Genomic DNA, 72,089 nt, shown 5'->3' with positions numbered 1-72,089 from the left:
GCCCCGTGGATGAGGTTCACAGTGCACAGGTTGCAGACTCATCTTTCCCCATGTTTCCCACCCCCAATGCAGCAGACCATCACTGAAGTTATTCAGAACCCACCATCTCGGTGGCTGTGCAGGCTCAAGCCCAGCATTTGGCCTTAAAAATGTGCACAGTCGTTTTGTAGGAAAAATGGGGAGAACTACACACACCCTGGCTCTCTCTTACTCCACGCACATTACCTCTTTGGATATCCAGGCCACTTCCTTCCACTTCTGGTGTGTCCTCTGGTCATTGTTTGATCTGGGTCATCAAATTTACCCAATGCCAATATCAACAGTAACATTTTCAAAGACAACCTCTTAATTGGCACTCGCAGTTCTGCACATGCAAAGGCTGGTTTGAGGCCCCTTTGAATATTGGGCTTCAAGTACTTGTCAAAGCCATTCATGTTATTAGTGAGGAGAGCTCTGCAAGTATGCACAGGCGTTATTGAATGACCACGACTAGCAGCATCATTTCAGGGAACATTCTCCATGCATTTTTATAAATAGATCTATAGGCGCCATTCAATCCTGGGTTTTTGTGGCACCCTTTTTGTGTAGTAAACAGACACCTAGCAGTCAGTAGCAACACCCAGCATCGGATGTAAATAAAAGGAACTTAATTGCTTGTTGTTGTTTTTAAGCAAGCTTTTCTGGTGATGACTCAAATAAGAATGTGCTTCTCTCTTGTTTAGTGTTTGACCACTATTATCATCATGCTTGTTGGAGACACATACACATTAATTAATTATGTATCGTTTATTAACTACCTCTGCTACGGAGTGACAATCATAGGCCTGATTGTGTTGCGCTGGAAGAAACCCAAAATCTTCAGACCTATCAAGGTGAATATATTTAAGCCAAATTTCTTAGTCCTATGGTCTTCCGCTTAACAATCTAAAGAATGTGTCAACCACAGCAAATCCCTCAAATCCCTTATCAAACCTTGAAGTTCTGTTTATTATTATTTCTGTTGTTTATTATGGTAGTGCCTAGAGGCCCTGTGGGGGGAGGTACTATACAAACACATAGCAAGAGACATGTCTCTGCCAAGTACTAGTTATAGTCTAAAGAGACAAGGCAGACAAAGGATGGGAGAGGAAACAGAGACACAGCGAGGTGAAGCCTAAGCTCACACAGCTGCGTTTTGCCAGAGATAGAAGTAGAAGCCAGGTCTTGTGACTCCCAATCCGTTGCTCGATCCACTAGCCCTCACTGCCTCTCCTCTGTATACCTTGCAGAATGCTGTTACATTTCTGTATGCGTCTCTTCTCTTCCCTCCCCTCTTAGGTGAATCTCCTTGTTCCGGTCACTTACCTGCTATTTTGGGCATTTCTACTGATCTTCAGTTTCTATTCTGAGCCAGTCGTCTGTGGAATTGGACTAATTATCATATTAACTGGAGTGCCCGTGTTTTTTCTCGGAGTGTACTGGAGAAATAAACCAAAGTGTGTAAATAGGCTAGCCGGTAAGAACACATTATAGTTCATTAATTCAGCCTCACTGTTTGTTCATGAACATGTAGGAATTTGTTTCAACCTCTCAGGTCTACATTTCTAGGAATCCACAAAGGATCCCAGTGACTTCTGTGGCATTCACCAAAACTACCATTAAATTATGCAGCTCTGTGGAGCTCTTTGGACAGGATTTTGCTGATCAAAGTCTTTAGATTTTACCCCAATTATTTACTTCTTGACCACATGAAAGAGAACTTAATGCCAATACACAATATAAAGCTAGAAGCAGGAAAACGTGATGCATATGGCACAAGAGATCATCAGATTTATAACTGAGCATAGGAAAACTGCCTATTGATAAAGAATCCCCTGCCAATTTTTAGACCCTAAACCTGTACAGAGAAGAAACAAGGTTTCTCTCAAAATACAGACATTTCAGTGCTTAATTTTTCAATAAGACATAAGGATGCTAAGGTCAGGTTGTGAAATGCAAATAGAGAAACAGATAAAAATCAACAGACTAGAGAGAGCCAAAAAAAAAGAGAGAGAGAGAGAGAGTGTGGTGAAGAGGTATAGCTATCATGTGACTGTCAGGAAAATACAGAAGAGCACTACTAGCTTACCCATTCTTCTCTGCAAAGAAGCTGACATCCCATGTGCAAAAGTGCACTCATTAATACACCACTTTCTAGAATTTAGCAAAGGTTTCAGTGGCTTGTACATTGGGGAAATATTCAAAAAGTAACCTTATTGAAATAATTATTTCATAATGGTATCCAGATAGGGATAGCTTGGGTTCAGTGCCAGGTCCCAGAGAAGTAAGCTGAGCCAGTCTGACATATTCCATTCAGCTGGACTATGAGCATTCAGCTGTGGGAAGAGGCAGGAAATGTCAAATTTTATTTTTATGATGCTGCAACTTGTTCATTTAGGGTACTGTAGTTCTCCCTTTGCATGTTTTCTGCCCCTCTTTCACGTTGCACATTCCTCCATTCATCCAGCTTGCTTATTTGGCCTGTTCAGCAAAGCACTTATTCAGGAGTGTACCTTTAAGCATGTGAATACGTCTCATTGAGCTCAAGTGCTAAATAAATAATAAACCAACACTTAAGTGCTTTGGCAAATCAGACGTTAGCTCTATCCCACTCCCACCCTACTTTTGTGCCGCTTTTGAATGTGTTCATTCCCCCAGCACATTACTGATATACATCCCAATGTACGACCAGACTTCCCACATGCATAAGACAGGAAAGCCAGGATCTACCACTCCAATGAAAATAAATCACACAGCAGTCATACCTCTTATCTAGAACGAGGTCTTTGAGGTTTAAAAAACAAAACAAAACAATATGCTTTAAGGCTAGGATGTCCAAAGGAATCTAGAAAGGTTAGGAACCTTCCACCCTATGAAAGTCAGTGGGAATTGTGTGCCTAACTCCCTTAGGGTCCTTTGACTCTCAAGACCCAATGCTTTAGGAAAAAAATTAATTCATCATTTTAACTGGAAAAGAGCAATAATATGGTATGCTGGGGTAAGCCTCACCGTACTTGGACTTGCATAAACAGCAGAGCTTTGAGTGTATATGTGCTCACATCGGAGATTGTTTGAGAGGGCTCAGATAATCATCACATTAACAAAGTGAGTTTGTGTTTTTCACAGAATCCATGACATACTGGGGACAGAAGTTGTGTTTCGTCGTCCACCCTCAGGAGGGAGCTTCAGAAGAGGATGATCTGCCTTTCACTCATTCTCAGCTACCAGGAATTGAAAAGTCCTTGAAGAAATAATGAAGCAATCGATGAGACAGAAGTAGTTTTTTGTTTACATGTTGATTTTTGCAAAAAGTTTTTCCTGAAAACAAAAAAAATGTTTTTAGAAATTGGATACAGAAGCCCATGAAATGAGCAACACCTTTACAACCATCTTTAGCTCTTAGCTTTTCCTAAAAAAATAAAATAAGGAGCTGGTTATTTATTTCTGACAGTGTATTTCAGTCAGCAAGGAAGTTTAGTGCAGGTATAGTAAGCTAAGTTCTTCATCACCAATTCCAGTAGCCTTAGGGTTGTACTGTAAAGCAGATTAATCTGGAAATTTCAAGATTGGGGCCTCCTCCAATAGTGAAAATAAAATGGGGAAAGTCAGTGGAATAGGGGAAGCCTATGGTCCTACTCATGCTCCCACTGGAGTCAGTGACAAAACTCTAATTGATTTCACTGGCATAGGGTCAGACCCCACATGACCCATGTAGTTTTCAAATTACAATCTAAAAAACTCAATTGTGCGAACACTTCTGCAATGAATAACTTTATCCCTGAGAGCAAAGTTACTCCCCAAGCCTATGTATTTGCAAGTTTGGATATTAAAATTGTGACCATTGTTAGAACGAACAGTAAGGGTCTGTCTACACAGCGAAGAAAAACCCACTGCTGCAGTTTGTGGGGCTCGGGTCAGGCTTGTGGGGCTGTTTCATTGCTGTGTAGTCTTCCAGGCTCAGGCTGGAGCCTGGACTCTGACACTGTACATGTGAGAAGGTCCCAGAGCTCAAGCTCCAGCCTGAGCCCAGAAGTCTACACAACAATGAAACAGCACCGCAGCCTGAGCCCTGCGGGACTGAGTCAGCTGGCACGGGCCAGCCACAGGTTTTTCTTTGCTGTGTAGACATACCCTAAGAGCTTATCCAGGGTATTTACATAGAATACATTAGAGCTGAATGTATAACTTCTACACTGTATTTGATCATTTTTGTCATCATTCAATTACGTAAAGAAACCATGGAAATTGTGATATGATCTAAAGTAACTTCAGTGTTCAAGCAGTTTTGCAAACAAGGAGTTGGGGTTTGTATTATGAAATCTGAACAGCTGTTATTACAATAACCAGAAAAAAAGTGAGGTAATATCTTTTATAATCTGACCAACTTCTTTTGGTGAAAGAGACAAGCTTTCAGATTTTAAAAAATGTATTTAAACTGATTTTAAACTTGGTTAGTCACTTCTTATAGCATACACTTTTTCTTCAAACAGGAATTGCAAGCAATATTTGTGTAAAACAAAAACACCGGTCTCAAGTACCACAATCTTTACGTCTGTACATTTGAAGTTCCACTTTAACAAATAAATGTCAGTAGAGCAAGTATTGGCTAATCATTGGTGCTTCTAGGACAGGCCGTCTATTCTAAGGCCTCCTCTACATGGAAAAGTTTCAGTATAACCTAAGGTGTGAATTTAAAAGTGACGGTTATACAAGAACCTCTTCCCCACCCTATGGACACTTATAGTTAGGGCCCTGCCAAATTCATGGTCCATTTTGGTCAATTTCACAGACATATGATTTCAAAAATCATAAATTTAATGATTTCAGCTATTTAGATCTGAAATTTCATGATGTTGTAACTGTAGGCATCCTGACCCAAAAAGGAGTTGTGGGGGGTTCGCAAGGTTATTGTGGCGGGGGGGTACTGCTACCCTTACTTCTGCGCTGCTGCTGGTAGCAGTGCTGCCTTCAGAGCTGGGCCCCTAGCCAGCAGACGCTGCTCTCCAGCTGCCCAGCTCTGAAGACAAAGCCGCAGCCAGCAGCAGCAGCATGGAAGTAAGGATGATATGGCCACTCTTTCTTCTGCACTGCTGCCTGCAAAGCTGGGCCCTTGGTCAGCAGCCACCACTCTCTGGCCACCCAGCTCTGAAGGCAGCGGCACAGAAGTGAGGGTGACACAGTATGGTATTGCCATGCTTACTTCTGTGCAGCTGCTGGCGAAACGCTGCCTTCACTGCTGGGTGCCTGGCCAACAACTGCTGGTCTGTGGCTGCTCAGCTGTTAAGGCAGCACAGAAGCAGGAGTGACAATACCGTGACCCCCCTAAAATAACCTTGCGACCCCCTCTGCAACTCCCTTTTGGATCAGAACCCCCAATTTAAGAAACGCTGGCCTTCCCCATGAAATCTATATAGTATAGGGTAAAAGTACACAAAAGACCAGATTTCACAGTCCATTATGTGTTTTCATGGCCAGTGAAATTGGTAGGCCCCCACTTATAGTATTAAAAGCTGGGGGAGGAGTGGGTTGGGTTTAGCTTGTTTCTTGGAAAAGGATTTAAGCTAAACCAAAATCACTCATATAGTAGCCACACAGGGGAGTTCAGAGTGATATAACTGGCAAAACTCTCTGTCATAGGTCTCACCCCCACTCTGAACTTTAGGGTACAGATGTGGGGACCTGCATGAGAACCCCTAAGCTTAATTATCAGCTTAGATCTGGTTGCTGCCACCACCCAAATTGTTTAAAAACAGCTGTTTATGAGTCATTTGGGAAACTCTGTCTTCCCCCCCAAAATCTCTCCCTTCCAAGTACTGTAACCCTTCCCTGGGTAACCTTCAGAGACTTCTCCACCAATCTCCTGGTAAGCACTGATCCAAACCCCTTGGATCTTAAAACAAGGAAAAAATTAATCAGGTTCTTAAAAAGAAGACTTTTAATTAAGGAAAAAGTGTAAAAGAAATACCTCTGAGAGATTAGCATACAAGCTACTGTCACAGACGACAGATTTAAAACACAGAGGATGTTCCCCTGGGCAGAACCTTAGTTACACAAAAGAAAACCCAATCTGATTATCCCTCTAATGCAAAAAGACAATGTCACAAAAGGAAATAAACATAAGCTAAGTTATTCCTTTTCTAATACTCACTACCCTGGGTGATTTCTTGATCTTTTTCACATTGGCACCAGAACTTAATGAACTAACTGAACAAAGGACTCTTTCCTCCTTCCTGGGTGAAACATTTTGTCCCGGCATTGGTTCCTCTGGTCAGGTGTCAGCTAGGCTAAGTGAACTTCTTAACCCTTTACTGTCTGTTTATGACACTCTCATGTAAGCAAGACCTTAGTAAAAGCATAGACAGCACAGAAAGGCATTGGAAAAGGTACTCGGACCTTACAATGATGCACATGTGCCGTTGCAGCTGCACTGTTGTAAGATAAGCAATGTAGTGCCTCTTTGTCACCAGGAGAGAGTTCTCCAGACAAAAAACTAAAACCATTCCCAACGTGGGATGGTAGCTTCATTGCCGGGAAAGCGTCTCCTGCCAATGAAGCCTTGTCCACGCCGGCGCTTTTTGTCATTAAAACTTGTATCGTTCTGGAGGATTTTTTTCACGCCCCTGACCAAAAAAATTTGAACGACTTAAGTGCAGTGTAGACATAGCCTATCACAACTAAATACATGGTGGAACAGAGTGTTTAGCATAAGTAGTTCACACATATTCTAAAAGACTATTGAAGGTGTTAAGAGTTCAGTGTAGTTCAAAAGCTTCTCTCTTTCACCAACAGAAGTTGGTCCAATAAAAGATATTACCTCACCCACCTTGTCTCTCTAATATCCTGGGACCAACACGGCAAACAACATTACAATAACCAGATATTTATGCTAAACTTAGTAAAGTTCTACTGTCAAATGGGAAGAAAAAGAACTCTACTGTGTTTCTAGTATAATTGCAATGGGGAAAAAAGGAACAAATTCTGGTATATTTCTATTTTTTCTAATGTGCTCACACAAAAATTCACCTTGCCTTTGAAGACAAACTCCACACATTTCACCCATGTTCAATGAAGAAACTGTTCTTAATTTTTTTTACCACCAGATGCTAATTAGAAGGTACCTTAGTAGGTTTGTAGCTGTAACAAATGGATATGTTTACAGTTCTAGTAGTGGCTTATTTTGGTAAATTTATGGTGGTTGCAAGTGTAAAAATGTGACCATTTTCAGACCAAAGAATCTTTTGAAAAAAGCAAAATCACAGAATAGCTCTAAGCAATATTCCAATAGCTACTACTTTGTTGTAACTTTTAGAAATATAGATGATCATTTTACTACTTTTAAAATAGCCATATCAATTTTAATTTGCAAGTATCGTGATTTACTGTATTTTAAAGGCCTTGGTACAACTAAGGATTTAATTGGTCTCTTAGTTTGTCAAGTACCATAGGACTACTCTCTACAAATACACAGAACCTGAGACTCAGACTATGAGGCAAGTTCAAGGAAAGCATCTTTCAACAGAATTTAGCATTTAGAATGTGTTTTTATTTTAAATATATACATCCAGATGGTATGTATCCAGATTTCAGACAGTAGATATTTTAAAAGGAAGCACAATATACCCTCCTCTCTTTGTATGAAGCGGTTAATCAAGAGATTATTAAAATATATGTGTAGTTGGAGAGAAAGTGTGTGTTGTGTATATACATATATAAATGCTAGAGAGACTCCATATTTAAATAATCTTATGAATATGTAGCTTTGCAAATGAAAGTTACATACATGAAGCCACATTTTTGACAGAGGATGGACACCCATCACTGTGCTGAAGAAAAATCTATATTGGCTTACCATGATTTACCTTTATACGTGATTTACCTTTGCCTTTCAAGGCTTTCATGACCAAGATTCTGATGTTCTTTAGATTAAAATTCATGCTCAGTGACAGTTTCAGAAAAGATTCCTTCCCCTTCCAATATCACAAGATAGCAAATTATGTAGAGTTTACCATCAACAATAGTTTATTTCCCCCAACAATGAAGATACAAAAGTTGGCTGGAGTTCAGGCTTTGCAGAACTCTTCAGCAACAAGCCTGTGCTGTTATGAGAAAGGCACAAATAATAATATCCTGCAACTGCTGTCATGGTTTCACTTAGATTGTTTGTTTGTTTAAGGAAATGAAAATCAGAATTAAAGGACCAATTGCCTCATAGTTGTTTATTGTTTTTGGCTGTAATCTTTCCTGATTCCGCTACATTTTCATACTTTAAAAATAAGAACCCTCTGGGCTTAAAATCAGGAGGCTGAACTTAGAGATGTTTTGGATTCAGGGTTTTAGTTTCGGCCCATCTTTAATCCATAATCACTTCATTTTAAAGCTGTTTCAGCATGTTCTATTTAGTGATCACAAACAGCTTCATTTATAATCTCAACAAAATTATATTTAAAAATGTTTACATTAGTATCTAATTTATAAAATATCTGACTCAAAATCAACGTGCCCAGCCAGCAAGATAATTTCATGCTCCACCAAAGAAAAAGATCAAATGATTTAAGATGGACTTCATATCTTTTTAAATAAGTGAAGGAAATGACATCAAAACTTCTATTACCCAGACTTCTGTCTTTCTTTCTGTCTGAGGTATTTTTAGAATGTTCATCATTGTCCTAGCATTCCTCAAGATGGTAGAAAATGGCCTATTAGTCCAAATTTAACGTTCTTGATATCATTTTAAAGCAAACTATCAGCCTAGTCAGCCAGTTTTTACCACAATAGTATTTTAAATAAAAGGGGAAAGGTGGGGAAAATGGAGCCCATTTGATACAAAAAGTCATGTCAGGAATCTCTTGATATTTGATAGAACAGAGTGAATAGCGTTCAAAAGAGAGATTGAAATATGAAACCGGTGGTGTTCAGGACCACTCCAATCCCAAGATATTTGCTATCCTAACTGAAACATTGCTAGATTCCTCCTCCTCTACCGTATTATTATTAATATTCTCTTTATTGACAATATGCTAATTTTCCCTTACTTGACATATAAATCCATATAAGCTGGATATTAATTTTTCACTTCTCAAAAAGAAATGCCATGACCACAGAGAGAACTATGTACCATTTATACCTCAATAGGAACATTTTTTTAGGGATGGATAAACTACCTCAAAGTTATAGGGTTGTTTAGAGCTGAGAAATAGACCCACTTCTATTTATTTAATAAAAAAGCCCAGGTGCTATTACAGTCACCTGCACACAAAAACAAAACCCAGCTGCCTTAAACTCCAGTAAATACAACTGAGCATATTACTGGTAGAAAAAATTGGGTCAAGAATTGGGCTTCAAATGAAGTTTTTAAATGGATTTACAGTCTCTTTTGCTTTAATACTGATAATTATAGGGCTATGATGAGTGTTGAAAAATGCTCTGTCGCTGTTCTTAGCACTTCCAACAATCCAGCATCCAGAAAATCCAACTGGAGGAGAAGGGAAATTAAGTACAAAGTTACAAGAGTATTTAAAGTTTTATAAACCAGAAGAGAAACCTTGAAGTTAGCTTTACAGCAGGTTGGAAGCCAGTGAAAAGATGGATGTGACAAAGGAATTTACTTTTTTGTTCTAATTAAAACACAAATTAGGATACTATTTTCACCACTCTGAAAAAAGCATCAACAAGTTACTGCAAAGTTGCAATTACAAGTCCATTCACACTGGAGATATTTCAAGGATTTACAAAATACCTTAATCAAAGGAACGTGAACAGTTCAGCAACAAAGCTAAATTGTACATGTAAATGCAAAACTCAACACAACTTTACACTATGGAGCTGCAGCTGAGGCCTCCATAATGACAACTGGGTTCTGGGACTTGGAAATTCTAGAGCATAAGGATTAGTCCTCACTCATTGCCATTTCCTTTGCTGTAAATGGATTTCATGGTATAAAAATTAATATGACCTCCTGTAACAAGAAACTAAAGCTAAGCAAAACTGATGAGTTTTGGTGAATCAAAATCCTGCAGGTTTGTGAACTGCTGTCAATACACAGCAAAGAAGACATACCTCTAATTTGTTCTCTTGTATTGGGTTTAGGATCCATCTACAAAATCTTTGAAGTTCTGTCTCTCAGTTGTTGGCCTGGCTCTAAGCAGACATTCGTCACTTCGTAGGTCCCTCATCTGGTGCATTGGGCTTGCCATGTGCACATTCTGCATTTTACTAAAACTGAGACTCAAAGCAAGATCTGTGTGGTATCTAGACAGCAGTTTTATCTGGTAAACCCAGAAACAGCCTCTACTGAACCATACTGGGTCAAGTTGCACTAAACAGGTCAAGGCTGGAAGTCAGTGCACCACCCAAGCGTGCACTGATTTAAATCAAAGCAATTTAAATCACCAATTTTAATCATGATTTAAATCAACACACAGGAAACCTAGATTTAAATAATTGATTTTAATCATATTTTGCATTTGTACTTTTTAGTTACTTTCCTAAGGGAAGGTTGATTCTCATTAGTTGGTAACCTTTAAAACACGTTGCTTTGTAATTAGATATATAGCCTTTACACTAAATGTGGTACTTCTTATTGGTCACTAGGAGGATACACTGTATCTATACACATATCTTTAAACAATTATATAGTTTAACTTACATTTATCCAGACTCTTAATTTTTAAACGTTTTATTGATTTTTTTTTTGATTTTTTTTGTGATTTGTGTCAAGCACTATTGGGATGGAAATTCCAATTCAATTAAAATAAACAAAAACAGCATTTTTTTTCATTAAATAAAACTACCTTATAAGTGCTGAATGAGTGAGAAAACACATGTATCAAAATATGTTTTAAATTTAGAACTGATTTATTAAACAAAGAAATTATCTGTAGTTAATGAAACTGATTGTTTCCAGTAGATCTGTCCTATTTGATCTTTATTATTCAGAGCCTGGAAGAAGAAAGCAAACTTTCCTGCTTTTTCTTGCTCCAAATTGGTTTCTAAAGTAATTAGATTACTAAACTGAAACAAAGAAAATATTTTATCTGAACCTGCAGTACAGGCTACTGCCATCAAAAGCTGGTATAGCACTTCAGCAAACTCTTGTTCAGAGGTATAGCCAGTAACTTCCACCAGTGCAGTGGTCTGATTTTCTTTGAAATTTGGCAGCCAATATGTACTGCTTAATACTACTTTTTGTATTGAGCATAAATTATTTTATACATTTTAATAAATTTAGGTCTCAACATAATTATCAATTTCCAAATTTAATTTTAAAGTAGATTTAAATAAAAGAATCCACATTGAAAAAAATTATTTTTTAAAATCTATTTGTATCTACCCTGGCACCATCCCAGTAGGTGTGATCCCAACTGGAGTGTCCATCCCAGCACATATCCAGGGCCTGGGCAGGATTGTGCTCCGGCGGTTAGCCCTGTGCCACTGCAGCCACACTGTTATTTTTCAGTGAGCTAATTCAAATAAAGTTAGTTTGGGTGTGCCTACACAAGCTGCGATCTCGCCTCCTGAATAGACATCGCAATGCAGAATTTGCAGGTGAAAATCAGCGTTTGCCCTCATAAATCCAGGACAGATACATACATTCTAGCATTTTTGTTTGCAATGGATTGTGCCTGTGCCCTCATTTTGCTGTGACACTAAAAATCTGACAAAATTACAACCCCAGTTGAAGACACTTTGTAAACGTGGCTTTTATTTGTTTCCAGTAGAAAGAAGGGTCCCAAAGTCTGGTGATATCACTAAACCATGCCTGTTACACAGGGCCAGCTCCAGCTTTTTTGCCGCCCCAAGTGGCGAAGAGGGGGGGGGGGAAGCTGCAATCAGCAGCACTTCGGCGGCTGCTGTACTGTGCTGCTTCATTCTTTGGCGGCAATTCAGCAGCCAGTCCTTCCCTCCAAGAGGGACTGAGGGACCCACCGCCAAATTGCCGCCGAAGACCCGGACGTGCCGCCCCTTTCCCTTGGCCGCCCCAAGCACCTGCTTCCTTTGCTGGTGCCTGGAGCCAGCCCTGCTGTTACCTCAACTTCTGATCACAATCCTGAGAGTGACCAAACTTCACATGCCCCACTTCATCTTCCACACTGAAAATTTGCCACATTTTACAATGCTAAGACTCAAGGTCAAACCCAGCCCTGTTGTGAGCATAGCTCTGTTGAAGGCAATGGAATTGTGCCCAGTGACTTCAGGGCTGCATTTGGCTCTGGGACAACCTTCTGTTTCTCCAGCTCTTTAGTCTCGTTATCTAATCTCTTTCTGGTAATACACACAAACGTCATTCACTCTGCATGCTCAGCATTGCAAAGTGCTATTATCCATGTTAGGTTGCTAAGCATCACTTGGCAACATGTGCCACATACGGCTATGCCTGTCCAGCACTTCTCCCCTGCATTTTTCCTTCACACCTGATGTGCCAGTAAAAATTCTCATCTACACCAAGGACAGATAGACATTTCAGCTGACAAATAGTTTAGGGATAGATTCAGGGCTATGCAGCTTAAAGGGCAATGAGACTCCCTCTCACCCCCATGCAACTGCCCAGGCTAGGTGTACAGTGTTAGTGGGTGCTTTGTGCTTCTCCCCCCTTTACCAGGTTATGTGCAGGAAAGGGGTTGTGGGGGGATAGGCAATGAATAGGCTGAGCCTTGCCTCCCTCCTCCCCTACCCAGCTATTGTGAGCAAGTATGGGTGGGGGGGTGAAGGGGCATTAAATAGAGGCCAGCAGAAAATTACTACTTCCCCAGAGTAAGGGAACAAGGGGGAAAGAAGGGAGAGAACTGAGACTACCTGAGCAGCACAATTAATTCCCTGGGGTGCTCTGCCATCCCTTTTTAAATGCTGTGTCCTTGGGACACAACTTGCCCCCTAATGATCAACACTGGCCCATAGTACATTCTGTGCAGAGGTTCTAACCAGAGAAAATTATTTAGCACAAACGATTCATACTCTATAACATGCCATCCAGCTGCTCTCGAGAATACTTCTTGCTCTAAGATGCTACTAGCTTGCAGGAAAGGTATCAGCTCTTAGATGTTGCTGAAGACAGAAACTGGTATTTTCTTTATATTTACCACTCCGGCATTTCCAAAACATTCTATTTTAAAAAGGAAGCAGATTTTCCATTGCCCACAGGATAATGTTGGGAGAGTTTGCCAGCTACACAGCACTACCATTCGCTCAAACCTTTTTGGTTGGGATGGGAGGGAGCTTCTTTTGAGTCTGCTTTGAAACTCATAAAGCAGCATGATCCATAAATTATCCTCAGCAAAAATAAGGACTACACTCAAATATTTTTTCAGAGAACGCACTCAAGGTATTTTTCATATATTTTTCTGCTCAGTGTTGTTTATAACTCTTTGTGACCTTGAAAATGAAACGTGTTTGCTTTCCAGCTCCTTTGTGCCATCTGCTAGCTACACATACCTCTGTGTTATTGTAGGGCTATTTGTGACTCTTTTTTTAAAAAAAAAAAAAAAAAAAAAAAAAAGGAAATATTGAAGTATTTAAAAGAAAAAACACAGTACTTAGGTTATCTTTTCTCAACAGATATACAAGAAACCAGCATGTCAAATTTTGGGCTTGCCAGTTTTGACTTTGTCCCTTTAAAGAAATTTAGGGTTTTGACTGGTGTATTCAAAGATGTCCAACTGCTGCTATATTAGAAATACACATTGTACTGATCTGATGGACTCATAATTACCAGTGGCCTAATTAGGCCAAGTTTGTCCTTATTTGTCTTCTCTCCTCATTCTTTAATAATCCCACATACCAGTCTGTATTCCAGCTGCAGGAAAAATTCCTGATAGAAGTGTCTCCCTAAAGTGTCACTTGCCATGACAATTATCAATATGTTGTGTACTTAAGGCAGGACAAACCTCCAAACACTTTGTAGCTACTGAAGTAGATGTGAATATTTCACTGTGCATGCATAGCTCCCATTAAAGTCAGAGACTGGAACCAGCGGTGACTCCAGACACCAGTGCTCCAAGTGGGTGCCTGGGGCAGCAAGCTGCAGGGGGCATCCTGCCGATCTCCGTGAGGGCGACAGTCACGCAGCCTTCGGCAACTTGCCTGCAGGAGGTCTGCTGGTCCCACGGATTCGGCGGTAATTTGGTGGCGGGTACGCTGAAGTCACAGGACTGGCAGACCTCCCACAGGCGCGCTGCTGAATCCGCGGGACCAGGGACCTCCCGCAGGCATGCTGCAGAATCCACAGGACTGGGGACCTCCCACAGGCACTTCACCGAAGGCAGCCTGCCTGCCATGTTTGGGGCAGCAAAAAAGCTAGAGCTGCCCCTAGCTGGAACACATGCATCGGTGACCCAAGGAGGCAGAGATGGAGCAGAGGAAAGGGCAGGCCTACTAGTCCTCCACTCCATGCTCCCAGTACACGCACAGGCACCAAGATACAGCAGTGGAGCAGCAATGAACCACCAGCTCTGGCTGACTCCTCACTAGCAACAGAGTGAGCAGCTCCCACCAGACTCTTCAGAATGGTTTATAAAAGGCCAACGCTCACCAGAGGGGAACAACTACAGCAGTGTGACCAATCTCACAGCTCCACCAGCTCCTGGTGCAAACAGAGCAAATCTTCATGGATTGTTCCTTCTGCACTTTGGCTACTGACGTGGACAAAGGTGAAGGTGTCTCCTTTCGAGGGCCAATGGAAGGAACAGGGAATAAAGGCTAAATTACCACAGTTCTATTTATTCTAATCTCCTAAGAAAGGAAACAGCTCTAATAGGAAAGGAAACTTAGGAGAAAGGCTAATAAGGTATGAAAGGCATAACAATACATAGCGGTTAAAAATTAGCCTGTCCCACTCACTCATGTCATCCTGCTAATTTCTTTGTGGCCATTTAAACCTTGCAGCCAAGAACACCAAAGCCAGGACTGGGAGAGGGAGAAGGACAGTTTAAGAGAATTTGGTAGGTTAACAATAGACTAACAAAACAAATACTATGATTACTTTTGCTACCTGTGGAACTGAGGTCATGAGGACAAAGTCAATATTTTATTTCAGGCATCTATCCATTTCCACAGGTTAAAAATACCAACTGCTGCTTGGGAGATTAAAATCCTGTTTCACATGGAGACCAAACTCTTTGATCAGCAATAGTTCCTTTATTTGCCATTTTACTCATCTATTCTGCTGCAGAGGCTGTCAATGAGTTTTGCTATGAGCATGTGGTGTTTAGGGGGTTTTAATTACTCCATTTCCATTGTATAGGCTATATTCAGTTCAGCCTCACATCAGTATTAGGGTTACAATCTCACTGCCTGTGCCACTATAGTTATAGCAGTGTCAGCACTTTATCATAAACCATGTCATGTACTTTAACGATTTGTACAGTCATAAGATTTACTTGGGGACAAGTCATGCTCACGGCTCACCCCACTCTTTTTGACTGTAGAAAAGTCTTGATGACAACAGAATTCATCCAATTCCCCTCACAACAGTGACAGCATTTGAATCTGGGTAGTTGGTCCCTACCAGCAACAAGAATGCTTAAGAGTCCCACTGTTACCTACCGAAAATCAGGTAGGGAAGAGCCAAGGACTCCACTATGAAAAACTGAACAAAGGCTGGAGAGAGGGACCTTTCACAAAAGCAATTATGAGTATCCCCTGTAGCTGTGAAGAATGAAGAGGCTCAGAGACCCAGGAACCCAAAGAAGCTGTTTTCAGATGGAACAAGACCTAGAACAAGTTATGTCAGAGTTAATGTTGGTTAATATTTGCCTTTTAAAACCATTTGTACACAGTACTACTGATGGATTTTTACCCAGTTGAAAGGAGTGACTGATACCACTGCTGTAAAGAATTAAGGACAAAATTTTCAAATATGCCTCTAAAGAAGTGAACATAAAAATTTTTGAGGGTTTCTACATACATACACACATGCAAATGCATGTAGTACACAAAAACAAACACATAGATGAACAAAGAAGGTAACTGCAAATGTAAGAATATTTGATTTGGAAATGTTGGGTAGCACATGGAATTATGGGTGTGCATTTTTAAGTACCTTTGACAATTTGGCACTATATGTTCAAACTAAGGCATATGCATGATAAAGTATGATAAAGTTTTAGAATGTTTCATGGAATAAATACAAACATAAGCGAAATGTTGCAGCAGGCTGAGATGTCAACAAAAATCACCCAAGAAGGTAGTTACACAACAAACTTACATGTAGAGGACTGTAGTACAAACTAACAGATGTCAGAAAGTTCAGACACTCTCTGACTCTGACTGTTTTAACAGAAACAAGAGAGACGAACAGCATTTGGAGTTCAGTTTTCTCTTTAATGCTTGCACCATTCTTGCTAAAGAACTGTGGTTAAAGAGAGTTAAATACATCAGACATGATTTTTTAAAAAATGTTAAAATATTTCCCCCTTTCACTCAAAAACATCAAAGATCCCAAGAAGTGCACTATGAGATTAACATAAAAATAAGAATTTGATCAATTTTATTGGCTTAGTAACTTCAGCTTATGTAGTCATTGAAGCGAGATGATATTTTCCCTGATCTCCAAAGGAACAAAGAAAAGGTTATTATTCATTTTTCCTTTACATTTTTGTCTCAGTTACAGTTTTCCCAATTATTTTTAAGCCTTTATGACCATGCAATTTATATTACAACAAATAAAATAAAGGTTTTTTCGTGGAAAATTAAATACAATTAAATAAATCTTTAAAAGCTGGGAAAATACTAAGTCTATAGTAAGGCAAACCTCATGTCTTCTATCAAGTCCCTCCAGTCTATGATACTGTAATGCACAACTCGTTTGTACTTACAGAACACAACAGATTTCTCCTGTAAAATGTTTAACAAGAGTTAGGGATTCTTCACTTTAAGCAATATACTAGACAAAACAAAAATCACAGTTTATTGCAGACTACAAAAAAGTTATGTGCTTTTCAAAAAGCAATAGGGCTGTATATTTTAGTTACGCAGGGCTATATGTTTCCACAAAGAGGAAGCTGAACATTTCCTGGATGATGGCATTTGTAAACTTGATTACAGCTTCAATTTTTCAGTTTCGAGTTGTGATGCTTAAATATACAGGAAGAAATAAAAACTGATTTGTTTAAATTACCATTTAGTTATCAAAATCCATCTTCAACAGTACGCAAAGTATGTCTGAAAGCGATACTAAGAAATTATTTGAAGTTACATCTTTTTTAAGCTAAAGGATGCCGTTACTAGTTGTGCATTGCTGTACCAAAAGATCATTATGTTCTGAAGTACATATTTCAACTTAAATTGTCAAAAGAACATTACAATAGCGATAATATAATTTAAGGCTTAGTAGGATCAAAATGATTTTATTATAGAAAGAAATATGTTTCTGTAACAGAATTAAATATACATTTATTTATAAGGTTCTTTTTGTTTGTACAGTATTTACCCTGAAATGTAATCTTCCACCCAATTATAACTAAGTTTACTATTTTATAAATACAATTCTATGTACTTAAAATTACTTTTAGACAAAGAGAGACACTAAAAACTGTAGCCTTGGACACAAACATCCCTGGCAGATTAATGACTACAGTACATGACCTTTTAAGGGTGGAATGTACCTAAAATGCTTACAAATGCTAGGAAATTAAAATATTCTCAAAACTACTTTTTTGTTTGGCTAAATGGCCTCTGACCACAGAAATATGTGGAAGGAAATATCGGACCAAACAGTATTTTTATTTTTTACTTCATGTTACTATGATTCTTTACTGGAATGCACTTTGACCAAAACCTTTGCCTACTCCTAATCTTCTTACAATTTTGAATCTTCTGCTTCTTCCTGGTTCTGGAAAATACAATATAAAAGTAATTTGTGTCAGAGGAAAAATAAAGCACATCAATGCTGTTCTTTCACATTATGATTTGGCAAAGCCAACCAAAGCATAGTGGGCCTAGCCCTGACCTCATTTCTTGGCTGAGACTCCCACTGGCAGTTCTGTAGAAAAATCAAGGGCAGAATACAGCCCATTAAAAGGATAAACACCCTGACACTCAGGTCAATTCACCTTTCACTGCACAGGCTCAACTCCCATCACATTCAAGTGACCTGCAGGAGTTAAAGACCATTTGGATTGTGCAGCCCAGGTTAAACTCCTGTGTAGTTTTCATAGAAGATCAATTAATAACCCTGTCAGCACAATCTGGAGTTAAGGCTCCTATTCACTTCCTAACTGGAAGCTGTCCTACAGTAGTAGACACTGAGATACACACCATCCTGCACCTGCTTCCCTATAAAGGAGTGGCAACTAACTTATTTTCTCCATTCTAAAAAAAACTGCTGACAGTATTTTTTTAAATTATGTGCTTCTTCAGAAGAGGAAAACTAAAGCAGAAATTGTACATTAAAATATGGGGTGAAATCCTGGCCCTATTGGAGTCAATAGCAGAGCTCCCATTCACTTCAACAGAGCCAGGATTTCACCAGATAACGTTTGTTGTTCTGTAGTGAGTCACTCCTATCTAGGCAACATCACCACGTCTCATAGTTAAATAGCTTAGCTGTTTTTAATTAAAATTTAAAAAGCAAAAGGCACAGGGGTCTACCCAAACTACTTCAAAGTCTGCACATTTTCAGTTTTGAAAACGGTGCCGATCTTTTCAGCTAGCATGTATCTAAAAGAACAAAACTATGTGTACACCATTAAAAAATCCACTACCTGCAACTCCCACTGTAGCTAACGAGAGCTGGAAGCACTCATTAACTCTCTAGACCAGTGGTGGGCAACCTGCAGCCTGTCCGGGTAATCCGCTGACAGGCTGCAAGACAGTTTGTTTACACTGACCGGCCGCAGTTCGCCATTCCCGGCTAATGGGAGCTGCGGGAAGCAGCGGCCAGCATATCTTTGCGGCCTGAGCCACTTCCCGCAGCTCCCATTGGCCAGGAACAGTTAACTGCAGCCACTAGGAGCTGCAGGCAGCCGTTCCTGCAGTCAATGTAAATAAACTGTCTCATAGCCTGCCAGCGGATTACCCTGACGGGCTGCAGGTTGCCCACCACTGCTCTAGACCATGCCCTAAAATGGCATTATAGTAAGACCTTAAAAAGAGAGAAGAAAAAAAAAAGATTCAAACTTAACAAAACCATTGTGAATATGATAAAATATCTGATAATACAAATATGTTGCTGCAAATGGGGCTTAATGGACTCCAGTTATCATTAACATGGCTAATTTGTTATTACACAGTTATAGCAGATAAAAAACCTGATTCTTCTCTGTATACAGAATACAGAAACTTTGGTTGCAATAGATGCTTTTGGATATCTATGGCCAACAATACACTTCTGAAGGGAATAGAGAAAAAGTGGTAATTTTCAGAAAAGAGAAAGAGGAGCCACAGGGATTTGACTTTCTGCTAAATGTATTTTGGGGCTCTGTAAACATTATTTAATTAAAACCAATAATCTAAAAAGACAACAATTTAATATTTCTAGCTGAACACTGACAGTTGTAACTCCCTGTGACTGACGCCTACACAGACTGCCAACTGATTTCTCTCTAGCACATTAATGTCAATGGTAAGTGACTTTAAACTAAACAAACTCAAATTCTCTGATTGCAAAGTGAAAGTGAATAAACGAACAGAACAAACAAAGGAGGATGGAAATACTCCCAGATTGTGACAATAGATTCTCACTCACTCTTGGCCCCTAAACACATACATTGGCCTAGTTTTACCCCACTGGAGTTTCAAGCATATCAACAAAGACAAAATTTGTTCCATAGTTTTGTCATAGGTATTCTGCTCCCTCTGGGATAAATGCACATTGGTTCTAACAGACTACACTGAGAGCACGGATGTGTTGGTTATAATCTGTGTGCTCTGCAATGTACATTTTAAAGTTACAAAATCTACAGGGCCAAAACAAAATGTGATTAGCAAACTAGTAATGATTCATCATCACTGGTATTGATTTCTGAGAGGGGAGTAGAGGACTCTAGCATTGGCACTTCCACAGAATGGCAACAAGCCACGTGAATACCCAAAGGTTCTTCCCGATAGGAATGAGAGCAACATCTCTGCTGTCCATCCACCTGAATACAAACATTCATAGGGCTGTCTGAGTAATTAGACCCCCACTTTTTTAAGGGTAATCTACATGGCTCTTCACTCAGCGGATGACTCCTGTTTAAATTACTGTTCTCTGTGACAGTCCTTCTGGATACCGATCCTCCACGGAGTGTTTCTGTAACACTTTCAGACAAAGGGTCTCTGAAAGCTTTTCCTGAATCCACCCTCTTGGTCTGTTTAAGCTCAGTGCTGGAGGTATCCTCAGCACCTGAAGATTTGTCACTGTGTCCAGTCTCAGGCTCTGCCTGTGCAGCTGTGCAAGTATTAGATAAAACACTAGAGGGTGATGGCTCTGTGGTGTCAGTCTCTGGCTGCAAAATGCTACTTCCAGCTTCTTGTAGCCCTCTAACCTGGCCATAGGTCTCTGCCTCTGAATTAGGTCCTTCAGGGGAAGGTGAGGGATTCTGGATATTCCCTTCGGTGTGATCGATAATTCCATCACCCAGAGTTGTTTGGGAAGTGTGCGCAGGTGTTAAGAGAGGGATCTGCCCTCTCACTCGTGGCCTGTGGAACAGTCTGTTCCAGAGTCTGCCCAAGCGCCTCCGAGATGAATTCCGTCTTGATGAGTGGCGTCTCATCTGTCTCCTCATTGCTGTTCGGATGTTCTGCAGCACAGATGCCTACAAAACAGAATCAAGGAACTGTAATTTCTTGATGTTTCCACTGGAGAACACTATCAAATATCTAAGACTGTCCTGCCCACTAAATTCGCCATCTGACTCCTAAGAATGCTACTCAGATGGAAAGGTTACAGTTTAAGTTTAAACTCCTGCTTAAAAATCAAGCCAAAGACTGCTCATTCTGCATCAAACTTCTTTCCTCCAGAACTTTTTCTCACCACTTGCATTTAACGAGCCCCACCCCCAGCAATAATCAACTCAGCATGGTTAGATGCAGGATTTGCCATACTGGACCACACTATTGGTCCACTGAATCTTGTCTCATAGGCACTGCCAGGAGGACTTGATAACAACTGATGCCTCAAACCTCCCCTCTGCTTACATAATTACAAGTGCTGTTTCAGGTCATGAAGTTATCACAATAGGGAGTGAAATGCATTTGACAGAGAGAGAGAGGGGAAGGCAGATATGGGAGACTACAAAAATACAACAGGACTTTTTGTTAAAAAGCTTTGCATTTGTTAATAAAAATAACTCCAGAATTTGTCAGAAGACAAATGCCCACACTCTTTATTGTATTTTCTATACTAAGGAAATTCTTTTGTACTTTCAGCTTGAAATGCTGGTTTCCTTTCTGTTTTAGTTTGATATTTGTCTATTTATTGCTATTTTGATGTAAAACTTTTTTTATCTATTTAGCTTTCAGCATACACGAGTCCCCATCTAACTAGAAAACTTAGCCAGATCACTAAAACGTATAACAGCAATTCCTCAATACAGAAGAAATCATGTTGTTACAAGAGCATTTCCACAAATTAAAGTGACTTCATTGTTACTGTTGCTTCAGATTCATCCAGTCTACCCAGTTTTTGAAAGTTTGAACGTAGAAGGAAACCATTTACTTGCGATGCATTGTAAACAGGGAAATCTTCAACTGGCGGGATAAGTCCTTGTGCAATGAGCTGCCCGTAGGAAGGTGGAGCCTCACATCGTACAAACTCTGCCTCAAGACGAGTCATCTGGGTTTCAAATGCTCTGAAACCAACAGAACCAGAGTAAAATGGGGAAGGAACCCACAAAAATTACACAAACAGACCTTTCTAAAAACAGAGTCTTCTCTCCCAGTTCCCTCAGGGATAGTGGCATCAGCCAGAAGGGCAGTACTACATTAAAACAGATGTTTTCATAACAACAGAAGTAAAGGTAACTCCACTGTAACTCACTGAAACCCTTCTCTTGACTAGGAGGCTGAGATATGCAAAAGAACTAACAATATGGTATACCGCCATATTACTCTGTAAATATAGAGGAAGAGACAGTCCAATAGCCACTTGTCAAAATGTAGGCCATTAGCTTTTACTGCTAAACAAACAGCACAGTGGCCATTTTTTTTTAAATCCCATCAGTTTCATTGGACCCTGGCTTAGTTTTACTGTGTATTTCAAAATTCACTCTAATGGGTATTTTATTCTTTCCCCTAAAGTGACTAAAAGAAAAGCTCACCTAGCAAAGTTAGGACATTATGAATATACAAGATTTTCACCTGTATTCCCTGGTCCTTAGTGAGTAGAGTTTAAATGCACAACCCAGTGCTATCACCAACAGCAAACCACACACAAGACTCCCAATCAGAGCAGCTGTGATGACTTTTCTAGGCACTATAACCAGACAATTATGTTCATCACTTCCATCCTGGCAGTCTTCTTGGCCATCACAGCGCCAAGTCTCAAAGATACACAGATTTGTGCCACAGTGAAAGTTTCCTGGTTGGCATGTAAAGCAGTTCTTTTCATCTGAGCCATCTGGGCAGTTCTTTTGGTTATTACATCGGTCAAGTATTGAATAACACAGTCCACTGTTTCCTTCACATGGGTATTCATTTTTCTGGCAAGCTGGACAGTTCTCTTCATCTTTGCCATTTGGACAGTGCCACCAACCATCACAATGCTGCTTATCTGTGAAACACTCCTCATCACTTCCACAAGGATGTTCCCACGGAAGGCAGTAACCTTTCACCTGATAAGTTGCATTGAATCCATGGCCAGTACTCTTTGATCTGGCATGATATGAAATGGTGAGCTGACCCTTTGAGGACTCCACGCTCACCGAGTGCCTGTTGTTGTGATATGAAAGAGTTTGCATTAATTTATCACCTCTTTCTCCAATTCCATCATACACCTTTACATAGTCATTGTACCCTAACTGTAAATCAAGCTGCAAGAGGACATGCCGATTATCTTGTGTGTCCACATACCAAGTGCAGCGAAGGTCTGCCCGGCTGTGATCTGCACGGAATAAGTCTGGGGAAGCGAAAGACCCATAAAAATTACCCAGTCTTTTGCCACATGAAAGGTCAGGGCAGTTATCTTCATCTGAACCATCACTACAGTCTTTAACTGAATTACATCTCAACTCATTTATCAAGCACTTGGTGGAATGGGCTATGCTACATTGGAATGTTCCTGAGGGACAGATGCTGGACTGAGGCTCTGTTGGAGGGATGGTGCAGTTTCTCTCATCTGAGTTATCTCCACACTCATCCATGGAATTACACTTCCAAGTGTTGGGAATGCACTTGCCGTTTACACAGTGGAATTCATCAGACTGGCAAATAGTCTGGCCTATTTTTCCTGTGGGGGGGGAAAAATAAATATTTAAACTTTTAGAAACATCTGATGCCATGTGTTAGTTCTAATATTTTATCCCAGTGTGCAGCCATTGATTCTGGGTCCAGCTCTTCGCCAGAAGAATTCTCTAATAAAGCCAAATAGTGAAAATATACAAGCTTCTAATGACTCATTGGCATTTATAGAAGACTTTGGTCAACAGAAGCCACTTTTGTCACAGGATTTGGGGTCAGGGTGGTTAAGTATTTCTGCGTAGCCCAACTAAATTAGTTAAAATTGTACAGAGATTTTTTACCTCGGATGTAGGAAAGGCGAAATCCCTGAGCCTGTCCTGAACTCAATGCATCCGAGTGGAAAAATATCCAGACATGATCCCGTGCAGAGATAAAGGAGGGTGGTATGGAGGATCCACACACTCTGTACTCCTCCCTCTTGGAAGAGGGGCCAATCATCAGCCAGTCTACTGCACATTTCTGAGAGTCCTCCAAGTCAAAGTTCTTAAAACTGCCAGGAGCAAAGAAAACACAAATGAAAGACAGAGGATTTAAGGACACAGCCTTTCACATCCCAAGTATTTGATAGGAATAAGTTAGACACTCATAGTGCAATGACTGTGCAGGCAACCATGGCTGTCATCATTTTTCCATTTAGAAAATGCACCCACACCAGAAACTCAAGGTCCATATACAAAAACACCCACAATAATATACAAAGCTTATTGACAAATCAACTTACATGAACACTAGCCCAAAAAAATCCCCGACAGGGTAAAATGATGGATTTTTCATCACTTGAAGTTCTTAAATCAGGACAGGATGCCTTTCTAAAAGAAATACTCTATTCAACCACAAGTTACAGCCTACAGTTATGCAGGTCAGATTAGGTGATCATAATGATCCCTTTTCACCTTAAAAAACTCTGAATAAATAAAACCCTTCTTGGACAAAGAACAATAGGGAACTGTGCAAAGAACCCCAACAGTAACTGGAAGGGAGAAACAACCAACTCTTTGGCCTGTGCACAAGCAAAGGGAATGCAGAACAGTTCCTGAGTCTAATCCATTCTTTCCAGCTTCACATAAGTGCTCCACAAAAATCACAACAGCCCTAGACAATACAACTTTCCTTCGAGAGAAGACAGGCCAGGACCCTAGGGCTATCCCCTTGAGAGAGTGTGTGTGTGTCGCTGTCACAAAAAACACACCCAAGATACCAAAACCATGTTTTGTTTCTGTTGCATGCTGAAATGGGATTACCTAAGGCTAGCATGTTAAAAGTTAGCATAATACCCCAACCACATAACACTATGGACTGAGAACTCTCAGAAATGGAGAAAGCCTTACCAAAAAGATGGGCCACATTCTACACAGAAACTTTCACAGATATCAGAGGAAGCTCCATGAAAAGATAAATGGTAGAATACGACTGTCTGAAATTAATATCAGAAACCTAACTTCACAATATCAGAAAACTATAAGTAAGCCAAGACATTTTCTTTGGGGCAAGGAAAAAAGTGAAGATGCCATGAAGACTGAAGAATTCACCCTAGCCAGGAATCTCAAACTACAATCGTCATTCTTTTTTTATGCATACACAATATCCAGAAAAGGTCTATGACAACGAGATATGATTAGCAAGAGAGAGGACATGGCATCAAGAGAATGGAAGAGGGCAGGGGGTTAAAAGTACAAAACTGAAGTGAAAACGCAGAGAAGTCTAATAAAAAATATGCAGTGCCCCAGAACAATCTAGGTGACAGAGGATAAATCAGCACAGAAATACACCTCTACCCCGATATAACACTGTCCTCAGGAGCCAAAAAATCTTACCGCGTTATAGGTGAAACCGCATTATATCGAACTTGCTTTGATCTGCCAGTGTGCAGCCTCGCCTCCCCCCCACCCCCGAGCACTGCTTTCCCGCGTTATATCCGAATTCGTGTTATATTGGGTCGCGTTATATCGGGGTAGAGGTGTAGCTTAATTCACCTGTTCCAAATCCTTTCCTTCTGTGATGTTCTCTGTCACTCTCTAGTTTCCAAGACACATCCCCAAAATACATCATTCTCCAATACCAGTGATACTATTAAATCCTGGTAACCTATGGATTTAGTAAACCAGGTAGTACTAGAGATTTTCATTGCCAGGATGGGAAGGCAGAATATTCACAAAAGATAAATTAAAATGTTCTCTGTCCAGTATGTCCTTCAAGAGCCTTCTTAGTGATGATGAAAGATGGACATGCAAACAAGAAAAAGAAAGAAAGAAATTGTTTAGAATAATGTGAACTGCATACAAGTAGAAGTATTGGGATGAAACTAACAAAGAGAAAATTATGCAGGAACAACAAGAATATCTGCCGGCCAATTATATTTGTTAGCCTATGAAGCAATCCATCAAGTGAAATAGCAGATGCTCAGTCATAAATGGATAAAAAAAGTCACTAGAAAAATACATTGAAGGGAACAATCCTGCATAACCTGAGAGAGATGGACCAGATCACTTATTAGGTCTTTTCCATCTCTAATTTCTATGATTAATTATAATTCTCCAGTAATGTGCTTAATAAATGTTGATGATCCCCAAAATTTGTCCTTCTTAAGTCCTGCCTTACATTTTAATTCTAGTAATTTAAAATGAAGAAATTTTAACCACACTATGTTTAAGGTATGACAAAGAAAAAAAATCAGAAGATACATCCCCAATGAAATCAAGTGAGGCATGGGGGGATGGACATGACAGCGTGAAATTTGGCCAAATTAATTTGAATCTTCTGGGAGAAATAAAAATGCTTTAATGAGAAATATTAATTTCAGTTAATTTTCCTTCTGAAATGTCTGTTTTTATTGCTGAACTATTAAAATCAATTCTATATAAACTACAAGGTTCTACCTATTAAAAATATCCCGCTAGACACTGGGTACATTCAATTTTTGACGACCAAAATAATTCTAATGTGACTTGATGGAAAGACTGTTGTAACTCTGCTTTCCTAGAATTCTGCAAGAAATAGGTAAAGCACATGTTTCTTTTCACCAATATGATATCACCAAAGACTACTTCTGATAGACAGCGGGGATCCAGGAAGCTTACTGTAAATTACAGAATTGAATGTATACTGTCTGTAAAATTGCTCCAAAAAAGAAGAAACGGCCAATAATGACATTTTCCCAATAACTTTCTAATATCCATATGTCACTGAGAGTAACGGCATTAAGACAGCTTAACATCAATATTCATTGTCACTGCTGTAAGTTAAAAAAGATGTGCCATCTATGAAGCCAAGGTCCTGCTGAGTTCTTTTACTGCTTCGACTTAAAGCAGCAGTGTACAGCCAAAATTTAGTTATACAATATTATGTATAAAGAATCTACATCCCTTTGGAGGTGATTTAGGTGTGAACAACTACACAATAAAAATATTAAAATACCCAAACTCTTAAAACTTAGAAAGAAAAATGAAGACTGAGTCCAGCACAAAAACAAACACTGGATAGTAACACACAAAAGGTTCAACCATTGTGATAAAAGATGTACAGAAGAGAGAAAAGATTAAGTACCTAACTTGGCCCTGAAAATCCATTAAAAATCCAGAATGAAATATTGTGGATAGATGAGCAAAGCACTGGCTCAATATAAAACACAACAGCCAATTAAGCAAGAGAAGTCACTCCTGTTTGCCAAACTCTCTGGGCAAGGGCAGATTATGAACACAGCTGATGGCTTAATTGGGTCATTAAAAAAAATTCTGTTTTAACTGTTTAGAGCAAGGACCTGGGACTCAGGAAGTTCGTCTCTTCCCAGCTCAACAATCGACTTGCTGTGTAACCCCAAGACAGACACAAAGAGTCTGCCTGTCAAGGCTGAGGCTAGCACCTACAATTCCAACTGAAGGCAATGGGAATGGTGGGTGTTCAGAACCTCTGAAAAATCATGCCTTAAACCTCTCCTAGAATTTACCCCCCTCTTACAAAGGGAGGATAACATTTACCTGCCTGACATGGATGACAGGCAGCACTCCCATTGCTTTTCATTGATTACTCATATTAGTAAGGGTTTGCAGGAGAAGGACCTAGTTTTACAAGCTGCTTCCTGTACTGTGATGGCGTGAATAAGAATTTCAAGAGAACCTTTGCTGAATTTTCACAAGGCAGATGACTTGTATTACTAAAGCAAAAACAAATAAAAGATATTAGCCACTCCAAAATGATTAAGGAGGGTGTGACAGGTTCCCCCTCCCTTTTTGGGGTGCCACCTGCAACTGGAGTACCACTGAGCCTGCCTGACCCACAAGCCTGGACTCCCTTTCATCCTGTAATGCTGTGGCAAGCTGCAGACATGCTCCCGGTCTCACACTTTCACCAGCACACAGGTAGGGACACAGCTGGCTGCAGAAACACACAGACACTGAGATCAGCTCTGCATGGGATGGCTCAGCTAAGGAATTGCCCAGTACTCAAGTGCACACCCCCTCTAGAGGATAAACCCAAAATTATACCGTATTGTCCTGCACAGAGAACTATACAGCATAAGCTCATGACATTCATCCCCTTCCTCAGTGTGGAGAGAGATATGCAACAGCTTTTTGCTCCCCAGTTATGAACTCCACACACTGGGTTTTAGAAAAACAAACACAAGTTTATTAAGTACAAAAGATGGATTTTAAGGGATAGCAAACAGATCAAAGAAGATTACCCAGCAAATAAAACAAAAATACAATCTAAGCTTAAGATACTAAAGAAACTGGTTACAAGTAGTAATTTCTCATTCTAAATGTTGTTTTAGGAAGACTGCAGAGATTCTTGAAGGCCAGCTGCTTTTGCCTGGAGCTTAAAAAACAAATATATTTTCTGACTGTTGAACCTGTCTCTGCTGAGTCTGAAAAATAAACTGAGGAAGGGAAAAGAGAAAGCATGAAAAGGTAAGCAGCTGAGGAAAATCAATACAAACATATGAGAGGAAAATATTAAAATAAAGTGTTCAAAGGGAATGCCCTTGGGAGACAATCTCTTTCATCCACATGTAGAACAGGGCGCTGTTTTATTGGAAGCTGCTGAATAACAGGTTTAGAATAAACTGGCCCAGATTGCAATGATTTTGTTTACCATAACTACTGGCAATTGTAATTTCATCCCTTAGAGATTCTTGGTGTATCCCAACTATCCTATGTTGTAATGCTGCTGTCTTGCTGGGAGTGAGAACAGAAGATAGAAGGAAATACAGCTGGTTTAATACAACACACAGGATTCTTTTCCTTTCTAAAATCCAAAATATTATTGAATCAAGAAAAGTAACACCACCAGTTTGCCCTTTCCATACCTTTTTATGAGAATGTTAGGGAAGGAGCATGTCTGGTGGTTAAAGCAACAAAATCTGAACACCTGGATTCTATTCTCCACTTCGCTATGGCCATGCTGTGACTCTGAGCAAGTCCCTTACCCTGCCTATTTCTCAGTCTCCTCATATGTACAATGGGGATAACACTGCAAGCCTTCTAGCACTGTTGTATGCATGAATAGCTGTAAAGTGCTTAGAGATCTCCAAATGAAATGTTGTGCACAGGATGCAAAGTAATATTGGTATGAGTCACTCAGTTAGAAGATAAGCTATTTAAACAAAACATCTTAACCCATCTGTCACCAGTGACCCAAACTGTTCCCTTGGACATACACACAAGGCTCCCATTGTCCTCAGTGAAACTTGTGCATGTGAATCTTAGGGCAGACGTTGGCCCTCTGTGTTTAAATCCCATCTGATTACTCTAGTGACAAAAACCAAACACTGCTAGCTCTTTACATAAAAACAACTCAAAACCATGTAGCTGTGCACATATCTGACTTATGGAAACATACTACCACCATTTCCATAGTCATCCTTCCCCCGTTACTTCAACTTCTTTGTTACTGATTATGGAGGGCCCAAAATCAGCCTGGAAGCTGCTGGGAAGGGCTACCACAATACAAACAACAGTATTTTCATTTAATAATGCCTAGGTGGACTGCAACGGAGTTGTGAATGGTTACATCAGGGCTGAATTTGGCCAAGTATTTTTTTAATGAACACTTCCATATAAACCTACCTTAGACTCTTCTGCCATCTGTATACCTAAAGCAAAGTTCTATATTTCATTAGTGCATTTCCTCCTATTTTCCAACACTCTCTGTAGTCCAGTATATTTTAATGGAGTTTGAAAGTATGTACCTATTTCTGGATCTCAAATGCTGGCAGGTATGCATTTGCTTGTTTCTTATAATTAGTTCCAATTTCAAACAATGGAAGAAGGAACCCTCCAATTATTCCGTCTGCGGCAGATTTCTTTTTAATTGTAGAGCATCTGCAGTTGAAGAGGTTTGCAGTCCTTTTAGGCAGCTGAGCTTACAACTCAGCAGATGGTGTCAAATGCAGGAGTATTAAAAAAAAAAAATTGCTTTTAAAAAAAATAAACAGTTCTCGGTCTGAAGAGGATACTGTGATTAGCTCAGAAAATGAGTATGCTCACAGTATGTGAACATTAGAGTTCAAAGTATCTTTTTCATATTTGTGTGTGTGCGCGCACATGTGTATGCTTCTTTATTAAGAGTGCTTTCCCAGAAAGGTCTGAAATTATGTCATCAATGCTAACTCTAACGGTAATTGCTTATTTTCGGAAGTGCTAAATAACAGGAAGTACTTGCTTTGCTGAATGTTAATTTAATGGAGCAGTGATGACATGTTGAACCATCAGTTACATACTGTATGACTTTGTGACATAATTACAGAAAAGGCCCCTTTTCTTTGTTTTGTTGTGAGAATCTTAAACATCTCTGTAAGCCGAATTTTCAAATGGGCTTTCAGAAAATGAACCTATAAAATTGGTGATCATGCCTGCACTCATATCACTTATTGCATAATAATCACTTTTTCCATTAAAGTGTATTTCTGTACGCAAATGGGAGGTGGGAAAGCATGCAGATAGGTTGCTGGCAAATTCTGTGGGACTATTTTAAAAGACTTGTTTGAAAAACTGGCCTTCTGTATTTATACCCAGTGCTTAAATACAGTGTGTGTCTGTCAGGGAAGAGAAGGGGGGAGGGGAAAGGGAGCGCTTGCAAGGGGTTGCAGACCAGGCAAAAAATAAATATATAAATAAAAATAAAATTGAGCTGAGCAACTCACTTTAAGCACCAACTTACCAAAGCTGCTGCTCCTGGATTATGATAGACCCCTCTGACTTCTTTCAGACCATGTTAAGCATTATTTATGCTTTAGTTACTGCTTGGTAAACGAGTCCATTTCCTACTGCCATATACCAATATAATTTACATTATTGCTAACAATGTGGATGCTAGCCTGGCCATCTGCAAGGGGCTATTAACAAGCCCTCTGAGTAAACAAGAAAATCATGGATACCATGTTCAGTTCTGCCATCCGTGGATTTTTCTCCTTATGTGACTACTGAGAGTGGCCTTAGATCAGACATGAGCCAGAATAACAACCTGAAATCCAAACTCTCCCAACTATGGATGTCAGATGGGAAGTAGTTTTGTAGCCTAGATCTAAACCACCCCTCTACAGTAATCCAGAACTGTGAGCTGTCCAGTTTCCCTAAAACAGATCATATCTCACTAACATCATAAAATTTCTGCCAACTCAAGGAGATCTCTCACAGGAAAAACTCAAGATTTTGCTGTCTTCAGACCTGAGTCCTAACATTCGTTCAACCCTGAACTCAAACCCTAGCCTAATCCAAGTCTCATGTCCCCATTCCTATTAAAACGTAGAGAAAGGGGCAAAATGATTGTTCAGATGATGTGACCAAACTAGTCTCCCTGAGCCTTAGCTCCCCACCTACCAAATGGGAATCACAGTACTTCCCTACCTCACAGCAGTACTGTAAGGATAAGTGCATTAAAAATATTGTGAGGGACTCAGACACTACAGTAATGGGGCTCTCTCCCTACCTAAGATACCTAAATAGACTATGTGATATCTTTTAAAGGAGAGGATCCTCCTGACTTGCAATTTATTTCACCAAGCATCAACCACAAATTTCTTAGCACGAAAGCTCTTTATCATTTTTACAGTTCTTTTAGATACAACTTCATATTAGCATATTGGACAGGCTCTTTTGCTTCATTCAGCAAAGCAATCTGTTATCTCAACAGAACACTACAAATCATACCTAATTGTTATCATATCTCCGTGATCTCCTTGGATGTACCAGCTGCAGTTTATGGCTGGAGGATAGTTTAGTGGCCAGGAAGGACTATAGATGACTCCACGTCTCTCTGTGTGCTGTTCCAGTTTTCCACTGCAAGCAGCTGTCAACCAAGAAAAAAAGCTCTTTTGTTAAAGGTTTAAGCTAATCAAAAATACACATTAGCTACAATAACTTTCCTCAATTTCTAATGGTTACAGATAAGTTAACAGTCAACAACTGTATCCTTTTATTGCTCTCTCTCCCCTACCCCGATCTTTATCACCTGGTTTTCTGCTTTAAATGCAGGTGAGCAGCCACTTCACAAAATAGGATCAACAGCCCTGCACGAATCTGCCAAAAAGATACGATCAATAATCCTGCATGGATCTGCCAAGAGGATATAATGATGCGGAAAACTGACTTACTTACTTACCAGCTTCCCAGAGACTGGGTATGCCACTCAGCAACTGGAGGAGATCCATATTCAACATGAAATATATAGAACCTTTCTTTTCAAAGGTAAGTTCCTGGAAAATTGTTTATTCTCCTAATCAAATCACAAGCGTCAAGAGTTTTAATTTTTAGCCAGAGAGTTCTCAGATACAGGAAAGAAGTGAAAGAGACAAAATTAGATCCTGATTTCAAATACTCCCAAAGTTTGGGGGTGTTCAGAGCCGATGCACTGGTTCAAGCACATCTCTGCTTTAAACCATATGCTTAGACAGACCACTCAAGAGCCAAGCTCTTACGAAAATGTATATGTATAAGCATATGGTTTTATTTCACTCCATTTGCACAACTGAGCTACACTGATTCATTACATATTCTAATTTTCACTCAGTAGCACAATATTTGGGTTCAGAACTCTGACATGGTTTGTTAATTTAACAAGGCATAGATGTTTTTTGTAAATTTCTTGAACATTTTATCCCTATATTTAAAAAGCAACCGAAGAAAAGATACATAAATGAGAAAATGGGTGAGAATATCTAACATGGGGTTAGGTTTGGTTGTTTTGTAAAGTGGGGGAGGGGAAGGCTAATTTGGTGGTTAACCCAATGCAGCAGGAATCAAGAGTCCTGGGCTATATTCCTGAGTCTGCCTCAGACTTCCTGTATGACCTTGGGCAAGTCATTCCAGACTCAATCCTATCAGGTGTGTAGCACCCTTAATTCTCGTGACTTCACGAGGAGGTAAGAGTGATTGACAACTCAAAGAACACCCCTTCATACCTGATTTTCAAATAGTTAGGGCTTGGCTACACTGGCGCTTTATAGCACTGCAACTTTCTAGCTCAGGGGTATGAAAAAAAACACACCCCTGAGCGCAGCAAGTTACAGCACTGCAAAGCACCAGTGTAAATAGTGCTCCAGCGCTAGGAGCACGGCTCCCAGTGCTGCAAGCTAATCCCCATGGGGAGGTGGAGTACCTGCAGTGCTGGGAGAGCTCTCTCTCAGCGTCGCACTTCAAAACGCTGCTGCGGCAGCACTTTGGAGTTTCGAGTGTAGCCAAGCCCTGAGGCAAAGAAAAGGTTTGCTAAGTTGAAAGCACAAATGCATTTGCAACATGGCCAACCATATATTTAAATGGCCATTTTCACATACAAATACTTATTTGCATAGAGTCACAGTTAGTGTGCATGCAAATTAGGCATGCAGTTACAATAAGATTTGTGTCTTTAACTTTCAGAAGATCAGGTTCTCAATCACTTCACTTCAGTTTTCTCTTCTGTAAAAATATGTGATAATACTTACCTTCTCCAAAGGATGCTATGAGATTTAAATGGCTATGGGCCCCTATTCAGCAATCTTTACCCCACAAAACTCCTGGGGAATCCTGACCAAGGACTACTGATGTCAATGAGAAGTTTCTGGAGAGAGGTGTAGGAGTAGGAATGCTAAATATAGCCCAGTGTTTTCAAAGCACTTTCAGATACTCATATAGAGGACATTATGGGAGTGCCAATTATTAAATTAGGGACTGCAAATATGTCTAATTTGCAAACATCCAATTCAATGGCAGAGGAAAGTGAAATGTTCCAAGAACAAATGGCCAAAGTTTTTCTCAAAATATACTCAATATGGTATGAGAGGGAAACTATGTGAAATTTAATACTTAGTCTGAACATTCTCTGTTAGCTCTGAAAATATTTCTAAATCTATTTTCAAATCAAGAATAAGCATTTTATGATTTGCTCTTAACAGCAGAATGTCTTACCTTGTGATGGGAGCCTAATTTCTCACAGCCTAGAAGTTTACAAGGAGAAAAAGGATGCTCCAAATCTTGGATTTCCTTGTGCACATGTACATTCAAAACATACCATCAACATGCTGTAAATCATGAGCTAACATTATTGCTGGAAATCCACCACCACAAAAAAAGTTACTTTTAAATTAATACACTACAGTTTAATATGCAGTAAGCACTATGTATCGTACTTTAAGTGTAGGCCACATGAATATAAAAACCATTAGGCAGATAGCTTACCTGAGGGATAGGATATAAAAACTTTACTGTCAACTTGTAAACAGCAAACACACCCAGACATCTAGCTTACATTAATAGTTTTCAATTACACATTTTTGCAACATAAAAATTCCACAATTAATTTTATAACAAGAAAATGTTGGCTGCTCACATTTCTAAAAATAAAGCGGTCCCAAAGTGCCCTCCCAGTGAGACTGCTCTTCGGCAGAAATTGAGAAGTGGATGCAACTGTAATGAAAATAAGATCCACAAGATTTTCCCACCATAGCTCTCAACTTCTCTCACTACACATACTGCTACAGACTGTACTTAGAATGGTAAATGTGTTCCTCCTCCACAATCATCACTGTATAAATGCATCATGGGCAGAACTAGAACCATATGGGGTGAGCCTACAAAGATCAGATCTCCTAACTGCTGCAACTAAAACTTTATAAATATTAGGTCCCTTTAAAAAAAGCTTTTCAGCACACTGATCAGGGAACCAAAACCACTGGTTATATATTATTGTCCTAAGGCTTCCACCAACAGCAATACAACTATTCCTATCATCCTTACACTAATTATTGGGTTTTGTATTAACACCTGTTGTTGATACTGTATGCATTATGACTACGGAACAATAGGCTACAGAGATCTTGGCCATGCAAAATTATTTCAATCTTGATTTTGAAAGAGTCACACAGACACACTGGTGACTCTGAGTGACTAATGTCACAATGCTCACCAATTCATCAGTATTTTTAAGATCAAGTAAAAACTGCACTTTCAAGAATATTCAGTTTTCATAATTTTAAGATGGAGTAGTATCTAGATTGATCATACTAGAGTGACCCTGAGTAACAGATGCTTCAAACAGTTAAACTTTTTCCATATTAGAAAGTACGTGCAGTAGATTTGATGCAGCATGAGATTTTAGTTTTTCAGGTGTGCTTTTCTAGTTAATTCTGCATCACTGCTATCAGCAACACCCTAAAAGAACTATATACAATGCTAACTAAATAACTCATCTGAAAATGTATGTGGCAGAAATGGACATAAAAGAAACAAAGCTTTGCCAATTTAGGCAATTTATCTGATTACTAGAACCAGTGGATGTTATCTTATAATGGCTTCCTTCCTCTAACAGAGCAAGAACACTCTGTCTGGGTTTCGCTGCTCTTATTAAAATTCCTAATCTAAAGGGCAGGTTTCAGAGTAGCAGCCATGTTAGTCTGTATCAGCAAAAAGAACAGAAGTACTTGTGGCACCTTAGAAACTAACAAATTTATTTGACCATAAGCTTTCGTGGGCTACAGCCCACTTCATTGGATGCTTATGCGCAAATAAATTTGTTAGTCTCTAAGGTGCCACAAGTAATCCTGTTCTTTTAATCTAATTGGGCAACAGTTTAATATCAAAGCTTATCATTCTGTTGTGTCCTATTAAAATAAAAAATATTTGTGTGTCACAGACAATCACTGACACATTAAGGCAAACTGAAAAAGTACTATTATGTTTACCCAACTCTCATTTGACTAGCATGTGCTTTTGATGTACCTCATTTCCCATCAGTGCTCATTACCATGTCTCCTTCCTAGTTAGTTGCCTCCTCCTCTTTCTTCTCTATCCACTATGCCTTGGCTCTACTGCAAAATAATAGGGAGCTATTTATACATAGTGAGTAGTTCAAGTCTGCTTTCCAAGCTGCTGTTCTTTCACCTTTTATAAAGAGTGTTTTAGCTAAAATAAATGATAAATATATATTTTTAAAATCTCAGTACCTTCTTTCTAAAAGCCTTAAATGTTGGTAACAAAAAAGAAAACAAGTCATCTCAGTCACATCAAATGTTTTTAAGTCTGCATTCAGTTCAAAACTAAGTTCACGGTGCTTTCTTGGTTAGAGTGATAACCTAAAAGGGTGTCACTGGGGAGTTAAGGGCAGAGAGTGGAAGCAGACAGAGCGAGAGGGAGAGTGATATCAATATAAAGAGAAAAGGAGCTCCACAGCATAGTAGTAGAATAAGCCATCTCATATGACACTTGTCCAGTTACATAATTATAACTCCATGATTTGGAAGGGATTGTGATGTCAATACATTTAGACCCAACCATGCAGTCCATACAAAGACAAAACATCCACTGATGATAACAGATGTTTAAGTATTACATGAATGGACTCTAATTCAGAAACAGATTGATAGAGACATTGTGATTATTAATGAGTATATTTACAGGGCTTGAAGTCAAAATGTATCCAGACTTCAGATTCTATAGTATTATGGCTTTTAAAGTTTACTTTAGTGTGACAGTGTTACTATTATCAAATTATGAAAACATCTACGTGAAAAGGAAAAGCTCTAAGGAGAAAGAAAGAAATTCCGGACAACTCTGCAAGTCTTATAAGTAACATTACTGGCAGCTGTTTCAAACTACTGTTCAATAGCTGTTTTTCCTCAATCTTTTAGGTAAATTCTGAAGAGTCAGAACAGAGAGTCTATTAAAAGTCAAGTACAGCCTACATTTCCTGCCTATAAGATTAGCCAACCAGAACAGTACATCACAAGGGAATGGTAAGCCCTAGATAACAGTACATTATTTTCAGAAATGCTGTATTTAAAAACAAAATCAATATTTAGGACAACAATATTTAATCTTTTATATTTTTATATCTTTTAAAAATACTATATACAAATTCTTTATGCAAGTCTTGCCATGAGAGATCTGGCCTCAGAGAGCTTCTCTCAAACAGAAATGCATCTTAATAATGTCCTCTGTATGGAACATTGAATCAAATCCCTAGTGGATTCTTATTACTGATCAAATGGAATGTAAACAGACACAAGGTCTGCTGGCCAGATAAACTGCATCACAGAGTGCTTTCCTTGGTACCAAATGTCCATGAGGAAGATTCCAATGCATAGTACCATGTGCCTATCAATTTCTCCCTTGTGTTTGTGATAGCCATTATACATAGAGGAATCAATCCACCCACGTTCTCAGAGATAAGACACAACTGCAACCCCTGGGTCAGCAAAAGCAACTGAACCAGAAGAGAGATTCAATAAAATGGGAAGGCAGGAGTGTTTGCAAAACTGACTTACACTGAGGGTTTAGCCATGGAAGAGCAGTTTTAACATAAAACTGGCAGAGAATGAATCCTCAAATGCTCTGGGAATGTGGCCATGCCCCTCCCTTGTTATGACCCTCCCTCACCATGAGCATAGATTTTAGAGCTGCACTGGCTTACTCTCCCCTCTCTACAAAACCCAGGCACAGAAGAAGTTACATGTGACTTATTCCACTACAATGCCCCTCTAGATTCACTTTCCACCATTCCTGTTGCACTGCCAGAAGACAGAGTAACCCAAGGCAGAACCAAGCCTAGAAACTTTAAGAGCTACAGTATCTCAACATTCTTCCTGAAACAAAACCCATCTACCTCTGCCAGCTTCTAACCAGAAACACCATTTTTAAAATGGCAATGCCAAGACCTCTTGAATTAAACTAAATCAACAAGAAGCAGTGCAATCCTGAATGGAGTAATCTGTGACCTCACATACAACACAGAGTAATGAATACAGGGCAAAAGCTAAAGAATCATTCAGACAGAATGCTGACTAGAGTTCAGTTTTGTTCCAAAAATATTTTAAAATAGTTCTGCAAACCACCCACACTTCCGCTGGTGTGTAAACTAATCCACAAGACCAACTACCTTCTCCCATTGCAATTGCACTCCCAAGGCCCAGTTCTGTTTTGAAAGCAACAAGTTGTGCAATAACTAGCTGACCATGTTATCTTATGGTTACTTCATCCTCCCTCCTTCTCTTTTCCTCCTATTGTTTGTCACATTCACTTATTGTGTCTTATTTAAATTTTGATTATGAAGTCTTTGAGCTGGGATTATGCGTATCTATGTGTTTGAATAGTGTCTCCCACAATGGGACTCAGTGTTACTCATAATAATACATATAAGTAATAATATTGCTATTGACTAGAAAATTATACTAATAATGAGAAATTATTATTTGCATCTCAAGCATAAAACAACAAAGCTGAAAATACCTAACTGGATCCTGCGGCTCATGACTAAACTTCTGAACACAAGTGGCCTCATAATTTTTCTCAGGCCCAGTAATATCTAAATACTTTGCACTTACATCACCTGTTAAATCTCCAATGAGCTGTATAAGTCTGAAAATCATGGGAGAGAGGGAGTTTATAACTATGACAAGCTAGTTCCCAGCCCTCAGGAGAACAGGACCGAGGTTCATATAGAAGCCTGAGCAGCTGGAACTCGGAGGCTGCTGGCTCCTTCAGGATGAGACTGTCTTTCTATGGAGTGCTGTTATGACCTGCCCAGCTGCTTAACAGATGGGATCACAGGAGCTGCATCTTCACAGTTGCAGTTTCCATTTTGGTTCCACACAGTGCCCAAGAGGGTCTCTACCCTCAAAGCACCTCATGATCAGAATGCAGGGAAAATGTTTCACCCATAAACTCCTATTCTCTTTGGTCTCAGGTTGCTCCAGTCATATTAATTTCCCATTAAGCCTCCCTGTTACCAAAGAGATTCAGGCAGCTGCTCAGGAGGCCAGGAGAAAGTATCATAAGTCTGGAGTCTTCCATGAAAATTAAGAGACGTGGATCTAGTTCAAAAAGTCTGAAGGCACAAGTGAAACACTCAAGTACACAGCTGCCTCTTTGGTCAGGAATCTGGGCAAGGTATACAGGATTTAACTTATCAACGAGCTGTGATGTTGGTCAGACACATATCCATCTAGCACAAAATGGCAGGCATAAAGGGGCAGAATTAAAGTTGATTAGGGGTCCCCCACTTAGCATTTCTGTATCTTCCTGTATTGGAATAGAGACAGAGTGTATATAAACACTAGAGCTGTCAAGTGATTAAAAAAATTAATCGCGCAATTAAAAAAATTAATTGCACTTAATCACTTGATTAATTGCAACATTAAACAATTATAGAATACCATTTATATAAATATTTTTGGATGTTTTCTACATTTTCTAATATATTTATTTCAATTACAACACAGAATACAAAGTATACAGTGCTCATTTTATATTTATTTTTATTATAAATATTTGCACTGTAAAAATAAAAGATAGTATTTTTCAGGTTTCACAGTGGTAGCCATGTTAGTCTGTATCAGCAAAAACAACAAGGAGTCCTTGTGGCACCTTAGAGACTAACAAATTTATTTGGACATAAGCTTTCGTGGGCTAGAACCCACTTCATCAGTTACATGGAGTGGAAAATACCAGAGCAGGTATAAATACATGAAAAGATGGGAGTTGCCTTACCAAGTGTGAGGTCAGTCTAATGAGACAATTCAATTAACAGCAGGATACCAAGGGAGGAAAAATAACTTTTGTAGTGGTAATGAGAGCGGCCCATTTCAAACAGTTGACAAGAAGGTGTGAGTAACAGTAATGACCCAACCACTCCCAGTCTTTATTCAAGCCTAATTTGATGGTGTCCAGTTTGCAAATTAATTCCAGTTCTGCAGCTTCACGTTGGAGTCAGTTTTTGAAGTTTTTTTCTTGAAGAATTGCCACTTTTAGGTCTGTTATTGAGTGACCAGGGCGATTGAAGTGTTCTCCTACTAGTTTTTGAATGTTATAATTCCTGATGTCAGATTTGGGTCCATTTATTCTTTTGCATAGAAACTGTCCGGTTTGGCCAATGTACATTACCATTACTTATGTCCAAATAAATTTGTTAGTCTCTAAGGTGCCACAAGGACTCCTCATAGTATTTTTCAAATCACTTAATACAAGTACTGCTGTGCAATCTCTTTATCATGAAAATTGAACTTACAAATGAAGAGTTATGTACAAAAAATAACTGCATTCAAAAATAAAACAATGTAAAACTTTAGAGCCTACAAGTCCAATCAGTCCTACTTCTTGTTCAGTCAATTACTCAGACAAAAGTTTGTTTACATGTGCAGGAGACAACGCTGCCTGCTTTTTGTTCACAATTTCACCTGAAAGTGAGAACAGGTGTTCGCATGGCACAATTGTAGTTGGCACTGCAAGATATTTACATGCCAGATGCGCTAAAGATTCATATGTCCCTTTATGCATTCCAGAGGACATGCGTCCATGCTGATGATGGGTTCTGCTCAATAACAATCCAAAGCAGTGCAGATCAATGCATGTTTACTTTCATCATCTGAGTCAGATGTCAGCAGCAGAAGACTGATTTTCTTTTTTCGTGGTTCAGGTTCTGTACTTTCTGCATTGGAGTGTTGCTCTTCTAAGACTTCTGAAAGCATGCTCGACACGTCATCCCTCTCAGATTTTGGAAGGCACTTTAGATTCTTAATGTTGGGTCGAGTGCTGTAGCTATCTTTAGAAATGTCACATTAGTCCCTTCTTTGCATTTTGTCAAATCTGCAGAGAAAGGGTTCTTAAAACGAACAACATGCTGGGTCATTATCTGAGACTGCTATAAAATGAAATATATGGCAGAATAGGATAAAACACAGAGAAAGAGACATACAATTCTTCCCCAAGGAGTTTAGTCACAAATTTAATTAATGCATAATTTTTTTTAACGAGCGTCATCAGCATGGAAGCATGTCCTCTGAAATGGTGGCCAAAGCATGAAGGGGCATATCTGGCATGTAAATACCTTGCAACGCCAGCTACAAAAGTGATATGCAAATGTCTGTTCTCACTTTCAGGTGCCATTGTAAATAAGAAGCAGGCAGCATTATCTCCTGTAAATGTTTTACATTGTTTTGTTTTTGAGTGTAGTTATATAACAAACAAAATCTACATTTGTAAGTTGTGCTTTCATGATAAAGAGATTGCACTACAGTACTTGTTCGAGGTGAACTGAAAAATACTATTTCTTTTATCATTTTTACAGTGCAAATATTTGTAATAAAACAATATAAACTGAGCACTGTACACTTGTGTTGTAACTGAAATCAATATGTTTGAAAATGTATAAAAACATCCAAAATATTTAATAAATTTTCAATTGGTATTCTATTGTTTAACAGTACGATTAAAACTACAATTAATTGTGATTAATTTTTTTATCATGATTAATATTTTTTAGTTAATTGCATGAGTTAACTGAGATTGACAGCCCTAATACACACACACATGAATTTCATGGCTTCCCATTTTCTACAAAAACATGACACTCTTCAATGCAGTTAGGGTGATCAGATAGCAAGTGTGAAAAATCGGGACGGGGGTGGAGTGTAATAGGTGTCCATATTAAAAAAAGCCCCAAATATCAGGACTGTCCCTATAAAATCAGGACATCTGGTCACCCTAAATGCAGTGTTGTTGTAGCTGTGTTGGTCCCAGGATAGGAGTGAGACAAGGTGGGTGAGGTAATGTCTTTCACTGGACCAACTTCTCTTGGTGGATCAGTGTTCAGGCTACATACAAGGTGGGATACTGGAGTGTTCAACTTTATATTTAGCTTGATCACTCTGGTTACCGTCCACAGACCTGAAGAAGAGCTCTGTGGAACTCAAAAGTTTGTCTTTTCCACCAACAGAAGTTGGTCCAATAAAATACAGTATCTCAATCTTTTGTCTTCTCACTCTGTTTAAGAAATTTTTCCCCTGAAAATGTTGATGTGTATTTGTCAACATTACCTAAGGCTAAATGTTTTGTCTAGGACAGCTGTATTGATTTTGGTGAAATATTACACTCATACAGAGATTTAAAATGTAAAAACAGAGAACTTTCTAAAAATCCATTATTAAACTTCTTCTCTGATAAAGTCATCCAGTTTCAGCAACAGCTTTATGTGCAGGGGGGGAAATGGCAACATCATCTTCAAAATAAGAAGAAACTCAAATGGTTAGAGGAAATAAGATAAATGTGTCTTACCTAATGAGGTAACAGCACTTTCTGTTTTCCCAGTTAAGAAGAGATTCACTGCGTAAGATACAAAAAAACAGTATTCATTACAGAGTCCATTGACTTGAAGTGGCAGTTAATAGTTTACTCTAAGCATTTGCAGGGATATTGCATTCATATGTGCTGCATTCTTCAAACAAGAACTTTGCTTATCCGTGGTGAAAGCTCACATAATCTGCTATTCTTCTGCTATCCAGAAAATAGAATGTTAGCTGAATGTCTGTCAACTGTGCTATGAAGAGAATCCATTGCCAATCTACTTTAAGTCATCTTCTACTGGTTATTTACTGGGGAAGGAGGAACTGCAATTACACTAAAACCTGTATGATAAGAGTTGGTCACTTCACCAGTTTCAATTGTGGAAATTAATTATTATGATTATTATTTTTAAGTTTGGCCCAACTATGTAAAGCAAAGTTTACTCCTTATCAACAAATTTCACTCTGCAGAAGCTGCAAAAGCCAACGCATCCAGTTTGACTTATTCAACGCCATTAAATGGAGGGTTTTGTGTTGTTGTTGTTTTTTAAAAGAGACGAGTGCTAATCGTGAGGGATATGGAGAAACCTGCCACCACCAAATTACTCCCCAAACAATCTTCATTTTCCAAAGTCTCACTTCATGAGGAAATGTTTCAGAATACAACATCAGAAAGAGTGATTCACTAGAACAATCATTACCAGAAGGTCTCCCGCAATGCAGCAAGGGATACAGCAACAGACTGACATGGAAGTAAATGAAGCACCTGCCTCATAAGGCGGTTTCACTAGTCCTGACTACCCTTTTGGACAGTTTTCTATAATCCATGCACAGCGCCCAGATACTCTGGTGACAAGTGCATTAGAAACACTGAAAAATAATTTAGATATGATCAGAAACAAAAGTGTAAAAACAACACCAGGAAGAGCAGGCCTCATTCCCTTCTCCTCTGATAGTCACTTGGGATACTGCGCCTAATCATTATTATTTGTACTGCAGCAGCACCTAGGGATCTTAGCCACGAAGCAGGGCCACACTGTGCCAGGTGCTATACAAATACAGAATAAAAAGATGGTCCTTGCTCAGAAGAGCCTACAATAGAATTAAAACTAGCAGAACAGAAATATTAACAGGGGACTGGAAAATCCAGAGAATGGGATATGCTGCTAAGGGTATGTCTACACTGCATATAAAAACCTGCAGTTTGCCCGTGTCAGCTGACTCAGGCTACCAGAGGTCGCGCTGTGGGACTGTTTCACTGGAGCATAGACTTCCGGGCTGGGCTGGGGCCCAATGCCAGAAGTCTATACTCCAGTGAAACAGCCCCACAGCCCAACCCCCATAAGCCTAAGTCAGTTGGTTTGGGCCAGCTGCAGGTGTCTAACTGTACTCTAGACATACCCTTAGTTGCCAGTTCAAATCCAGTTCTGGTCACTACTGAAACTTATCCCAATATATCAGCAATTCAGTGCCCTGTGTCAAACAGTAGGGATTTTTGTGGACAGGAATCCACACTAAAAGACCACCGTGGTTGGCACTAATTGGAATACGTTTCTTCCTTGCAATCAAAAGTCCAAAAGCTAAATAGACCCTCACTGACCTCAGCTGATCACTCATCACCTCAAGGGAGAGATCCCTAACAACCGAAGATAGCAAGTGGCCCTAACAGACTACTAATCACACAAATCTGCAATTGTTGAATGGTGATATTACGATGAACACAGCCAGGAGAAGGTTGATGGCACAGGGAGTGAAGAACTGAAGCAGTAACATGATCTATAATTTCTAAATGGCTAAAAAGGATTGCATATTGTAATAAAATATGGGGGCAGGAGGGCAATTGAGTAGCGATGTTTGTGCATTCTGTGTTAGAAACAGAGCTGCAGATTTGTATTAATAAGCATTATTAACACTATCTTCAAACTACTTTAATAGCATCAATTTTACTATGTAATTGACACACGGTAACATATGTAATGCTGTGTAATTAATTCATTAGTTTCACAGTGTTAGCTTACTCTTGATATGTTGGTAAGTATATCTTAGGGCAGTCCTCTAATACTGTATTAAAGCTCACTGATGCTCAGCTCCAACATGCCACTCGATCTGGCTCTTCCCAGCTAGCTCTCGCTCAGACATATTCCTATCTAATCACATCTGCCAGCACCATCCATTGATCAGTTCTTCTCCCCACGTCACACAACCTTTTTCAGATTTTCTTGGTCTTCCTAGGTCAGAGTACTTCCATGCTTTTCATAAGGGAGCTAGTCTACAAAGCAGAGAGAAACTAATAGGCTGGGTTGGGAAAGGAGCAGAGACTTTAGTGGCAAGTTGAAGATACGCTATAATTGAGTGGGCAGTGACTGACTCAATGCCAATTTCAGGAAAAAGCTGACAGACTCAGAGACTTAGTTCAGACTACTCAGTGACAGAACAGTAAGTTTCCATACAGACATCCTGACTCTACCTAATGTTCCAGATGATAACAGAGCACTGGCACATAAGCATGTCTGTTACTGGGATATACCTAGATTCTCAAAGGTACTAAGGCTTCTAATTTCCACTGAAATCAATGGAAGGTAGGAACCTAAGTACCTTTGAGGTCTGCGGCTATGCCCTTTGAGATCACACCCTTTTAAGACTAGGTGTTTCAGGGAGTTGTAATCTGCAGATAGCACAGACGATGGAGATGGTTCAGCTGACTCAGTATCATGTGACTGCCTGCCGGAGACACTATAAAATGCTTTCCTAGGTTGGTCTTCAAAGATGGGGATTAAGATAAATTTTTGAAGGAAGGCCCTTGGATAGGACCTAGCAGAAGACCTAGGTTTCTAGCAAAGGCTACCCAAAAAGAAGGGAGTGCCTACTTTCCCAGGCTGCTGAAAGCTAGAAAGGACTCTGGTGACTGAGACCAAGAGTTCTGAGTGCTTGTCTTTCATTTCAAATTAAATCAGCATTGTAAATAAGGCCTTGGACTGAACTGCAGTTTGAGTTTTATTTTACCTTCCCCAGATGAATAATCAGCCATGGCTTCCCATGTCCTTTCCCTTCTCACTGATGGGACTATAAGCAAATCAAACTGCCTTCTGTTAGGTCCTAGTTGTGCTAGCTTCCATGCTCTCACAAATGCTAGAGCCCCAGAAGAAAACACACATCTGTACTGGCCCTTAGGTCTTCCCACAACACTGGAATCCTTAAAGGTATGGGTATAGAAGACAAACTGCAATGAAAATAGCACATAGAAAGCTCAGTGGAATCATGGGATAAAACAGGAGAGCTGGGAAAAACAAGGAGTCACAGTTTTTCTAGTCCACAGTAAGTGGATTGTACTATATGCAGTAAGTTTATTGTACAGTCCACTTTTGTGCTTTAGACCTTAGTCTTATAAGGTTCTGAACATCTGCAACTTCCACTGAGCTCTGCCTTTCAGGATGAGGCCTTTGGGTTACAAAATAGCTCTTGTCAACTTCTGCTTTGACACCAATAAACTTTGCCCCTCTGGTACAAAACCAAAAATACCTTCTGCAGAAGTTGATCATCATTTAATTTAAAGTTAATCCGTAAGCGGTAACCATGGGTATATGCCTACATAGCAGCTGGAAGATGCGATTCCCAGCTGGAGTGGACATTCATTTGGCAGCTCTGCTCCAGCTACTGCACTAAAAATAGCAGCGTGGCCAGGGCAGTATGGATGGCAGCTCAAACTAAATGCCTAAGTACATAGCATAGGGGTTGGGTGGGATTGTACAATGCATTTTTACAATTAGTATTATTTACTATTAAGTATTCTTGGAAGTCAATATTAATTTATTATATTAGCAAAGAAGGTCCTTTTCAAAGTGCTTTTTATTTTGATAGGCCACCATAGTTCAAATACAAGCCAAGATATCTAGGTATCATAACAGTTCAGAATGTGGGGTCAGTTACCTGGGCATGGCAGGCAGCCCTATGGCGTTCTGGGCACTGACGGACACAGAGGCACCTTAACAGGTTTCAGAGTAGTGGCTGTGTTAGTCTGTATCAGCAAAAAGAACAGGAGTCCTTGTGGCACTGTTGCAGAACAAGTGCTACCTTCAATGTGTATCACAAGATTTAGATTAGGGTATGGACTACGAAAAAGGGGGAAATTGTCCAAAGATGGGTAAACTGTCTAAGCATTATGTAAGGTTGCAATCATGGTTTCAAAGTCAAGGGGAATTGCAGTTAAAACCCTACTCAAATTTTATATAGATTTTATATTTATCTATCCAACATCTGTGCCCTTATACACCAAGTTTCAGTGCAGTGTAAGTTATTTTACAGAGATGTTATAAACCACTGGGAAGAAATAGTTAAAACAGAAACTGTAATAGATCCACAGATTTTGCATTGTGTATCCTAAACTATAATTTATTATGAGCTTTCTCCTTTAAGCCATCAAATAATATGTATTTTGTTCAGGACCAGCGCCAGTGTTTTGGCGCCCTAGGCGCACAGCCATTTCGCCACCCTGCACGCCGGTCTCGCAGCTCCGGTGGACCTGCCGCAGGCGTTCCTGTGGAGGGTTCGATGGTCCCGCGGCACCGGTGGAGCTGCTGCAGGCGTGTCTGCGGGAGGTCCACCGGAGCCATGGGACCAGCGGACCATCCGCAGGAACACCTGCGGCAGGTCTACCAGAGCCGCGGGACCAGCGGACCCTCCGCAGGCACGCCTGCAGCAGGTCCACCGGAGCCGCCTGCTGCCCTCCCCCCCGGCAAAATGCCTCCCTCTAATAATCCTGGCGCCCTAGGCGATTGCCTAGGTCGCCTAAATGGAAGCGCCGGCCCCGATTTTGTTATGAAGTTTGAACATGTACAGGTATGTTGAAATAAATAACACTCAACACTGGTTATAAAAAGTGTTGTGTATTTATGTGGTGGCAGCAGAATTGGTAACATTTGTAAGAATATTCTATTTTTCTTGGAATTTTTGTGAAGCATAGAACACACACAATAAGAAATGCTGTTAAGGGAAACCATGCTGACTTATTTGTAAGCCATAAACAAGCTCCAAAACGCCCACCTTGCTTACACAGTTACTACGCTGCTAACTTCCAACAAACAACCTCTAGCTACCGCAAGACTGATAACAGTTTACAGAAATCTATGCAGAAACAGATAACACAATTGAGAACAAATGCAGCCACACAAGTCACTCTCCTAGGCATACCTGGCCCCAGCTCTAGGAGACATTGTCATTCCCACAGCAGGCAGAGCTGATCCCATTTCAGTCTGCAGTCTCCTTGCACAAGCAAAGTACGTAAGCTTGTGCTGTCACTGTGCCCAGTGTGTCCAGCAGCTGTATATTTTGTGACCAGCTTGTCTGTCTGTCCCTACCCAATGTATTCATCCATGTCTGCCCATGCCCACGGGGCATGCATGGCCAGCCATGTGTCCACCTGTATCTGCAAGTCCATCTGTGCCCTGTGAGCCCAGAGGTGGCCAATGGCTTCCATGCTCAAGCTGTGGGCATAGCTTTCTGCCAGTCCCCCAGCTGCCTCCGTGTCCGTCAATGCCCAGAACACCAATAAGGCTCCCTGCCAGTGCACAGGGTGCCCAACTGTGCCCAGGGTTTCCATAGGGCTACCTGCCAGTGACCAAAGTGCCCATCCATGGCCAGGGTGCCTATGTGCCCAAGATGCCCACGGTGCCCATGTGCCCAAGGAGCCTGTCCGTGTCCATGCGGCCCACGTGCCCACATGCCCGAATGTGCCCAGAGTTCCCACCCGTGGCCAGGATCCCCATATGTCCATCTGTGGCCAGGGTGTCTGTCCACACCCAGAGTGTGCCCAGGACGCGTGTCCGTGCCCAGCGTGTCCGTCACACTCCCGCTCCGCATCCACCCAGCGTCCGTCCGTCTGTCGGTCGGTCTGTCCCGCAGCCGCCCCGGGCCCGCACTAGCGCCCCGGCTCCCGGAGGCGGCTCGGGGAGGTGCTGCACTTACCCAGGCAGATTGCGGTGAGCGGCACCAGGGCGCCCTGCCGGAGCTCCGCGCCCGCCCACCTTCTCCATGGCGGGTCCCCGCCGCCCGCCTGCCCTTCGCCGGGGGAATTCGCTGCTGCTCCGGCCGGGCTCTCCGCGCCCACTTCCCCTCTACGCCGAGCCCGCGGCGGCGCCGGCAGCGCAGCAGCCCAGGGCGCCCCTGCCGCCGGTGGGCCAGTGGAGGCGCTGGAGCATCCCCGCTGCCCCGCCCCTGGCGCAGCCCCATGGCCGCCCGCGCGCCGCCGCTCCGGGCAGGTGGAAGGGACACGGCGCAGCGCCGCCGCCGCCCACGTGACGCGCTCGCTGTGCAGCTGCGGCAGCCGTGCCGGAGACGCGCGGCAGCCCTTAGCTCCTAGTGGTGGCGGCCCCGTAGTCACCTCAGGGGCACCTGGGCTGTAGGCAGAGCAGGAACCGCTGGGGCGTCAAGCGGCCAAACCCGCCTTCCCCCCCTAGTGCCTGAGCCTGCAGGAACTGCCCCGCCCCCAGACACAGGGGGCTGAGCCTGCAGAGACTGGGGGTCCCCCATAGACACAGGGGGCTGAGCCTGCAGGGACTGGGGAACCCCCATAGACTTGGGGGTGAGCCTGCAGGGACTCGGGAACCCCCCCAACGCATGGGATGTTGAGCCTGCAGGGTCTGGGGCCTCCCCATAGATATGGGGCTGAACCTGCAGGGACCCACAGATGCCCACACACACACCCCCGAGGTATGGGGAGGGCTGAGCCTGAAGGCACTGGGAGCCCCCCCCTAGACACAGGATGGAGCATGCAGGGACTGTGGGACCTCCATAGACATGGGGTTAAGCCTGCAGAGATTAGGGGATCCCCCAGAGGCAGAGGGGGCTTAGCCCACAGGGACTGGGCTCCTGCACTGATTTACTGCCCAGGCAGGAGGGCACTGCTCTTCAAGTCCATCCTTCAGTGACCACTGAGGTCAACTTGCAGGCAGGATGCCCCCAGGAAACCTGCCTATTCATATGGCCTTAGTGTGTGTATTGCAGTAGCAACCAGGGCCTTTACTTAGACAAGCTGCCAGTGCATTTGGCCCTGTACAAATGCAGAGTAAGATACGGCTCTATTCCAGAGCCCACACCCTTGAGAGACCCCTCTAGGTTGCAGTTAAAGAAGATGGAAACTACTCTTACCAACCCAGCCAAGGAAGAGGAAGAGCTAGGGGCAAAAGACTTCTCTTCCGGGCCAGAGAGAGGAGAGGAAACTCCCTGTCATAATAAAGAGAAGATACACCTGTATTCCCCTTTCGTGATCCCTTGAGGGCCTCCACTTTAGGCTGCCATCTTTCTTGGGCAGAGCCCCACATTTCTCCCGCTCCTGACCAGGGGATCTTTAAAGAGACTACACCCATGCTAAAAAGCTTAGCAGAGGCACCCCTGTTCCAACTTCAGAATCTGGTAGGTGTCCTTCAAAACCCACATCTAGGTTTTCCCATGGTTACATGTTCATAAGTGTCAGATTCAGAACCAGAACCCAGGCTGGGCAGAGCAGCCATTTCTTTATACAGCTCATGCCTCTGATCTTGGCCTTTGGTAACAGCAGACAAAGACTTTCCTCAGAGTATAGCTTCAAAAGGATGTGTTCTTGCATAACTGGAGTTGAGTAATTTGCATTAATCTCTCCCTAGGGAATCCCCAGGAAATCCACTTCACACTCAATTGTCCCAAAAAGGCCATACTTGTCTAGCATATTTTCAGTATAGTCTTTTGAATCCCTCAGTTTCACATCTGTCACATCTTCCCCCTTGAGAGGTTACATATGATCTCAGCTCATAATAGTTTTATCCATTTAATACAATTAATCCATTTAATACAATTTATCCATTTAATACAATGGATCCCAAAGATACTTAACCATAATTCAATGAGGTCTCATAAGGTTATGGCAGGAAATTGCCATGTCTGTCACACTCTCCTGTGATTTTTTTTTCCGCACTGCTCCCCACCTACTTTAACCACAGCATGTGGGTGGCTTTTGCATATACATGAACCATAGAGACAGATGTGACCAAGGTCAGATTCATGCTTGGAGGAGAACTTTATAGGATAGCTAAGACTGCAAGCAATGACATCTCCTAGCATCTAGCTGATTTCATAGAGGAGAACCTAAAAGAAACTTCCAGTCCACTTGACCCAATTTGCCACTTTGTTTCAAGGGTTCCTTGGTTGCAGACATTTTGGGCCTGCTCTTGAGACCTGCTTAGCAGTTAAGATTTGAGATGGCCATTAGGATTAAGTTAATTATGATTTGGAAACTGAACAAATTTAGGATTTGGAGCCAGTAGGTTTTAGGAGGTGCGCTATTACTCACCAGCAGAATACTCAAAATGTTGTTGCAAATTCTGATGTACACTGCAATTGCTAGGATGCAAGTCAAGGCAGAATTTGATCCTACCTGATCCCTTGTAGACATCTCCCATAAATCAGAGGTATGCATTAAAAGTCCCAACTTGTAAATGTCTCTATATTGCTAAAAAAAATGGTTGCATTTTTCAGTCTCTGCTTATTTCACGTGTTACCGGAATGTTAAAGCATGCGGTACCCCTATTTAAAACACTGCTGAAACTGGGCCCACACTATGTTAGATTCTGATCCGTATAACATATTGTTTTTCTGCTTGTTTACTTACACTATCAACATTATGGAATAACCAGTGTGACAAAGTGGGGGGGTTTTCTTGGGGTTTTCTGTCTTTTCCAGGGTTTGCATGCACAGGGGGTGGGACTCAATGTACCTGGGTGTTACTGGTTTAACGAGAGGAGGGGAGGGGGAGTTTGTTGTTACAGAGGACCGGAGAGGGACTCCGGACCCCAGCCCAGGAGACACAACTGGTTCTGGCCAGTGGGAGGACAATGGGCTGCAGAGAGAGGACCCCGGTGACCTGACCAGCCAGTTCAGCCAGAGGAGAGCTTGCGAGGAGAGGGGACTCAGGTCTTCCTGTTTTACGACCCTGTTACCTGGAGAGAAGACAATGAAAATGAGTGCGGGGCTTGAGGCTTGGGGATATCAGAGGCCAGCTGGGAAGCAGGGGGCTCGGCTGGCGGGGGCAGGCAGAGCCCACCTGGATGCAGGGGAGACTGGGGCATGTGCTGGTTATTGTGAGAGGCCAGGCCTGGAGGCCCTGAAGAGTTTCCTGTGCTGTGTTCAACTCTCATTAAACCTTCCTGTTTTTATGCGCTGAGAGTCACTCTGGTCTAGAGAACAGGGTTGCATCAGCCCCTTCGGGGGTGAAGAGGCCCAGGGAGTCCAGAGTGCGTGGACTCCCGGAGGGGGCCCACGGCAGAGACAGATGTGCTAAGGCTCAGAGAGGTGCGGCTCCAGGAGGTGGAGGGGCCTGACCCCGAGAGAGAGTGGACCCCCGAGAAGGGCTGTCTCACTAAAAGGGGCACCCCCCACGGACCGCACAGAGCCAAGAGTGGGCCCGATCTGTGAGTCCGTGACAACCAGTAATACTGAAAAGTGACCACAATTGTATTAGGTTTTTGACTAAAATATAATTTCTGAGTGAACAGTTATTGCTATTTAAGATTTGTTACTCAATAAGCATCAAGGACAAACCATGCTAGTGCTGTACAAACACATATGATCTCCATCCCTGCCCCCAAAGAGTTTACAATCTAAGTTGCATTAGGTGCAATTCAGTTATAAAAGCTTCAGACTCCATTATTCTATTATCCTTGGATCCAGAGTAAGTAAGCGTTTCTCACCAACCTAAGATTTGGCAGAGTAAATATATATAAAGGATAATGTTCTTGAGGAGGAATATACAAGACAATACAGTATACTGCTTAAGGGAATGACATATTGAAGTCAAACTGAGGTGTTTGCTAACTGTAAATGCTATCTATTCGCAGCATATGCAGACAATACGACTACAGTATGATTCTTATGAATAGCAAAAGAAAATTTAAACAACAACCTTCTTGTCTTGTGGTGTTTTGAAAGTTTTCTGCTGCTGCAAACTTTTAATTGCCATCTCTTGCAAACCAAGGGCAGGTTCAAAAGTAAATAATTGTTCAGAGATGAGGCTAAAACATCAATAATTGGAAAATTTAGGAATGTTGAAAAGGAGGGATCTGATTGGACATGTGGAGAACCAGCCAATTTTTCAGAACTGCATGCATAGTTACCATGACTGCATGCACAAATTATCCATTTACTCACAGATAACCTGTTTGATGTGTAGCAGTCCATATGTTGATACCTGATTTTCACATACATTGTAATCATACATGCTATGCAAAAATGCACACCCAATTCTGGAAGTCTGGCCCATACTGTCAAAAAGGAGTCAGCATAATATGTGAGGGAGAATACTTAATTTTTCTGTGCTGACATGCTTCTTTATGTAGAATACATAAATGCTGTACAAAAACATTAATTACTCAAAAGTATGATCTTCACCTACCTAATTCGTTAGTGTAATTTAAACACATTACTCCATCTATAGGAAAAAACAACCAACATTCACATATGCCTACACTGAAATCATTCCATGGGCATTTTTTACTTGAAACTATTTTGGTGGCACTGAAATAAAACCTACTACTGTAGCTTTGTTTAAAATGAGGATACTTGGTACAAAGTTTTGAGAGGAGATGAGGCCTGAGAACAGTAGGAAAAGGTAAAATGAATTAATGGAGAGGAAAGGATCTGGTAACAATGGGAAATAGATGGTTCAATGGAGAATAGTAAGAGAGATGAAAAATATGTTAGAGCAAGATTCCTGCTTTTTTTTAAATTACCACTGTAAAATGAGGGTATAATGATATTTTTGGGTGACTCCATATCCTGGGTGAACTTCATACTTGCAAAACATAATACTCTTGGCTCAAACAAAATGCAAAACAAAGCCTATGAACAAGTGAGAAGGCCTCACACACATAGCACAGAGGGCATTGGGATGCTTTGCCAATTTAGAATGATTTATAATATATTTTAAAGTACATATTTTTCTGTATTTAAAAATAATAATAATGATATATTGTGTTGGAATTATTAACATTCATATGGAAAACCACCAAACACTAATTTAACCATTAATTCCTTTATTAAATCCAAAGGCCAAATAGTATTTTATGACGTTGCTCTAAACATGTCTAACAGCCTAACAATAAACAGTTACTACATCCAATACAGTAACAATATTTATAAGCATGTGATCAGTATACAGTACTTACGAATAGGCTAAATCCAGGGGCATTTTGACCCATACAGGTGGGCTCCAATGTAGTCAGACATGTATTAGCAATGAATCCCTTTAACAGTTTACTTTTTATACCCTCTAACAAGCAAGTAATGTCATTGCCAATTACGTCACCTAAAAACAATTGGAGACAATTTTCTCTTATTTGCGGTCTTAATCCAGATAAGATTCACAGCCTCCTTTCTTCCCAACTCCTTTTCTTTCTTATCTTCTCCCCACCACCCACCACCACGTTTACCAGCAGAACAATAGGAAGGTTTGGGCTTGTTTCTTTTAAGACTGTTTGTCTTGTTACTGCAGCTTTTACTTTATTAGTTACTTTTGGAACCATACATCCTTCCCATACTACAGGTATATCTATACTACGAAATTAGTTCAATTTAATAGAAGTCAATTTTTTAGAAATTGATTTGATACTGTTGTTTGTGTGTCCCCACTAAGCGCATTAAGTCAGTGGTGTGCATCCACAGTATTGAGGCTAGTGTCAACTTTCCAAGCGTTGCACTATGGTAGCTATCCCACAGTTTCCGCAGTCTCCACCCCCCATTGGAATTCTGGGTTGCGCTCCCAATGCAAACATTCTTGTGGGTGGTTCTGGGTACATGTTGTCAGTCCCCCATCCCCGCCCCGTGAAAGCAACAGCAAAAAATCGTTTCTCACCTTTTTTCCTGGGTTACCCATGCAGACGACATACCACGGCAAGCATGAAGCCCGTTCAGCTCACTGTCACTGTACATTTCCTGGGTGTTGCTGACAGACGCGGTACTGCAGTGCTACACAGCAGCAGCTCCTTGCCTTTGCAAGTTGGCAAAGATGGTTACCAGTCTTACTGTACCGTCTGCTGCTGTCATAAGTGCTCCTGGCTGTGTAATGGAGATTCAGTCCTGCCTGGAGTATCAGGCAAGCCTACTAAAGAACCAGAGAGGCAAATGGCCACTCTGGGTCAGACATCCCACAGAAATGATGAGCTGCATGCCATTCTAGGGGGTGCCCCTACAAAAACCCCACCAGTTGCTTCCCTCCTCCCCCACCCCTCCCAGGATACCTTGGCAGTTATCCCCCCATTTGTGTGATGAAGTAATAAAGAATCCATGAATTTTAAACAACACTGACTTTTTTGCCTCTGCAAGCAGAGATCAAAGGGGGAAGGGGAGGGCAGTTGGCTTACAGGGAAGTAGAGTGAACCACCATGCTGCACTTGCACAATCTATAGTTGGACTGCTCCTTACTACTGTCCAGGCTTCATGAGCCATGGGAGCAAGGGGTAGCTGGAGTAGGTGCGACCGCACGATGCTGCCAACTGGGAGAGCAGCCTGAGGCAGAAGCCTCCAGCTGGCACGATATTCCAGGCAGGACTGAATCTCCATTACACAAAACTTCAACTAAAGTCATTCCCATTTTTGTCCAGGCACCCCCGACCGACCTCACCGAGACCAGCCAGAAGCACCCACAGGACGACGATGATGGCTACCAGCCATACTGCACCACCTGCCATTCGCAAGGAAAGGCAAGAGGATGCTGCTGTGTAGCATTGCAGTACTGCATCTGCCAGCAGACCCAGGAGACATATGGTGACACTGAAAAAAGGTGAGAAACTATTTTTTCCCATTGCTTTCACGGGGGGCTGACCACAGAACCACCCGCAATAATGTTTTTGACCCATCAGGCATTGGGAGCTCAACCCAGAATTCAAATGGTTGGCGGAGACTGCGGGAACTTTGGGATAGCTATAACTGTCAATCACCCCTCCCTCTGTGAGAGCAACTGCAGACAATTGTTTCGCACCTTTTTTCCATGCAGATGCCATAGCACAGCAAGCATGGAGCCCACTCAGATGACCAGGGCAGTTATGAGCACTGTAAACAGCACACACATTATCCTGCAGTATATGCAGCACCAGAACCTGAAAAGGCAGGTGAGGAGGCGACGGCAGGGCAGTCATGACAGCGATGAGGACATGGACACAGACTTCTCTAAAAGCATGGGCCATGGCAATTTGTCCATCCTGGTGACAATGGGGCAGGCTCATGCCATGGAACACCAATTCTGGGCCCGGGAAACAAGCACAGACTGGTGGGACCACATAGTGTTCCAGGTCTGGGATGATTCACAGTGGCTGTGAAACTTTTGCATGCATAAGGGAACTTTCATGGAACTTTGTGACTTGCTTTCCCCTGCCCTGAAGTGCAAGAATACCAAGATGAAAGCTGCCCTGACAGTTCACAAGCGAGTGGCGATAGCCCTCTGGAAGCTTGCAACGCCAGACAGCTACCAGTCAGTCGGGAATCAATTTGGAGTGGGCAAATCCACTGTGGGGGCTGCTGTGATCCAAGTAGCCAAAGCAATCTTTGACCTGCTGCTATCAAGGGTAGTGACTCAGGGAAATGTGCAGGCCATACTGGCTGGCTTTGCTGCAATGGGATTCCCTAACTGTGGTGGGGTGATAGATGGAACGCATATCCCTATCTTGGGACTGGAGGACCAGGGCAGTGAGTACACAAACCGAAAGGGGTACTTTTCAATGGTACTGCAAGCACTGGTGGATCACAAAGGACATTTTACCAACATCAACGTGGGATGGCCAGAAAAGGCTCACATCTTTAGGAACTCTGGTCTGTGTCAACAGCTGGAGCAAGGGACTTACTTTCCAGACCAGAAAATAACCGTTGGGGATGTTGAAATGCCTATAGTTATCCTTGGGGACCCAGCCTAACCCCTTAACGCCATAGCTCATGAAGCCATACACAGGCACCCTGGACAGTAGTCAGGAGATGTTCAACTATAGACTAAGCAAGTGAAGAATGGTGGTAGAATGTGCCTTTGGACATTTAAAAGCTCGCTGGCACAGTTTACTGACTTGGTTAGACCTCAGCAAAACCAATATTCCCATTGTTATTACTGCTTGCTGTGTGCTCCGTAATATCTGTGAGAGTAAGGAGGAGATGTTTATGGCAGAGTGGGAGGTTGAGGCAAATCGCCTGGCCACTCATTATGCACAGCCAGACACCAAGGCAACTAGAAGAGCACAGCAGTGTGTGTTGCACATCAGAAAAGCTTTGAAAACCAGTTTCATGACTGGTCAGGGGGCTACGGTGTGAAAGTTCTGTTTGTTTCTCCTTGAAACAACTCGTAGTGTAGACAAGTAACACTACTTACTATTCTCAGAGCCTGCATTTACTTGCTGATTGGAGCCTTTTCCCTACTGGCCACATACTATAAGGTGAAAATGTTATTTTCTGAACCAAACTTAAATTGTTTAATTTTATACTTATCCTACAAATCACAACACATTTAATATGACTATATTCTTCCTAACCTAACCAGACAATTCTTAAACTTTAACAGGACAATGATTGCAAAATCATTTCTGCCAGGGTTTTAGGGCAGTCATTTTTAAATTATGGGTCTGTAGCTCCAATAATGGAATGTGTCATAAAAGAGCTGTTCCTCAGTGAGTCTATTATTTTAATAAAAAGATGTATCTAGTCACCCTATATTCTGCATTAATTCTTTTTATGATAATTGTGAGTAAAGTGCATCTCTCATTTAAAAAAAAAATCTCCTTGCTTTTTTCTGAAGTTATAGTAAAACATACACATCAGAAATAAAAATATTCATTTGCTTATTCACTTTAGCACAATTCATCCATGTCACTAAATTACTGAGACAAAAACCACACTCACCCTGTAAACTGCTTTCAAATTTTGGAGTTTAAATAGACTAAGTTTTGAAAGCCTGTCTCCTAAATTGCCGCCATATTTTTTGTGCATACAAAATCATTTTTTGTGTACAAATCAGATAATTACATAAGCAAATTGGTACTTGTATGTTCTGTATCAATGACGATATTGCAATTCTCCTTTCTGCATGCATAAATGCAGGCTTGCATGTATGAGTCAATGACAGATGCATGTTTTGCAGATAGATGTTAGAGTGCATATGTCTCTGGCTTACAGAGAGAATCTAGGTACTCTGTTCCAAAAACAGCTACTGATGTCACAGTTGTCAGGATAGTTATTGTAATGCAAGACCTTGAGAAAGGAGAAGTGTAAACCAAAATAGAAGGGGGATTTAAGAAGGGCTCAGATTAAGAAACAGTTACTTACTGTAACTGTGGTTCTTCGAAATGTGATGCAGACATGTATTCCAAATATGTGTGCATGCACCGTGCACTATGGAGCTGCAGAATTTTGCTTAGCAGTCAGGGGCGGCTCCAGGCCCCAGCACGCCAAGCGCGTCCTTGGGGTGGCAAGCCGTGAGGGGTGCTCTGCCGGCGCCGCGAGGGCGGCAGGCAGGCTGCCTTTGGCGGCATGCCTGAGGAGGGTTCGCTGGTCTCACGGCTTCCAAAGCCACAGGACCAACGGACCCTCCGCAGGCAAGCCGCCAAAAGCAGCCTGCCTGCCATGCTTGGGGCGGCAAAATGCCTAGAGCCATCTCTGTTAGCAGTATTCATAGATGGGTGGCGTGTGCACCGCATGCCTGTAGCCCCTCCACTGGCTATACGAGGCCCCCCTCCATTCTTTTGCACCAAATGTGCGGAGGGTGCACACACCTACTTGGAATACACGTCTGTATCTACTCAAAGAAGAACAACCATTTTGTGATCTTGTTACAGCACCCACCCAAACGTTCTGGAAACAAATGCAGATGGCCTCTCCAGCATGATTTGAACACCGTTATTTAACATGACAGTAAAACAGTAGCCTAAGGTTGGATTGTGGCTGCAAAATGTTAACTACTTTTAAACCATCAAACTCTCTTTAATACAGTTAAAATCTGTAGTATGGCCAAGGCTCTTGCAGACCATTACCGAGAAAAGATAAATCTAATGAAAATTCTGGAGTTATGGACACATACATGCATCTGTTTCCATGCCTATGACTCCCTCACTGACCACGATCACAAAAATAACTCATGTATTTATAATAAGGCAAAAATATTTTTAGTTACTAGGTCTCTTTATTGAGTGGGAACAGTTGACAGTGCAAGTTATTTTCTTACAAAAGTAGCTTAAGTGAGGGTGTCAGAGAAAATAATGCAGAACTGAAGCAACAGTAATATATTATGAAAGTTATAGCAATAAGTTCAGGCCTGATCCTGTTCATGTGAGTAATCATACTTAGTCTGACTACTTTATACTTTTATTAGATTCTCCACATCAGAACCTTCTATATTTAGTTTTTATTGTTCACTGCAGCTTAAACTTCTGTTATTTAATTCTTTTTCTTGGGATTCATTCAGGTGAGGTTTTTCTAATCTAAGTACATAGTTTTGGCTGCCACAAATTTCTTCAACACACTGCTCACTGTCTTGCTAAATCAACCAGAGGGAATAACACATGTTGTGTTCTGCACATAAGACACAGTCTGAAAACCCGAATGTGTTTTAGTCATGATTGCTCCCTTTTAAACACTTGGTACGTATTAAAGACAAGTTGGTTAGTTTATAAAGTAATAAACGCTATTTGTCTCAACCTCATGCAGTATGTTGTTCTGTTTTATTACTACAGACATTTATATGCCCCCCACTTACCACAGTATCGTCATGTAATTTATAATATTTACGTTTAGTAACAGCCAACCCATCCCTAGAAAGAAAGCAAATTCTCTATGACCCTCTGCAACCAATAGTTTCACACTATTCCTATCACCACCTATCACGCATAGGTCATTACCAAACTATAGATTATTCTCTTCTCCTAGCTTAAGAACTGAATTATCCATGTGTGATAGAATGAATTGAAACTCTAATAATTCACATTCACTGTGTGAAACAGGTGGAGAGTAGCAAAGAGTCCTGTAGCACCTTATAGACTAACAGACGTATTGGAGCATGAGCCTTCGTGGGTGAATACCCACTTCGTTGGATGCATGTAGGTGGAGAGTTAACGTGATCAAGTAGGTATGCCAAACAACTTGGTCAAGATGACACATACTTCATGGAGAAATATTATCACCGAGGTCAGCAATTTATCTGTAATTTTTGTGAAGAAACTAGATTAAAAGGCTTGTGTGATATCCTGAATATTCAATCTAGGCTAGAATTTATATTAAGCAGGCCAGATTTAAATTAGCAATTACTTTAGGGCAATTGCTTGAAAAAGTTTAATTTCTCTCTTGAAAGGTTTCAATTGGCTTTATTAATTGTTATCCAGGCAGCATAAATCAATGTAATTTTTAGTACTTCTGACTTACCTAATCTTTATACACTTGAAGGCCTGTCTAGCTTGCTCATTATCTATGTACATCATGCTAGAGTCTGATTTTAGTACAGAGTAACTCCACTGAAGTCAGCGGAATTACTTCAGATTAATACCAGTGAATGCAGATCAGAATCTTTTCCATTTCCTCACTGTCTCATTTTGAAGTGTTTACAGCAGCGTGGTTTGGTGAGGAACCAAGACGGTCTCAGATTCTAATCCCGACAAAACTGGATCAAGGGATTTACACACGATTACACAGAGACAAAATCAGCTGAAGAACAGATGCTATATTGGAGCTATTTTAGGTAATTTTTTTTTAAATCCACCTGACAGCAGGCAAAGTGGAGCACATCTTTTGTCTCTCCTCTCTCTACTCATCTTTAAATTTTACAAGCACTGAATTCATTTAAAATGTAGGGACTAATAGCACTGGTTTATGCCAGGAATAATGCATATTGTTTTGCAAGCTTCCATAAATACCCTGCTGCCAACATATATGTATGTAATACACTGCAATACACTCTGCAATTCCAGTTCTTGGTATCATTTCAGCAGTGTGCCAGTCATGCCAAATTATGCAGTAGTCCTGTGACTTACAAATAGGATGAACTCCTCATCATTAATTTTATTTGTGACCTAGAGGTGAAAAGCTAGTTCTACCCACTGAACCTCCTAGATCCCCTGTCAACCTTTAACATTTAATAACTGTATATTTGGATTGATTTATACCATGGTTAAGTGTTAATTTTTATTAACAACATATTGGAAAAGCATAATACGACAGTATTAAGAGACCCTGATCTACTAAGATGCTATATTGATTTTTAATTCTCTCTCTTCCCCCACAGCTAATGGTGAACAGACTTTGGACAATTTAATTTAGTTTATGATAAATCCTTTTATTCTTCAGCTATGTAAATGTTTACTCTTTCTATTAGCTGGAGTCATTGAAAGATTTTCTATGGTCCTTGACTTATAAAAACTGTAATAAATGAGTGTTAGAAATGACTCAGTAGCAATTCTCATCTGCTTGTAAATCAGAAAAAAAAATAAAAAACAAGAACATGGTTTAATTGGGTCTGAGGTATGTGTATATGAGAATTATCCTACAGATAATACAAATTCAAGCAGATAAGAATAACTTATTCCATAGATCTTAGGTCTCACTGAATGCATTATTGCTTTCCAGCTTTTAAGTCAGAAAAGAAGTTAAGAAGAGGATGTCATAGACCAGGGGTAGGTAACCTACGGCAGGTGTGCCGTAGGCAGCATGCGAGCTGATTTTCAGTGGCACTCACACTGCCCGTATCCTGGCCACCGGTCCGGAGGGCTCTGCATTTTTATTTAATTTTAAATGAAGATTCTTAAACATTTTAAAAACCTTATTTACTTTACATACAACAATAGTTTAGTTATATATTATAGACGTACAGAAAGAAACCTTCTAAAAACATTAAAATGTATTATTGGAATGCGAACCCTTAAATTAGAGTGAATACATGAAGACTCGGCACATCACTTCTGAAAGGCTGCCAACTCCTGTCATAGACACTACCACCCACATCAACAAGCATAGCCAAACACCTGCTCATTGTGTGAATTACTATACATTTATTTTAAAATGTAAGTCAGAAACTAAACAGCTCAGGGTTTGGAAACAAGACCAAACTTTTCATCTTCAGGTCACAGGATGAACCTAGCAAATGCACATTAAAATGGTTCCTTGAGAAAGGGGGATATATTTTATTTGCTCAACATGTAAATCACTATCAGAGCACATGAAAAGTATCAACATCAGGTTGCTCAGCCATTTCTTTCTAGTTTCCAATTTTATAAGAAAAAAAGGGAGAAATAAAAAGGTTACTTCCAAACAGAAATAAATAAAACTGAATATACCCAAAAAGGAAAGAAATATATAATTAAGACTTACAGCCATCTTTAAACAACCCTACTGAGTCAAGGGATTGAAGTATATATGTAACATTACCAACTAGTTGAGGACTTTAATAATATTTAAAGTTATATTCTACCAATATCATTACTGTAAGCAGTGTTGTTGGAGCTGTGTTGGTCAATGATATTAGAGAGATGGGGTGGGTGAGGTAATATATTTTGTTGGACCAACTTCTGTTGGTGAGAGAGACAAGCTTTTGAGCTTACACAGAGCTCTCTGTAAACTCTAAAACTTGTCTCTCTTGCCAGCATAAGTTGGTTCAATACAAAATATTACCTCACCCACCCTGTGTCATTATATATCACTGCGAGTCCTCTGCAAAAGTTGAAATCTGTGATGCATATTGGTCAATAAATGAGGCACAACAGTGTAACTCTTACCAACCTGGAATTCAATAATTAAAAATGATTTCGTGCTATATGGGGGCCAAATTTAATCTGGCATAAATAGGCACAACTTCTACTGAAGTCAGTGCTCAATTTGACTCTGTGAGTGCTGAGCATGGTTCAAGTATAAACCAAGAATAAGTTTAGGCTGGAAATTGGAAGGTTTCTAACCATCAAAGGAGTGAGGTTCTGGAACAGCCTTGCCCTAAGAGTAGTGGGGGAAAACAGCCTAACTAGTTTTAAGATGGAGCTTGGTAAATTTACTAATTAGATTATATGAAACTGCCTGCAATAGCAGGGGACTGGACTCCATGACCCAAGAGGAACGATTTTAATATGCATTCACTGGGTTCATCCTGTGACCTGAAGATGAAAAGCTTGGTCCTGTTTCCAAACCCTGAGCTGTTTAGTCTCTCACTTACATTTTGAAATAAGTCTATAGTCCTATGTTCCCAAATGTAAGTTGAAGAAGAGGCTACTTTATCTTGCATCCTATCATTAGTTCAGCAAGAAAATGAGGACACTACATGAATAACGTTGTCGTCACTGATGAGGACCAGAAAAAGATCATCCTCATCGACGTCACGGTCTCCTTTGAGAACAGGACCCCGGTCTTTCGCAAAGCCCAAGCTCATAAACTGGAAAAGTACACTACCCTAGCCAACACCCTGAGAGCAAAGGGCTACGAGATGCAGATGGACGCCCTGATCGTCGGAGCCCTGGGCGACTGGGACTCCTGCAACGAGTGTGTGCTGCGGACCTGCGGGATAGGGCGACGCTACGCACAGCTCATGCAGCGCCTCATAGTCTCAGACACCATCCGATCCGGGGACAGCTACACTGAACACATCACCAGCCACCGACAGTACCAGGAGGCGTGAGCCAGAGTGACATCGTGCATCGACTACGAGACAGGGACCGAGAGACTTTTTCCATTGGACCATATGAATGGGAACCATAAACTCACTAAACATTAAATCTCACCAAAGGAGGGTTAATCCATCCTCCTCATCGTATGCACTCATTATACTCCACACCTGAACATAGCCATCATATAAACAACATACCCTCATATCTCAATGTCTGTACTTTGACCCATTAATCTTTTATCCCCAATCAGGGATACTGCAGATTATGTATTCCTCACGCCATCTGATCTTAAACCGAATGTCGCACCCCTTGATAATCTGTAGGTTATTCCCTGATAACCAGAAACTTCTATGCTTAAACTCTGTACCGTTCACTTTTTAAAAGCATCATCTTAATAAAATTTTTAAATCTGCTCTTCCTTCCCACCCACACCTACCTCAGGCCATCACTGGTATGTACATAAAGTTATTTTGCATACTCCTTCAATGCGAAATCAGTAAAACTAACATCACCACTTACACCCAAAGTGTGGCTTACAGAGCCATTTACTTCTTCATTGAATTTGGCCCAGAGACTGATTTACACTGTGGCTGCATTTGGTCCTAATGACAGGATACAGGGTAACCTAGACCTACTGGAATGGATATAGTATAACAGAGATTTTGCGATTTAGTTTACTTTGTTTTTCCACATTCCACTAAAATACTACATTTTTAGAAGTTCCATTGATGAGTTCTGGGCTACGAGGCTCCTTTGTACCATTTTTCTTCTTGTATAAAGAATCTTGTGCTTTACTCTTAGGAGTATCCGCTATGGCTAGAAAGGAGTCCATTAAGTATATGCCCTTTGCAGTTTCTCCATGTTTTTGTACTGTTCTCAATTCATATTCATAGCTAATTCATTCTTGGATTCTTAACAGAGAAAATTGTAACTCATTTCCTAAACATATGCAAAACTATTAATATGCATAGAGAAGTGCTCAGAAATCTGGAACAATGCTTCAGTGTCACTGCTCTACAGAGGTTAAAAAAAGGACTTCAAGGAATACACAGACTCACCTGCCTTTTACCAAGCATGTACAAAGTCTTCACAAAATATTTGGATTTTTTTCACACGTGTATAATACACAAAGGATCATGGCATAGACAGTTTAACACTCGGCACAGAAGCAGGACTTAGTGTAGTGTCTCATCAACCTGAAAATCAATCTGTTAATTTATATATTGAAAAAAAGTAATCCATAAAAAGGCATATGATGATAGAGAGCTAGGGGCTCTCATGAGAGTATTAGAACATATCTTCTGTATCTTCATAGGCCAAATGTCACATCACGCTGCAGGCATCATACCAATGCTAAGAATGGCTGGGACATAGGGCACACAATGAGCAACCACCATTAAAATGTCCATGAGGTGGAGTGCAGTAATATAAAAACCTTACCACCTCTGATGCTTTGTATTTCAATAGATAAAAGCATCACAAGGTATGCACACTAACAGACATTTTCAGTGATTTTACCATTTATTATGTAAATATTTATATTACATAAGCAGTAAAAGGCCCCAGTCGAGAATTGGGACCACATCATGCATCATGTAAATACAGAGAAGGGCTAGCTGCCCTGAAAGGCTTTATCATTTTGCTTCTGTTCTTCATTGTGAAGGCTATTTTTGCATGTTGCACAAGGGAGAAAGACCTTACCAGAGTAAGAGTGGACCATTTGAAATTTGTAGATGACACTTAATATCAAAATGAGGGGGAAGAGAGAGACAGGCTGACTATAATAAAGAGAAAGATGAATGAGTAGTTTAATGACTAATATACCATAGGCTAGTTATGACAAACCTGTATGATAAATGACAATAAATCACTGAAAGAACTGGAGAAAATGGGAACATTGGATAAGCACGAACCATGGAACAAAACTAATAAAGAGATTTACAAAACAATCAAACTCATTGAAATCTTTCAATGAAGCTTAAGAACATGAAAATATGGCTTTTTTCTGCTTAAAAAGAACCATATCAATCCAATATACTCTTCTAACTATGAAGAGAGCTATGGATGCCATCCATACACACAGAGCAAAACATGCAAGTAATAAACAATGGTGTGAATTGAATTATATTAAAAACATGGGGAAAAAATCACAGAATCAAACAACTGAGAGTGCTTCTGAATGAGCAAAATATTTATCCACAAAACACACATAGCGCATGCCAGATGAATGGCTGTATTCCCTCTCTGCAAACAGAGGGTATAAGGTTGTCATGTCTCCAGAGATTTACAGGATCAACCTCATATTAACAGAGCAATCCTATGTGTTTGCAGAGAGCTAGGGGGTACCTAGGATCACTTTCTAAGGCCTGTAAAATATACTACAATGCTGCAAAGCAACCTTATCATCAGGTAAACATGATATCAGCTGGGAGAAACAGCAGCCTAGGCACAGGAAATAAAATAAACATTTTGCCAGAAACGGAAGAAGGAAGCCAAGGAGGAAGATGCCATTGCCACTGAATAGTGGGTCTTTGCCTGCATGCCATTGTCATTGATGATGAGCAATATGGAAAGATTACTGACCTTGCACATCCGCTTTTCTGAAGATATCATCTTGCAAGATCCTCGTTCCTGTACATTAGCTCTTTGGCACAGAACTAGCAGTACTCCTTCAGGTTTACACATATTTATTTACCTTTCAGTATAATTGTAGTGTTGTAGAATGCACTATTGGCCATTATATGCCACCCTTTCCCCATGTACAAGAACATTCCAGTGATTTCCCCAGACTGAGTGGGAGGCAAAGCTCCCAGAAAGAAAAGTCAATCTAAAATTATCTAAAAATACCCCTTGAAGGAAAGGAGAAAATAATGTGTGGGGGGGGGGAAAGTACCTCAGAAAATGTGTGGGGAGGTGGGCACATGAGAGAGTCCTGTAAGACAAAAACCTTCAGAGAAGCAGAATTAGAGGAAGGTAATTTTCCCTTCTCAAAAGACATCATCCATGCAGGATTCTCACTTCCTGGAAACTAAAAAACTCAACAGATGTTCCAAAAGAAAAACAAGAGGAAAGCTGCAACAATAACAAAAGCAAACAACAACAGTGAGTACAGTGAAAAGTATATATTTTTAAGAATTCTCTTATAAAGGCAACATAAGACTGCAGAAAGAAACAGCAGTTAGAGACAAAATTCCAGTAAAAAGTAACTAACTGAAAGGAACTCTGCTCTTCACGGAGGTTTGAGAGTGGCACAGTTTTAGAGTAATATAGTTCTTTCTTATACTATATACATACCAGAGATATCCCCATGGTACCCATCTTGGCAAATGCATTCACAGTGATCAGTACTCAAATATCCTTGTAGCATATTTTCCTTGACAACACATTCTTGCACTTGTCACATTTTTAACAGGTGCTGTGAAGATTAAGTATATTTAAATTGATAGGTCAAAATTAAAGCATATATTTATGTTTGTATTTACTTTGTCAAAAGCATTTAGATACTCACTATACTTTGCTGTTTCAGTTGCTAAATCAACCAAGAATCTGCTTTCGGAAATTTTTATAAACAGCTTTCATAACTTCTGCCATTACTCAAAGAGCACCTTAAAACAGTAGCCAAAAAACCCCAAAATATATGCATATATGCCTGTTTATATTGTGAAATGCAAAGGGAAGCAGCCTGTGTGTAATATATGTGGTTTTAGGCCAGTATACACATTCTAATATATTATTCTATTAAGAGGTACTTGTTAATTTTAGAAAGTAGAGAGACTATTATGACAATTACAGATCTCTTTATTAGTTAAATCAAATAACTGTCTTCCACCCACTTTACAAAAGGCAGAAATCCAGAATGAATTTTTCAGTTCCATAACAGGGGCATTATATTAACTTGAAAAAACAAGATTGAAGAGATTTCATTTAGTACTGTTGTTTCAATAAGCAACATGACATTGATCCATTTCTGTAGCTCTATTACAGCTAATTCTTCTCATTTCCTTTATCAGCATCAACTTTTGAATTCCATGAGTAGTTCATTTGGGGCTTGACCCTACACTCATTGAAGTCGGTGACCAACCTCCTGCTGACTTTTATGGTGCAAGATCAGAGACATAAATCACAGAGATTTCCTAGTCCTTAAAGATGAGGCTCTGGCAAATATTTAACTGCCACGCAATTTTAAATATTTTATTCCACGTATATATATTTACATAAAGTACAGTAATCCCAACTGGAAACAATCACAGTTACTTACTACCTTGCTCATATTTAGCTCTGCACCCTTCTGGCTGTATCTGTGGACAGTTTACTTGATGCATCCCTATACAGAAAGTCTCCTCAGAGTTTCCACAAGCCGCTGTAACATGTCCACAGTACACTGGAAACAAAATAGGTATGCAATAAAACATTTGTGATACATAAATCTTGGTGCACAAAAGCTCACAGCACTTTCAATATACAACATAACTTTACATTAACTATTTATTAGTGTTTTCTTAACAAAGCCAAAGAATAATTTTCTTAAACTCTGCCCTTTTCAGGCAATTTTTACCATACTAATCACTCACCAATATTTTCACTGAAGTATCTAGCAGTGGAGAAGATACATACAGAGTGGATAGATTTAGATCAACTTCAGCTTCACAGTATCTACCAATAGCTCTCCAGCCAAATTAGGCATGATCAGTATCAGGCATGAGGTCAATAGTGCCAAGATAGAGCAGAAAAATAGATTTAGTGCTCTCAGGAGCACCTTGTTCATGGTTGCTGAGATATGGAAACTGGCAGCAACTATGTCATCGGTTTGAGTCTCTGATGTAAAAATCCCATGAAAATATTAGATCAGAAGATCTACAAGACGGTACTAAAAGAGATGGCTAAATTCTGCTCTCATTTCCACTGGTGTAAATAAGAATTTGGCCCACAACATCTAACTAAAGCATAAGAAGTTTTATTAGCATCTTACTAAAAGACAAGCTAAGACATAACAGTTTAGGGCACCATTCAGTCCAAATTTACATCTTCAACTGGAGGCTCCAACAACCTCTCAGACAATGCTTTCACAAACTCTGACCCACCTGAGTGCCAGCATATATCGCAGTTAGCCTCACGAGAATAATTCTGAGAACCACCAATTTTTTCCCATGGCAGCCAGGAAAGAATATTCATTTTGACATACTTCACTGAACTAACCATTCCCCTGGACAGATTATTCTTTTGTGTAGTCTATATACATAGCACTTCATGACCCCAAAAGTCCACATATCATTTTGGCTGACTAGAGGCCTTAGCATCTTGAGATTTTGCATCAGCTAGCATAGCCTGATTCTCACTTCTTGAAAAGGAACATCACTTCTAAGAAGTACATTCTGTGATACAGCATGGCCAGAGGGCAGCCTAAGAGTGTTAGCAGGGGGCCTTATTCCCTGCCAAGGGAGGAAGGTTTGCTTTAGATTAACTAGAACAGCTGTGGCCAATTAGAGCACCTGACTTCAGTTGAGCACCTGACTCCACTTAGAGCACCTGACTCCAGTTAGAGCACCTGACTCCGTCATGGGATATAAACCCTGCTTCAGTCAGACAGGGTGTTGGAGTTGAAGAGAAAGGTCGATTGAGCAGAGTGCAGAGTGCAGAGTGCAGAGTGCAGAGTGCAGAGTGCAGAGTGCAGAGTGCAGAGTGCAGAGTGCAGAGTGCAGAGTGCAAGAGAAGAGTTTGTCCCAGAGAGAAATAGAAGGTTTGGAGGAGTGCTGCAGTGGTTGGGAAGCCAACGAAACCTAGGTAAGGGGCACTAGGCTTGTAAAGAGAGAGGTGAGAAGCCTTCACAAGCTGATGGATATGAAGAGGGAAAGTAACCAGGGGAAGAAACCGCTAGTCAAGTGGTTTCACCACACCCCCAGGGCCCCTGGTGGGGACCGGAGTAGAGGGCGGGCCCAGGTCCCTCCCTCTCCACTCCCCTCCTCCAAGGACACTAGGGGAGTGATTAAGAACTGGTTCAGAGGCAAGCAATAGTGCCCTGAACCTACCCCAGAGAAGAGAAAGCGAGAGACCCAGCAGAACAGTACTGGCAATTTGCCACAATACCTTACTGTAGCTTTAATGCAAGAGTTTGTAAGAAACAGCTTAAATAACCTTTATTTCTCAGCCAGTAGAATGAGAATCTTATGTAATCAAGATTTGTTGTGAATATATCTTTATTTTACTTAAACCATAAAGCTGTAGCTGAACAGTCTATATAATCTCATCCTTCATCACAGGCACATGTGTAATTATCAGGGTTAAGGATCCCACAATTCTTACATTTTAAAGGACATGCTATTAAAAAGGGAGAAAAACAAAATGTTAGAACTCAGCTAGTCCAATGAAATTTGCTGTTTAAACTGAGACTTTGTTGCTTTAAAGTTATGGAAATAATGGAACTCCAGTACTTTGGGTAGGGAATATTTGCCTAGTTACAGTAATGCATTCATGTACATCTTTTATTACATGAAATTTAGCAATCCAAACAGCCATGAAGGATTCAGTACAACAGCACAACCCATGCCAGCAAAAGACAAAACTTGCATTTGGACTGAGTAATTAGTTTTTGACTGAGATAGACATACAAATTAAAACAGTCATGAAAAACAGTGTAGTACTGGAAATAGCAAGAGACCCTTCTCAATAACTAGAGTGAGCAGAATATTATTTGTTTAATACATTTTTTGACAACCTTTGCTGTTATTAATAGTCAAATTATTTATTTGAAAATAATTTTTTGTGGGATTTGAACAGCTCTATCTGGTCGAATACCCTTTGTCAAATGATTTAGTCAACAAATAAAAAAGTAAAGCTAATTGAATAATTTATATAATGAGTAATTTTCTGATATTCAACCAAATCAATAATATTTAGTTAACAGTACTTATTTATAATATATTCTCTGTGCTGGGAATTTCATAAGGTACATAAATTCAGAGGGAAATATTACAATGAATTTAAAAAATGTAAATGCTAATAAATTATTTGCTCCTACCAGGGTTTTGATTATTACATGTTCCTTTCATGAGGGGGAAAAAAGAGGAAAACTTAAATCTGAAAAAGTATATTGTGTTTAAGAAAAAACAAAGTATCAGAAAGAGCTATAATTTAATGAAGAAAAAAGTTTGAACTATTAGTTCTATTAAAAATGTTAGGGCGAGATTTTCAAAAAAGCTCAGTACTCAACAGCTTTAATTGAAAATAGTGAAAATTTGTCCCTTAACATTTTCTTATGCACTGTGCAGTGTCTAATTGTTCTTGGTCCCATGTAACTAAAAGGTAATTATGAACACTACAGTAGATAGGATAGTTGTTGCTATCCTGAGACCCCTGCACAACTCACATGGACAAAAGTCTACCCTGTGATATAGGCACACAGCTTCTGTTGACTCAGCTTTCCCTCCCTCCATTATTATACAAATTCTTTATTATCTTATTTTTATTGTGTAAAATCCTGGCCCCTGTATAGTCAATGGGAGTTTTGCCACTGTCATCAATGAGGTCAATTCTGTTTTATCTTCCCAACTAACATTGCAGACATCCCCATACATGTACACCTTGACCACAACCTAACTACCATTGTACAGTTTGAAGGAGTGAAAGTATCCATTGCAACAGAAATGGAAGAGGATTCCTTTTTCCTAATTCTTCAGCCATTATCTTCTGAATTCTGTAAAAGCAGAGATCGACTGTTTGTTTTTCTGTTGTTGCTGAATAAATTGTAGTCTGCACATTGCCCCTTGTAGGGTTCCCAACCTCATCTTTTGAATGTGTTGTGCAGGTTTCCTTTGAGGACGAGGACTGAGGGGTTAGATATGGAGTGATTATTTTGTGAAAAGTGTTCTCCCGTGAGTGCTATGGCAGTTTTGACTTATCATTTTTCTGTGCAAGTTCATTCAAGAGTGTAGTGATTGTCTGGTTTCACCTACATAGTTATTGGTGCATTTGTTGTGCACTGGATGAGGTACATCACAGGCTGGGAGAGGCATGCGTAGGACCCAGAGATCTTGAAAGGTGCATTGTGGGGATGGAACATTGATCACCAGAGCAGTGTAGATAGGTCTGCAGGTTTTGTGTCTGTTATGGCAGGGTCTGATGCCGCTTTGAGTTGTTGGGTCCTGGTCTGCGGGTAGTTTGTTTCTGATGATAAGCCTGCCAAGGTTGGGGGATTGTTTGAAGGCCAGAAGAAGGGATTCAGGAAAGATTTCTTTCAGGATGTGGTTCCCAACAAGTATTGGTTGCAACCGTTTAATGATACTGTTTAAGGGGTTCTAGTGTGGAGTGGTAGGTGACCAGTAAGTAGGGGTGTGTGGTCAGCGGGTTCATATTTCCTGTATCGAAGCAGGTTTCTTGGGGTATACAGTGGCCCCTTGCTTTCAAGTGGGGAGGGTGGCCACTTTGCTTCACTGCGTCAGTCAGCAGCAGTCACACTCAGGTCCCGCTGCCAGGGCCAAGCAATAAGCAGTTTATAGTTCGTAGCCTCCTAGCAAGGACAAACAACATTTAACAGTCTGGAGCTCTAGCCCGCTTGGACAGGGCAGAGCAGTAAGCAGTCTTTAGCCCAGACTCTCACAACTAGGGCTGCCATCGTTTAAGTGTCTAGGGCTCTGGCCCTCTAGGCAAGGCAGAGCACAAGCAGTAATTAATGGGGCAGACAGTAATTAACAATCCATAAGGGAAGCTCTGGCTCTTGGGGAGGGGCAGAGCAGGGAGCAGGAGTTAGCCTAAGCTTCCTGGCTAAGGCAGCCCACAAACAGTCTTAGGCCTGCAGTCTCTGGCTGGGGCAAGCCACAAGCAACACACAAGCCTTCTGGCCTAGGAGTGAATGGCCCACCACGCAGGAGTAGGGTTGGTGGCAGGGGGTAGAGGGACCAGGGCCCACCCTACTCCACTGGGTCTCAGCCCATGGCCCTAACAGTGGCTAATGGCAACAAAACCAGACTAAAGTCTGGTTTCCCTGGGCTACTTCCTACCACAGTCTGGGGAGAAAGTCCCTAATCCAAGGGTCCTCTGTCTCCTCTGGGTACACTGTGGACAGCAGTCCTGGCAACTCCTCTCTGGAGTCTCTCTATCCCGGGGCAGGGTACTGCACAGCACAGGTTCAGCTCTGGAGTTCTGCAGTGGGCTGGAGACGTCTGTCTCTTTCCCTGGCTCCTGCTCAACTGATCTGCAAGGCTCTCCCTTTATACTTCCTGCCCTATCCCGGTACTTCCAACAAGGGATGTGGGGTGGGTTTGGCTCCACCCATCAGGGAGAATGTAGTGGTCTCTCACTCTCAAGTCCAGAGGGAGCCCACTTGGCCTCACTACAGGGTATTTGGGTGACCTGTTCCATGATGTGATATACTTCTCTGGTGGAATCTCCCTGTTTGGAGAGGGTGGTTTTAAGTATATTAAGGTGTGTATCCATGACTTTCTCCTCGGAACATATTCTGTGATAGCTGAGTGCCTGGCTGTAGATAACAGATTTCTTGGCGTGTTTGAGGTAGTTACTGGATCCGTGAAGGAAAATGTAGTGATCCGGGGGCAACT

General features: G+C 40.8%; 2 protein-coding genes across 2 annotated transcripts in view; one reads left to right on the top strand and one right to left on the bottom strand.

Annotated features, from left to right (window-relative positions):
* Positions 1 to 4,907, top strand: part of SLC7A10 (solute carrier family 7 member 10) — an 82,977-nt gene extending 78,070 nt beyond the window's left edge. The window contains 3 exon segments of the mRNA XM_032773350.2: positions 723 to 872; positions 1,318 to 1,495; positions 3,145 to 4,907. Of these exon segments, the coding sequence (XP_032629241.1) occupies positions 723 to 872; positions 1,318 to 1,495; positions 3,145 to 3,272 (456 nt within the window). The 3' untranslated portion in view covers positions 3,273 to 4,907.
* Positions 4,908 to 18,846: 13,939 nt separating this feature from the next.
* LRP3 (LDL receptor related protein 3) lies at positions 18,847 to 48,105 on the bottom strand. Its single transcript, XM_032773351.2, is given in 8 exon segments — positions 18,847 to 20,747; positions 21,650 to 21,782; positions 22,291 to 23,377; positions 23,670 to 23,878; positions 31,533 to 31,671; positions 41,904 to 41,951; positions 47,873 to 48,066; positions 48,068 to 48,105. Coding segments are annotated over 8 exon segments (2,664 nt in total). The 3' UTR covers positions 18,847 to 19,931.
* Between the last annotated feature and the right edge of the window lie 23,984 nt (positions 48,106 to 72,089).

This window comes from Chelonoidis abingdonii, chromosome 19, assembly GCF_003597395.2.
Source record: "Chelonoidis abingdonii isolate Lonesome George chromosome 19, CheloAbing_2.0, whole genome shotgun sequence".
Taxonomy (NCBI): Eukaryota; Metazoa; Chordata; order Testudines; family Testudinidae; genus Chelonoidis; species Chelonoidis abingdonii.
This window is presented reverse-complemented; position numbering and strand designations above follow the sequence as displayed.